A 70,818-nucleotide genomic window follows, 5' to 3' on the forward strand; every position below is an offset into this window, starting at 1 on the left:
TCAGCTCAGGGTTTCTTGTCTGTGAGGATCTCTGGACGGATGCACCTGCGGGTTTGATCTGCATGGATCATCATGTGACAACCGCTGAACACTGACACACTGAAACAGACAGGTGTGTGTGTGTTTTTCTGTATGTGTCGCCTATAAACCTCACTATCCCTGCATGTGTGTTTATCCTGTTCCGTATATGTTTGTTTTTTTTAACCTTGAAGGTCAGGCTCAGGTGCAAGCATGTTAATGATGTGTTCAACCCCAGAAGACCATCTCTCACTTGTTTTTGATCTTTTGATCTTTGCTTTGGCTTTTGGGTCAAAAAAATAAATCAAATAAATAAAAATAACAAAATGTGTGCAAAGAGATGTAAAGCCCTGCACGTTTGCAGACACAATAAAAGAAATATCATCAGACATCAGAATAAAACAAAACAAAAACACTGGCTTTCAGCTCAGATTCCTCTTCAAAGTGTAATTTTAAATATTCAACATAAACACTCTTTGTTCTCGGTTTAATTTTAGTTTAATAGCTGACTAATGCAAACTAACCAATGTAAATGTTTTCTGATTATTAACATATTATCACCATATTATTCATGTACCATGCTATTTATATGAATAGGCTATGGTCCATACATTATGGTAGTAAGATTAAAAAATCAATATTTATTTATTTTTTGGACATATTTACATGATTGATAATGTGGTTGTATCATATGGTAATAATTATGGTGGCTGAAATATGCAGAAATTGAAAAAAAAATCTACAAATCTTTAATAATCTTTAATAATAAACATATATTTAATAATCAGCATTTTAAAGATTATAACAAATAATTTCATATTTAGTCAAAATATTGGCCAGATCTTACTGTAATACTACAATGTCTTATAACAGTACAACTATAACGTACCATGGTATTCTTGGAACAACTTTGGGATGTACCATATACTGTAAATACTATTACCATGTACATGAATTTCAATACCTCGGTTTTGATCAAAGTACCATGGTATTACCATGAAATACCATCACTGTAATATGGTACTGTCAGAGGCTGTCGATTGTGGAGATGTTTATTTCAACCTCTCTTGGTTCTGAAAGGGCAACTTTTCAGTTTCTTTTTTTGTGTGTGTTGACAGCGCAGTTTTTCTTGATGTTAGCTGTTGGGACGGCTTTGATGCAGGAAGGGTGGGATGTCACTGGGAGTTTGGAGTGTGTTCGGTGACGAGGAGCATAACAGAGTTATTTATGTAGACAGGACAGTGAAGAGAACGCCTGAGGAGTGAACACACACACTCACACATGCGTGAGCAGAGAGTCGTCGAGTGCTGTGGGGACTAATGTCCCCGGACACTCCACATGGACACAGTAAGGAAGAGGTCATGGCTATATTCAGCAAGGTCATCAAAGAGCCTGGAGGTAAAGCCAATGATGTTTCATACTTGTGTGAGTTTCCAAATGAGGCCTTTTTGGACTCATTGGTAGAAATAATGACACTGTAATGATGAGACCAGCTGATGTCAGGAGAAGATGAGGAAGGTGTTGTGACATCTTTCAGGGTTTAAGGACATCCTTCATCTAATTTCACCTGTTCAGCTCTGATAGCTTCAGTTGGGCAATAACTAAGCAGAAGAAATGTATAACAACAACAACAAAAAAACTGACTTATGATTATTAAAAATTATGATAATGCAAATTATAATGGTTTAAAGTATAAATTGAAATTATGTACTAAATTATTTTTAATTAATATGAATTATTTTTACATTTTATATATATATATATATATATATATATATATATATATAATTGTGATTTAATTAAATTAGTAAATATTTAATGACTTATTATAACAATTCATGCAATTGAATTTATTACATTAGAAATGATAATAATCATGGTATTATAGCATAATTATAGTAATATTTATTAATTATTATATTTAATTAATTAATAGAATAGATTATTATATAAGTATATGATATATTCCTAATATAATGTATAATATTTACATACAGTATACACAGTATATTATTATTTTTATTCATATTGTATATTTCGGATTTTAAATTCAAATCATGTTTATTTGTATATTGCTTTTCACGATACAAATCATTCCAAAGCAGCTTCACAGAAAATGAAAGTGGTGTCAATGTCAAGGTGATGTCCATATGGCAGAAAATGTACAGTAAAAAAATCATGCAGTCAGTTATTGACATGTATTTTGACTGTAGAGGAAGTCACAGTACATCCCTCTAGATGCAAATTGTAATCTAAGAGATTCTGTGTACTATTTTTTGGTCCAATAAGTAATATCTCTGCCTTAATCCGAATAGGAGAAAATCTTTTACATTGTTATATGATATTCATAATATAAGGTACATATTTACATATACATGGTATATTAATATTCTTTATTTATAGTGTTATGTTAGTTCAACTATTCATGCTAGATCCTCAGTCTTTCCATACCAGTTTGTTTTAATAAACTGGAGATATGAGGATAGTAAATATGACCTCATACTGCCACCTTGAATAGCGTCTGTATTTAATCACCATAACTCACATAATCATTATGAATCGATTTATAGCCGTTTCAAAGAAGCTTCCCTAACATTAAAACCGTTTTCTCAGAAACTTTCTCTCAAACTGGCTCTCAGTCGGCGCTCATCATCATCATCATGTTGTTTGGTTCAGGTCACCTGTCCTTGACCCCTCTGCTTTGTGTGCTCGGCTTTCTGGAAGTTTCTATGATTTGCTGTGCAGTGCGGTTCATCGAATCCCTCAGAGGGCCTTTCACCTGTCTCCTAACAGCTCCCAGAATGCAACACTGCACAGGACGACACACGCCTGGCAATTAGAGGGAACTAGAGTGCCCTTCTGTGAGCCAAAATAATTGGATGTTAGAGTGCGTACGAGTGGATTCCGAACCTCCTGACTTGATTTACTCTTCTCATAGTAATTACTGCGGCTGAATAAAATAGAGCAATTTAGGCATTATTGGAATGGTTACCATTGCGCCGGTGTTTTAGTACGCTCTTTCTTATTTGGACAAAAACTGCAGCTGAAAGTAAGGTTTACATGGGATTTCTTTGCTAAGATAAGTGATTTTCGTTGCTTTAACGCCATTTGCATGCTCTCCTTTTGTCAAACATCCAATATACAGCCACATTCCCATTGTGAACACACCTGTTTCGTTTGTACAAACAAAACTCAACAACACCTGTGCAAACAAAATCAACCTGATCCAGCTCATGGAAAAACAAAAAGACAAGAACAAGAGGATGTGGAAAACATGGGTTTGTCATAATATAAACAATTGACGAGTGAGAACAAACTCCACACACACATTTTGTTTGTCTTATTTATTAATAAATAATAAAATATAAAAGATAAAAATATTTTAAATAAATACAAATTTATTTAATCATTCAATTTTGAGTATTATTATTTAAAAATGCACATATATTAAAAACATAGTGCTTTACACACCCAAATCAATCGTAGGGGTTCTGGATAAAATCACACTATAAACTAGAAAAATTTAAATCTTGCAGAATACTAGGTTGCATCATTCCAAGAATATTTTAATGAACAACTATAAATATTACACTTAAAGCTTTATCTGCTTACCCCCAGGGCATCCAAGATATAGGTGACTTTGTTTCTTCAGTAGAACACAAACCAAGATTCTTAAAACAAACTGTTGCAGTCTGTCAGGCATATAATGGATGTGGATGGGAATCACGGCTGAAACATACAATAAAAAAAAAAAAAACATACACAAACAAAAGCAAATTAAACCCTACAGCTCGTGTCGATAAACTGATGTGTAAAGACACAAAACGATCAGCCTGTGCAAGAAACTGAACTGTATTTATATAGTTTTTTTTGTTTGTTTTTTTACCTCTGATAGACTACAATGACTGAACTGTATAAACTGTATGAGTCCCTCCTCACTTCTTCTTGCTTTATGGCGGATCGCAAACTTTTAAGTGCATTACTGCCATCTATCTCTCAAATTGACCATTGACACCATCCACAATGGTCATACTTTTTGGGTGAACTATCCCTTTAAAATGTCAATTTTCAATAGCATTAATTAATTAATTAAGTGAAAAAAAGTGAAGTGACATTCAGCCAAGTATGGTGACCCATACTCAGAATTCGTGCTCTGCATTTAACCCATCCAAAGTGCACACACACAGAGCAGTGAACACACACACACACACTGTGAACACACACCCGGAGCAGTGGGCAGCCATTTTTGCTGCGGCGCCCGGGGAGCAGTTGGGGGTTCGATGCCTTGATCAAGGGCACCTCAGTCGTGGTATTGCCGGCCCGAGACTCGAACCCACAACCCCTAGGGTTAGGAGTCAAACTCTCTTATATATATATATAAAAAAAAAAATATATATATATATATATATATATATATATACATATCTGATTCCATCTGTTTATCAGCACTTGTTGATGGAGGGCAGCAGACTCTGGATTTAGAAGAAAACCTTTATCGAGTCCCACCGTCCTTGAAACAGATGACATTGATTGGGCAGCCAGAAGATTCCTGACCCCTCCTGCCCTGCAGGACGATCAATGGACCAGAACATCGGCGGATAATTAAACAATCTCCCAGCACAACAAAATTAACTCTACTATACCTCACATCAATATTTAGGAGCAAACTACAGATTTACAGAGAAAACAAACAAAAAAGTATAGCAACATAAAAGCTTTAAAGTGATTTGCGTGAATAAACAATTTACAACACAAATAATATTAAAAAAGGCTTTACATTGTAATCTTTTCAACGTTGAACAATGATGGTACAGCATGCAATGTAAACGATGCACAAAACAACTCTCTACAATGATCTATGACACTAAACAGTGGTAGTTTTGCTAGAACGCTAGGTTAAGAGCACATAATGTTTACAAAATAACATATAAGTACATTTACAACACAATAGCTTCGACAGCTTATACCACTGAGTGATTTGCAGTCTTGAAAAAAGATTTAACAGCATGCACTATAATATAAAAAATAACCGTTTAATAGAAAAGCACAACTTTAAATGATTTCCAATTTTACAGCATTCGGTGCATACAGTATAATGTAAAATATTGGTTTAATTATACTATGATATAAATGTTGAACATAACTGTTACAACACTGAAAACAGCAGAAACCGTATAAGCAACAGGAACAAGCGTGTTTGTATCAGTTGCTCTTGATCTGTGGAGTGTGTAAACAGGTTTAAACGAAGGTAAAATTGAGGAATAAATGCTTTTGACAGATCAGAAAGAGAAACCCCTTTGTTTTTCATCAGGATCAAACGAGTGGTCTTGAAAGACCAGCAGACTGTGTTTTATTAAGTAGGTTTCCAGCCTGGAGACGTCCACATCAGAGCCACTTTTTTGAGCGGCCTTTCTAATAGAGAAATGAAAGCGGCTGCGACCTCTTAAGTTAACCTCCACTGAATCGTAGATCTCAATAGATGCTCCCAGAATGGATATTTCACCTTATAGTTCACCTCCTTGCAGATTTACAGGACATAAACTATGTGTGTGCACAGTGTCGTGCATGGGGGGTGTTTCATGCCCCTGCCCCTTTCATAGTCGATGCAAAAGTGCCCTTTCGGTTCACAATTTCTATCCCCTACTCCCTCCCTATACGTGATTGTTCCCTCCGGAGGTCTGTGCACGCCTCTTTGTGTGCAGTCAACTATAACCTTTAGTACATCACAAACAACATCAGTTTGATTGCCAACATATTTGTCTGTGAATGTCGGCAGGTTTTGCTTTTCTCATGGGATTCGTTTAAGGATATAATGTGTGACAGTTATGTCAGTGTTGTGATATATGTGTGTGTCGTGTGTTTTTGTGTACTTGTAAGAAATCGTAAAATTACCACCATTATTGTTTTTGGTTTCTAAACGGGTTTAGTATCCATTCCAGGGAACTATACCAATGCATCTCTAATGTATACCACCCCTGAGGTTTGAATCAGGTTTTTAAATGAGTATTACTAAACTGTCTGCTCATTTATGTCCTTAAATCTGCGTCCTTTGGGTCTAAGTGCACGAGGGTGTCCTAGTATGAGCATACTAAGTAAGCTGGGTTATTGCCGTTAACTAAAACCACAAAAAAGTTCTTACTTGTAACTTCTTACTCTTACTGCCGTCAGAATGAGCGTCCAAACAGCTGATAAAAACATCACAATAATCCACAGGTAATCCACATCACTCCAGACCATCAGTTAGTGTCTTCGGAAGTGAAAAGCTGAATGTTTGTAAGAAACAAACTGGATTAAAAACATGCCTGTAAACTCTTAGTTTCTGAGATCTGATTGGTCAGAATTTATTTTGTAAAGGTAAGACTTGTTGAAGGGTAAATTAAGGAAGCACTACTAATCTGAAATGTCTGTGTTTGTGTCATTATTATCAATGGAGCTGTACAGTGTGACTCTTTCACCCTCTAGGCGCATGTACAGCATGATAACACAGACCAGATCCATTTGTCAGATCAACTTCCCTGCAATTAGATGAGCCTGTGGCCTAGACATATCAAATTAAATCATGCCGACGAATCTACTCTCTCTTTTTGTCCCCCTGGCTTGACTCTCTCGCTCTCTCTGTAGTCGAGTTCTGACATGATGGCAGTTCTCAGATTCAGGAACTGCTTGGCTTTGTCATGTTGAAGGATTCAGTCAACACTGGATGTGATGTTGAACTCTACATCTAGATACAGCGTGACAGCAAACAGACTCCTATTATGCTGCATTTAAATTTAAAGACTTTCTCATATCTTAGTTTCATGTGCAGCTATTTCATAGTCTTTCTTTTTGTGTGTGTGTGTGTGTGTGTGCTAATTAGAGTTATTATGGTTAACTAAAAGTATAAATATATATACACACACATAAAACATTAAATAGAAATGAGAAATGTTGCCTTGGCAACTAGCTTAAATAAAATAAGTTTAAGTGCTAAAATAACTCAAATAAAAAATAGATTAAAAAAAAAAACTACGTATGCTAAAAAAAGAATAATTAAAAATGACAAAAACACAACAAAATTATAACTAAAATCAAAATGGAAACAGAAAATATAAAAAAATTAATACCAAAATAAAAGTATTTAACAACAATTATAACAGTGTATCAGTGATACTAAAATAACACTGGTGTCACTGATGGAGCAGAAATGACACACTTCCCCTCATCAATATTTAATTAATGAGGCCAGTGCATTATCTACAACAGCAAATTACTTTATTTTCTAAAATATTACTCAGTTCATAAATTCTGATTCGGATGAACTATGTTTGGAAACATTGCTTGAAAATTAAAATCAACTGCCAGTTAGGCTATTGAACTTTAATTACTGTACATATTTATAAACATATATTTATAGTATTATATTTTTATCATTATAATTTAAATAGTACTTCAATTCAATTATTTGTAACTTATATTTTTATTTATTGCACATTATATCTTATATTTTTTATGTGGTAAATCAATTTTTTGTTGTTGCTGAAGGGCTTTTTTTGTGAAAAGGTTAGTGTGGCGTGTGTTTGCACAAGCTTTAGTATGCTTCATGTGTTTGTTTGTGTTAATCCACATGATGTTAATTTCAGGTGATACGAGTCAGTAGCTGATTCAGGTCAGTGATAATTTAATATTTCACCTCATCTGGACAATTAAAGGTCAATGCTGTACCTAGACAGCCCTAAGATACCTACTGTACCACACTGTGTGTGTGTGTGTGTGTGTGTGTGTGTGTGTGTGTGTGTGTGTGTGTGTGTGTGTGTGTGTGTGTGTGTGTGTGTGTGTGTGTGTGTGTGATGCAATGGTACACCAGAATTTACAGACAAAATGCTTTTGAATTTTTCCATATGATCCATGTTATGAATTCGAATGCTTTCTTCAGTCAGATTCACCCAGTTATGTCAATGTTGAAGTACTGTTGCAACCATCACTGTATGTCATCCAACAAGAGTCTGTCACTATTAATACTATAATTTTTGATTGACAGAAGCATCTTTTGTTTTGTTTTTTAAAGTTTTGACAAAGATTTTGTCATTAAAGTAAACAAATTTCCAACTCTTTTCATTCACAATATTTGTGAAATACACAGTTACAATTTGTTAAATACTGCATGCATAATATGTGTTATCATAATAAGCCATTAAATTAAATTTTTAAGGTTTCAGTCAAATATGGGCATATGGTTTTGTTTTCTGAGTATGTTTCCACGCAGTACAGCTAAAAAAACTGCTTTAACAAAGTACATTAGTACTTTGTTCTAATCTGCACCATGATTTACCAACAAAATTCATAGTATCTCTTCAGACAACGTTTGTTTGTATTTTGTTTGATTTGTCATTACAATTTAACAAAAAAAAATTAAGCTTATCTAAACGTGTGCTTTTTTCATAATTTGCAACAAAAAATTTAAATATCTACTTTAACAAAATATGGTATCGTTTGTTTTTGTTCAATTTGTCATCACAATTTGCAAACAAAGTCCATGTTATCTGCTTTAACAATGTTTGTTTGTACTTTAACATTGTAACAGCAATTTGCAAAGAAAAACATAAATATCCAGTGTTTGTTTTTGCTTCATTTGACTCAAACAAACAATGTTTGGCTAACTTTTCCAAATTTTCAACACTCTAAAAATTATTATTCAATGTTGGATTTGTCATCACAATTTACAAACAAAGCACTAAACTTCCACTTGAATAATATTTGTTTGGTTACTGTAATTTGCAAATTAACCCTAAATATCCACTCTACCAATATCTGTTTGTGCTTCATCCCACTTGTCACCACAGGTCACGAATAAAACATTTTGACACTTTTTTTGTACTTCATCTGACTTTATGCAACAAGTTACAAACAAACACTAAATAAGTGTTTGTTTGTACTTGATCTCTCAACTTGCAAACAAACCCTAATCATCCACAGTTTGTATTTCTTTCCCATAATTTGCAACAAAAAATTATTTAACAATGTTTGTTCCAGAATTTGCTACAAAAAAAAAGCACTAAATGTTTGTTTGTACTTTGTTCATCCACTGTAGCAGTGTTTGTATTTAAAACAATGTCACCACATGTCTAAAAATAAAAAATATTGATATAAACTAAATAACATTAACTGAACATTGTGGTCTTGTCACTGCAAACAAACAAAATGCTAAATATCTTTTTTAACAGTGTTTGCTTTCTTCATCTTGTAACAACATTTTGCAAACTAAAAAGCTGTTTTGTTTTTGTCTATCCAGTTCCTAAACAAAACATTAAATACCCAGTTTAACAACATTTTGTTCGAATTTATCCACTCAAGTTCATGTTTAGCTTAAAGGAAAATAAATATCTGTTGACAATAGCCACAGTTTTGTTTCACAATTGCTTGTGGTAAATTTGACAGAGTTGTCGTGTGGCAGCCTCATTCCTCTTTATCTGTCAGACTTCAAAACACATGCTGTGCATAATGTGTGCTGATGGATGCAGGTTAGGAGCCCGGAAACGTGTGTGTGCGTGATGCATGTTGAGAGGGGAGGTTAAAGGGGTTGTGTCTGGGTGTGTGTGAGAGTGTTTTGACAGTAGCACTGCCATCAGCTGCATAATGTGTCTGGGTTAGAGTTTCACCATCTGAATTTCCCTCAGGTAAACAAGGCATGCCTCCCCTATCAAACACAAAGCCTGCATCAAACCCCTCACACAAACACTACTTTATATGATTTCTTCATGAATTCTGCTTTATGCTTTGACTATTATTCAAATTATGCAGTACTTGCTTAGCTCACATAGTAAGATTGCTATGATAATATGGGTTATTTATTTCAAAATCACATGGATTTCAAATATTTTTTTTAAAGCGGATAATATGGTAACACTTAGAACCTTTATAAAAATCCATTATAAAGGTAGTTTTAATGCATTAATTATGCTTTGTAATACATGTTATGATGAATTGTATGATCTCTTGAATAATTGTAACCACAGTCATAAATCATTATAATACTTCTCTATTCGTTTGAAAAGTTTAATGCATTATAACAAAGGAAAATATTATAATGCATTTTTATTTTGGTTACAAATTATTTATGAATAGATATATGCATTACAACGTACATTATGAATACCTTTATAATGCATTATACATAAAGGCTTTAAGTAAAGTGTTTAAAGAATAACAAGAGTGGATATATAGTGCTTTGTTTGCTTATTTTATTGGCGAGTCGAATAAAGTAGCAAAAAAAATAAAATTTTGCTATAGGAAAAATCAAAAACAAACAAAGCAAAAACAAATTTCTAAGAAATATCATCAAAGTGGATATTTGTAGTGTTTTTCTCTTTAGCAAATTCTATTGAGAATTCAAGTGAAGTACAAATGGGGATCAATTCTCACTATTAACTACAACTTTTGCCACAGTAACTTCCTAATTTGCTTCTTATTAATAACTATAATAGCAAGGTAGTAGTAAAGTTTAGGTATGGGGTACGATTGTGGGATCTAGAAAATGGTCATGCAGAATTAGGCATGATTATGTGCTTTATAAGTTATTAATAAATATTATTATTAATAAATATATTATTAATAAACAGCTAATATGCAAGTAATAGGAATGCTATTATGCACCTAGTTAATAGCGATAATTGGTCCCTAAACAATAGTGTTACCAAAATAGTTAAAACAGACATAATTTTTGTTTGTTTAACTTCTAAACACAATTTACAAAATACAAACAAACATTATTGGAACAAATATTGAACATTTTGTTTGCAAATGGACTATTCAAACAAAAAATGTTCAAATTAAACTTTTGTGTATCATAGTGACGTGTCAGTCGAAGTAAAACCTGACTGTGGGTTAATTTATGCCAAAAATGTGTAGCATTCCTAGATGTTATGTAGAAGCATTTGTAAGTCCATGATACTTTATTTCTGTTGCTCTTGTTCTGGCTAACCTTGTAAATGTCCATCTGTGAAAAAACTATTTATTCTCTGCAGTCTCTCTCTGTGCTGGTGTGACATAAAGTGACAGAATGCTTTAGTGTGACAATGATTTCAGCTTTACAAAATGTCACCGTTCTGCTCTCTTTCCCTCAACACATCTCTATGTGTGTGTGTGTGTGTGTGTGTGTGTTTGTGGAAAATGCGAGGCAGAGATCTGGCTTGTGGCAATTCTGCCAAACACACACAGATGTACACACACAAATCTTAGAGCAGAAAGCAGGTAACTGCAGTATAATGCATTGAATAAATTGCATAAGTTGCATACATTTTAATTTTGTTTTATATTCCAATTTTATTTTCTCTTTCTAAATGAGTTTTACTGCATTGGACAAAGTTAATAACAACAATATTTTATCACTTCAACCACTTTCAGAATAAGGGTAGTAAATCAGTCATAATTATATGCAAACTATTTCCTTTCAAAGTTCTCTCACTCTTCCTCACCTCCTCTCATACGATCTCTTGTGTCCCTCGCTGTATTCAAATTAAATACTCGTTTCTTTTTATTTCCAGAATCAAAACAGGGGGAAGAACAAAACCCACCACACACCGATCATAGGGCTGTGTTCTCCAAGACAGAGAGGGGTCTTCTGTGTACCGGCCGAACTGACAACCCCTGGAGCTGCTACTCTGCACAAATTAAACTGACAGCTATTTTTTCCACAGAAACTATAAAGTCCTGACAAGCATAGAATTGTGTTATGTGCAGTTAGGCTGGTTGTCCATGGTACATTATGTAATTAAAAATGCACATTATGAATTTTGTCATGTATTTGAATAAAAAAAGCGAAATACAATAAATCATTAAAAAGTATGTAAACATGTTTTTTCCGAAACATAAGTGTTCCATGCATGCTTTTGGCAGAATAACTTTACAGTTAAATCCAAAAATGTTGTATTTTAAGTCAATTATGTCATCCGATAATTTATTGATATGAAAGAAGAATGTCAAACTTGAACTCCAAGAACTGATGGCATTCTAGTGGCACAGCTTGAACAGATGGCTGCATATTTCAGTCCAGAGGTGACCAGTTTAGAAAATGTAAACTTTCATCAGCTGCGAACCTTCAGCCAGCTCTACGCACATCACACAAACACCTGCTAAATCTCCACGAGAGCGCAAGAGTTTCTTGTCAAGGGTTAAACAAGTCTGGGTGTGGAAAGAGAGTGTGGAATGTGGCTCTTTCTCTTTTCAACCTTTCATCAGTGAAGCACATGTTGCTGAGGGGAAAGATTATAGTAAAGACTCGTTTCCTGTCAGTCAGCTTTAGTTCAAAGACCCGCTGTGGTTACACTTTTATTTGCATAGGGCGAATAGGAATTACAATTGCGCCATTTACCTGTAATGACATGGAAAGTTAGTTTTTCAGCTTTGTGAAACCAACATCAGGCTTGTCCCGAAAGTTCTCCAGCAGAGTTTTTACGGCGACAGATGCAGTCGGTTCCCTCAGTGAGCGACTGTTGCGCTCCTCCGAGGGCTGCAAAATCAAATCAGGCGAGTTAATGAGGCTTCAACAGCCCCTCACCATCTTTCCTGAGAGAAAAAGAGAGGGAGGACGAGAACTGAAACGGCCCTGGAAAAGTGCTGATTTTTGGCACTGGGGCGCTCTGAGTTTGATAGTGCAGTAATAAAAGGCCCAGTTTCTGACTCATACGTTTCTGCTACGGACCAGAAATATGAGGAATTTGAAATCTTAACTATTAGAGTGACCTCAGTACATGCTCCGGTTTGGAAATTGACAAGCAAAATGCCCATTTTACTACTGTAATGTGATTTTTATTTATTTATTTATTTGGTGGAGAATGTAGGCATTTTAACGTTATCAAACTAGTTTGGAAATGGACAAGCCAAATGCCCATTTTACTACTGTTATATGACATTTTTGCATAAAACAGGATAATTGTGGTGGAGAATGCAGGAATTTTAATGTTATCCATCAAACATTGATTTGATTTTGATTACGTGGCCATTACAAAATGAGAATGGACAAACAAGGAAGAAATCTCCTGCTCTTTTTTTTTTTCTGCACAAATGCACTCAGAAGCAGCTAAATCCATTATTTGTTTTACATACTATGTGACTTAAAGCTTAAAATTGTCCTTCGGACTCCAGTTTTCAGAGTGATGAGGAGGAAGATATAATCATATACAGTTTAATATCTGCTGCAGACAAATGCCAAGTAATTAAGATTCTGAACACGATTCAGATTTGAACTAGCGCCGCTCCCATGTCGCATTTTCTGAGACTCGAGCACAACAGGCGACGGCTCGTAATTTGGATTCTTCCACACGCTCCTGTTTATATTGCTCAGATTGTTTTGCTCTGAAATATCTGGCCTTGGTATATCTTCTGTAATCATTTCTTACTGTTGTTTTTTGTTGAAAAAAAGAGTTGCTGATGGATGATAGAGGTTGGCATTCTAGATTCATTTTGGTGAATCAGTTTGCTCATTTTAATGAATGATTCATTGCATCATTGAGCTCGGAAGAATTCCTTGAAGTCTCTGCTTTGCATTCTAAGTCATCTTGCTTGCAACCACCTAGAAAACCTTAGCAACTTCAAAGCAACACTGAAAAAAAAAACGCTCAGAATGCCTTAACAACCACATCGCAACATGCCTAAAACCATCCAAAACACCTTAGCAACCACATAGTAACATATAATTTTGATAATACGAATATATCGTTTGATAGTCAACGATACGATATATTAAAGATTCATATGAACCAATGCAATGCAATACGATACATGACGATACAATGAAAAGAAATGAAGCCATGCAGTTCAATATGGTACAGATAGTTCGCTTTTATTTTTCTGGTTCATGTAATTATTTGGTGGAAGATGCAGCTCTATAAATTATGAAATATTTATAAAATATTAAATATCGGTCACTTTCTAAATAATAAAAGTATAGTGCATCTACTAATAATTATATATAAATAAATAGTTTTTTTAATGCAAATATGTTAGAAACGATGCATTGGGAAACAAATGGCAGCTTTTATCCTATGCACACTTTTTTAAATCGATGCATCGCATCGTTAACCTTTATGCCGATGCACTGATGCGAATCTGTGAATCTTACCAACCCTAATACATACAGTATATGTCATTTATTTCTAGATGTCGGATTGTTTATCATTTCTTCCACATGAATTTACGCCCCAACTAAAGTTCATAACAGCATTTAGTTTTAATGGATTGATAAAAAGCTCTTCAAAACATCTTGTTTGCGAATTGTAAATATGATTTCATCATCAATATGTTCTCTACTGGGCATGCGCGCATCCATATTGCATCATTTTATACTCATGCTGAACAACAATTAGTTACTGTGTTTGCATTATTGTAAGGTTAGGTTTAGGGTTGGGGTAGGTGTACAGTAGACTTTATTAAAACAACAAATAGCATTTTTCATTTATTGTTATTTTCCGGCTATCCCTTCTAGCCACATAAGTAAGTAAAACCTAGTTCACACTACACGACTTTAAACGTGGGCAGATAAAATCTTAAAATCCTTTAGTGTGAACTTGGCTTTAGTTGCTGAGCGATGATCATCCTGCAGGACACGGCGCGCTCCCGTGTGACCCACACATGGCAAAGACCTGCTGACCTGTTCGTCCCTGCGCCCACATGCCAGATGGCGGGTGGTTGCTAGTGATGCAGATGCATGAGTGAATATCTGTGAGTCTTTGGAGAAAGAGAGAGAGAGAGCGCCTCTGGCACAAACCTCACTCACTCTATTTCAGCTCTTTTGTGAGGAAACGTCAGTCTTCAGGGAGATGTGGCAGGCCTTCAAACACATTCGCCCTGTCTAACCTTCCTGTGCAGCGACATTGACCTCATCTGACAGCTTCCTGCTCTTTTAGTACCCTGCTACTACTTTTTCTTTCTCTCTTGATCTGTTGTTGTTCCCTGCTGTTTTTGTCTGAAATTGCTCAGTGCCATTAAAATTATAATTTTTTATGTTATTGTTTTTTAGCACAGTTCACTGAACTAGGCCTATATTATATTCTCTAAGGACCCTTTTCACAAGACTCTGATGACACGTTTAATGGTCATCAGCATCATAAATCCTCAAAATGAAGCATATTTATAACACTATTGTTTGTATTATATATCATTTGCATTAAATCACAAAAAAAATGGTTCTCTCTTCTGACTGTCGTTATCTGTCTCTCTCAATTGTATTTCCTTTTATTGAAAGTTATGAAAACACTATAAAGTTTTTATTTTGCTATTTGAGCAAATGGGAATGCAAAAAATATATATTTCTGGTTCTCTCCCATTTACTGCTCTTCAAGTTAACACAACTATGACGAGATGACTTCCGCTGCTGAGAAACCCGGAAATGTGAAGAAGGTCCGTTACAGATTTCTTTTACTGTGTATTACAGATAAGTGGCACAGCTGCAGAGTAGCGTGCGTTTGCGTTTGCTGACACCTAGCGGACGCTACCTGTCAACGCGTGCGTGATAGTGACGCAATCGATCAATGCGATTTCCAAACAACCGCCGAAGGCTGACAGAGGAAATTATTAACGGATAATGAAATTTAATAATAATGATAATAACAATAGTATGTATAATAATAATACTTTATTTTCAATGTACTGAATATAAAATCATGACGATGAAACTATAAATAAAAATAAATTGTGTGTGTGTGATAACATCTATTATTTGTATAATTAAATATCCATTTAAAGTTTATTTTTATATATATATATATATATATATATATATATATATATATATATATATATATATATATATATATATATATATATATAATTAAATTTTTTTTAAAAAATTGCATTTAGCAGACGCTTTTATCCAAAGCGACTTACAGTGCATTCAGGCTATCAATTTTTACCTATCATGTGTTTTATATATATATTTTATATATATACTTTTTCTTTTCCTAATCCTTTTTTATTATTAGTTTTTCCCTTTTTTGTTTTTGTGATGTTTCGCGGCTTTTGTGCTCTACAGCGCTCCGTCATGACGTCATGACGTTCGGCGTGCGGACGTGATTAGAGTCTCGTGCCGACAAACAGGGTAAGTGGAGAACACGCTGTCCTTTACCTTAAAAACACTTTTAAATAACGATAAACCACGATTAAACCCGTGTCATGTAGGTCTATATGACCAGAAGAGTGTGTCGATCACAGTTTGACGCAGAAGTCTCGTTTTAATAGTTCTTTAATCGTGTTTGTAGGAAAAGCGAGTGGATCATGACAGTGAAGTGTTTGTTTTGGTTTGAGGCGCTTACAAGCTGATTTATGTTGTGAAGAAAAACATAATCAATCTCAGCTACGATAATTCGTACACGTATAACGTTACATGTCTATTACAGATTTTGACATTCAACGTGTCGTTAGTTATATTTTTTGTCAATTTCAGAAACAACAAAACATGAGCTGTTATTGATATGTTTATTGAAACAATTCAAGTTTAATACAGTTTAACATAGAAACGCTGGCTCAAATAATATCTGTCTACTATGAGAACCTTCGTTTATTTAAAAAAAAATCTACGTTTCTTTAAACGTATATATTTATTTTTATATATATAACAATGTATATTATTATTATTGCACTTGTTGATTAGTATTATTGTGGTCATCATTATGATTGTCCTTTAAATAAATAGGTTTAGTTCTTAAAACGCATGTTTGATCTGTTTGTTTGTTTGTTTCAGGTTACAGTAAGGTGGAGCTTTGCACACATTATGGCGAGTGTAAGTGTCTCGCTGACCGCTGCTGGAGTTCTTTGTGTGTGTGTGTGTGTGTGTGTGTGTGTTGTAATGCCGTGTGTGTGTTTATTAATGCAGGTGCTGTGCAGGAGGGTCAGACAGGTGTGTCAGTCATCTGTGGTTCACACACTGGCTCAGAGGATCGTGGCTGTCAGAGGTTTTTCAGCCGCAGGCTCGTCTGGATCAGATGAGCCATATATAGCTGTACCATCTCAATATTCAGGTGTGTAATGTACGTCATGTATATCATGAATGTTTCAGTTACATGATTTTTCATTTTACATGAGGTTTACATGATTTTAAAGGATCCAAGTATGTATATATATATATATATATATATATATATATATATATAGTCAGCATTTGAAGTAGATCAAAACCTTTCATCAAAGTTGTCCTAAAACCAAAATGTGTTCTTGTCTAAGGACAACTTTGATTAACTTTTTTGATCCACTTCAAATGTTGACTATGTATATATGTAGGCCTGTCACAATAACAAATTTTGCTGGATGATAAATTGTCCAAGAAATTATCGCGATAAACGATAATATTGTCGTTCTAAGACCAGTTTCAACTAATATAATGATAATGGCAAAATAACACAGAAATACCTTTTCATAGATCAATAAACTTTAATTTTATTTTATGGCTCATGTGACAAGAACCAACTCAATCAGCTTACTTTGGGGTGAATTTCCCCATTGTTTTTGAAAAAAGGGGTGCACCCAAACACTGCAGCGTTTTTTACTTTTCTTCGTAAATAAATCTTGTAGCAGAGTTACAGCAAGGGTTTTTCGGTGGTGGAAATCCATTACTGAAATTTCCTTGTTGTAACGGAGATCGCAGCTGATGGATGTTTAGCAACAACAGATGCCGCCCGAGCGCTTTGGAAAGGAGGAGAAAACGATGCGCGCGCACTTGTCTGTGTGTGTGTGTGTGTGAACTCACTGGGAGCATTGACATACGCAACCACACGCCTACAGACATACAGTGCTCAGCATAAATGAGTACACCCCCTTTAAAAAGTACAAATTCAATCAGTAGCTCAATGAACAAAAGAACAATTTCCGAACTTTTCACAAGGCTGAGTTTTATTGAACACTTATTTAACTCCATAACATGAAATTAAAGGTTAATAATCTAACTTAGATCACAAAATCTTCAGTTTTACTCAAATTAGTTGAAGCAAAAATGAATACACCCCACAGCTTAACTACAAAATCTAGTATTTTGTATGAGCACCGTGATTTTTAAGGACAGCACCAATTCTTCTAGACATGGAACGAACAAGTTGGAGACATATTGCAACATCTATCTTTTTCCATTCTTCAAGAATAACCTCTTTTAGAGCCTGGATGCTGGATGGAGAGTGATTCTCAACTTGTCGCTTCAGAATTCCCCACAGGTGTTCGATTGGGTTCATATCAGGAGACATACTTGGCCATTCAATCACCTTCACCCGGTTCTTCTTCAGAAATGCAACAGTAGCTTTAGATGTGTGTTTTGGATCATTGTCGTGTTGGAAAAGTGCACGACGACCAAGTGCACGGAGTGATGGCAGCATCTTCTCCTTTAGTATAGAGCAGTACATTGTTGAGTTCATGATACCATCAATGAAATGCAGCACTCATGCAGCCCCACATAAGGACACTGCCACCACCATGTTTCACTGTAGGCATCATGCATTTTTCTTTGAAATCCTCACCTTTACGATGCCATACAGTTTTTAAACCATTAGTTCCAAAAACAGTGATCTTTGTCTCATCACTCCAGAGTATGGAGTCCAGTAGTCTTCATCTTTTTCAGCATAGGCCCTAGCAAATTCTAGGCATTTTTTTTTGTGCATGGGCTTTAGGAGAGGCTTCCTTCGTGGACGATACCCATGCATGCCATTCCTCTGCAGTGTGTGTCGTATGGTGTCACGGGAAACGGCCACTCCAGTTTGGCTTTCTACTGCTTTAGCTAACTGCAGTGAATTAGCATGGCGATTTTCTTCAACCCTTCTCATCAGAAGACGCTCCTGTCGAGATGTTAACTTCCGTGGATGGCCTGGACGTCTCTGTAAGATGGTTGCACTTCCATCTTTCTTAAATTTTTGGATCACTTTTGCTACAGTAATTTGACTGATATGTAAAGCTTTGCTGATCTTCTTGTAGCCCTCACCTTTTTTGTGTAAAGAAATTATTTCCTTTCTCAGATTTTGTGACATTTCTCTTCCATGGGGAGCCATTGCTAACAGCATGAAATGGGAAGGGCTTTTCTTTAAGTAATGCCCTTTCATAGTCACCTGTCTTCTGGACACCTCTTAAATGAATCATTAGACTCACCTGTGGTTGAATGCCTGTTAATTTGAATTGTGTAGTCTTAAGCGTAGCTTTTCTCCTAAGACTATAATTGGGGTGTACTCATTTTTGCAACATGGGCTTGAATGAATTTGTTAGGAAAATCACTTTTTTGTGTGTGCAAATTAACAAATCTTGTTATGCAATGCAATCAATGGCCCACATTTGTGGGAGTATTTTGTAGTATAGTATCTCATAGAAAATGTTGATTCTGAAAGGAAACTAAAGGTTTTCTGACAAATGTAGTGGGGTGTACTCATTTATGCTAAGCAATGTATTTAGCTGAGCAAGCCAAATGAAGCGAGCGAAAAAAGGCTGATTCGACAGAAAGGGCAACAAAGTTACTTGCAAAATATGCTACGTGGTATTAAAATAAAGTAGTAGAGCAAGTACAATGCAATATCACTTGAGACGAGACATCCACAAGCAAATGAAAGGCGCTTCCCAAAGCTGGTCACTCTAGAGAGACGTTATCTCTTTATTCCCGGGACATCTGTGCCATCTGAGACGGTGTTTTCTACTGCGGGCTGTCCACAGGCTGCGCTCCAGACTAACCCTACATCATGAAATGTTACAGTTTTTAAATAAAAATTGAAAAAAAATATTGCAGCAGAAAATATTATCGAGCTCATTTTTTTTTTTGTGCGATTAATTGATTTATCGACTATCGCAACAGGCCTATATATATATATATATATATATATATATATATATATATATATATATATATATATATATATATATATGTATATATGTGTGTGTGTGTATATATATATATATATATATGTGTGTATGTATATATGTGTGTGTGTGTGTATATATATATATATATATACATTTATTTAAATAAACACACAGTGGGTATAGAAAAGAATCACCCCCCCCCCCCCCTTTAAAATAATCATATTTTGGTGCTTTGCTTCCTGAAATTAAGACAGTTTTTGTTTTAACTGTTTCTGTTTACATTAGATATGCATTTAATATTATTGTACATATCATTTTATAATGTATTATAATAGGGCTGGACGATTAATCGAAAAGTAATCGAAACCGAAATTCAGAACCTCTAGCCGACGTAATTTTCCCATGTCGGTTATTTCGTTTTTTTTAATCCTGTTAATACTTCCCCCTTAAAAGCACACTAGCGCATGTGTAGCCACATGACTCTGCTCCGTCCAGTCAGTGGCATAAAAGCAAAACACGGAGGTGAACGCCGATTCAACACATAGTGATGGCGCGCGAGTGGTGAGCCTTTCGTCTTCACTAAACTTTGTCAGTTATATTTGTTTTATGGTTTGAACTTTCAAGCGATTAGATGATCGAATGTGTATTATTATATATTGAGCTACCATGTTCGCGCTAGGGCTGTCAAAAAAAATCGAATTTCGAATATTCGTAGAATAAAAAAAAATCCACATTCAAATGCAAAAATGTTGCATTCGAATTGTAGGTGTCCGTTAAGGAGGCAGCTTTAAGGCCCGCCTCGGGTATACTTCACATTCTGCTCTCTGTTCCCGTCTCACACAGCTTCTTCCGCACAGCTTTCAGAAGGCGGACGAGCTCGACGAGCAGTACCACTTCTGTCATCATTCACCTCGTGCATGTGCTGTTGACAGCCGCGCACCCCGTCCGCTTGCAGGCACTTTTTGAGACCGCGTGGACGGATGCGCTGCTGTCCGTGAGCCCTCTTGATGACGAAAATTACATAATGCGGACGGTGCGCGGATGGTCAAATTATACTTTGGCCTTTATCAGTGGCGCACGAGATGCAATTAAAATATAAAATTGTCATTGCATTAGAATGTTTTTGTTAATCTATACAGTTGAAGCAACTAGATGCAGCGCTGCTGCGATTTTCAATCAAAATATCGCGGAAAAAGAGAATGTGGAGATGATCTTGTTTACGTCAAAACTGAAACCAAGCCATTCACACAGAACGCATATTTCATGCATTTTCTAGAGAGGGACGTCTTCTATTACCCTTGAACTCGCGTCTCACACTAAAGAGCCGCATGTTTAGAAAGCCATGCAAAATTTAAGGTGGGTTTAGTTTTTATCAAAAACGTATCTTGAGACTTTATGGTGGGTCCTCCCCATCCTACTGCATCTCATGTTTAAATTAAAAATGTACTGTGTTATTGGCTTTCACCCCTTTGAATTAAACTATGCATGCACACATGGTGCTGTTTTGTTTATAGTTCTTTAAGCTACTTAATTATAATTGGTTTATAAACATTATTTTTTAAATATTATGCACTTTTTTTCATAGTCATATTTTCTTATGCTTTGAATACACGTACATTAGTAATATTTTGCCTAATGTGCCCTCTTGTGGCCTCAGAAGAGAAGCCAAAAGTTTTCTTCACCCTAACTAAAATTATGCATTTTAAATTCGAATATAATTCGATAATATTTCATTGCAAATTCGAATTTAGTTTTTCAGCCATTTTGACAGCACTAGTTCGCGCAGCTGCATTGTGACACGAACACTCATATAAATAGTAGCTGTGAAGATCGCGCGCACAGAGGAACGCAAAAACTAGTTGTCAGCGCTGTCCTGTGATTTATTACCTTTAATAGTCAATCATATTTACAGTACAAACCTTGTCAGTGAACTATGAGGGCAAAAAAACAAAACAGAAACAAAATAATCGTTCATTAATCGTTCATTTTGATTTAAGGCCATAATCGTCCAGCCCCATATTATAATATTAACATTATTGACAAATTTTATGAAATTGTTTACATATTTTATTAATGTTTTATTTAATAAATAGATTTAACATTAAATGTTATATATATTGTAAAACAACATAAACTATGATATTTTAAAGTTCTTTATATATGCATTTATATACTGTAAAAAGTGTTTTAAAATATATACATTTATTTATGTAGTGTTTAACATTTAATGTTTAATATTAAAGTGTAACTATCTATAGTTATTTATATTAACTTATAAAATATATATTTAAAAATGTTCTTAATTATATATTTAAGTTTAACATTCAGTTCAATAAACATAGTTTAACAGTATATTTGATGTTTACATAATGTTTGTACGTATATTTGTTAATATGAACAATTATGAAGATTAGTTATATTTTTATGTTTTCTAATCTATTTTTTTTACCATCATGTTAAAACATTGCTTTCATCCATTTAAATATTACTTATGTATAAATGATTACAGCCTAAAATCTTCAGAATATTTTTCCAATGGTGGGTTGAAATGAAAGTTGATGTAATGGTGTGTCTGACAGGTCCTAGAACAGTGTGGCCAGATGAAACCATGGGTCCGTTTGGGCCTCAAGATCAGCGGTTCCAGTTGCCAGGCAATGTTGGTTTCGACTGTCACCTAAAAGGTACCGGGTTACAGATGAAAGGGCCGGTCCACAGGACAGTCCCGGACGTTTTAACCTCCCCATCCGGCACAGAGAGACACGAGTTCATCCTCGCTCAGTTTGTTAATGAGTATCAGGTAAAAATCTGTTTCGAAATCATTTGATTCTTCAGTTGTGTTGTTTGTTCTTGCTCTGAGGTGTTCTGTTTGTTCAGGGTAAAGAAGCGTCTCTGACGGCGCAGAGAGTCAGTAAAGCTGAACACTATTTCAGTCAGTCAGATGTGGAGTGTACAATGCATTCCTGCCCAGAGCTGCTGAAGAAAGGTACTGCATCTCATAGAACATGTCAAACATCTTCAAGGTTACAGGTAATGATCTAATCGTTGTTGTGTGTTGCCAGAGCTAGAGCTGTTTTTCCCAGTGCTCCCTGCGAGTCCCATCACTGTCGTCAACGTAACACCGAAGCAGCGAAAGATGGACACAGAGGATCAGAACAAAGATCAGCAGGAGCAACTAGATAATGTGAGTCTAACTGAAAACTTCAATGACGCATTATTATTCATTATATATACATTGCACTATTATAAATGATGTACTATTATATAATTATCAATTATAACTTTAATGCATTTTGTTCATTGTAAAATCATCATTAATAGATTTTTATATACATTATAAAGTATATATAGATTATTGTAAATAAATGTGATTTTTTTTGCATTTACATTTCATTTTAGAACGTTTCAATTGAACATAATTGCTGTATTACAATAATCACCAATATTATAAAATATACATAATATACATATGCTGTTTATATATTATTAATAGATACATTTTATGATATATTGAATAAAATTTACATTTATAAAGTATATATACATTATAAACTATATGTATATTATATTGCATTGTTAATCATTTTATTTTATATATTTTATGCGGATTTTAATTGAAAATAACTGCTGTTTTACAGTTAAAATAAGACAAATATATGAATGCATTACAGCAATGAGATATTATTTCAAATACTTGACTGTCCTGAATATACTGGAAACACGTTGATATGAAAGTCATTAAGACTGCTCTCCAAGGCTGCATTCGTTAACAAAATACCATAAAACAGTAATATTGTTAAAGATGACCATGATTTAAAATAACTTCTTATTTGAATATATTTTGAAACATAACATTTCTGTGATCAAAGCTGAATTTTCAGCATCATTCCTCCAATCTTCAGAAATCCTTCTAGTGTTCTGATTTCCTGCTCAAGAAACATTTCTGATTAATGTTGAAATCAGTTGTGCTGCTTGATATTTTTTGGGTTGAAACTAAGATCCATGTTTTGTCTTTCCTGTCACTTTGTCAATTCAATGCACTATTCATTTAATAAAAAAACTATTAATAAGTAAGTATTATTTAAATGTCTGATTGCAGTTTGTCAGTGGTGCTAAAGAAATCTGCTTCATGTTGTGGAGAGGAGGATACTGGGCCGATTTCATCAGTCCACTGTCAGGAAAAGCTGTAAGTACCTTTATCTGTCCAAACAGATGCTCACGGCTCAAAGATTCATGTACATTTGTCTATAAGTGACTTTTAAAATATTTACAACTTTTGGAAAACCTGTTTTCTGTTGCAGTTTTTTGGTGATCAGACACCGGACTCTATTCTACAGCAAGATGTTGAGCGTCACGCTGGCTTTCACATCGAGGACCGGGCGTCATGTACGATCATACGGCACGTCTTAACGGGGACGTCCACGTTTGTCTTAACGCTCATCACTAACGCACCTTCCAACAGTCTGATCATGGAGAAACTTCAAGGACACACCAGCACTTCAGAGGACAAAGACTGATGGACCTTTTCAAACCTGAACCAGATCTGCCAACAAAACAAACTGTCTCTTATATAACAGAGGTGTGAATTCAAAACACACAGTAGAAATGCACATTTATTTATCAAATATGAACACTTAGAATAATATAAACTCAGTAAAACATTTAAATTCAGGTGTGAAACCACATGGTGCTTTACAAAACATCAGCCTTTGAGAGAACGTATTGCTGGTAAAACGTCATCTAGAGTCGGGACGTCTGAAAGAGAGGAAACAACTCAACTAGTGCCACAATACAACAGTACTGTTTTAGGACATTAAGTCATCTGTGCTTCATGATTTTAGTGCACTAGAATACTAATGGATGAACTTTTCATTTCAGTTTGACTGATTCTTGTCTTGTTGAATGTGAATAAAGTTTGTTCTCACCCAGAGTTCGCAGAAGTTCCAGTATGAACGAGTGGAAAACTGGAAAGAATTCCTCATGTTCCTTCAGCTTTACAATGATACTGTGAAATACAAACATCACTAGTCTGTTCACTTACATTAGATCAGCATCAGTCTAATAACCAATAAATTGTTTAAATGTATACACTTTACAAGTAGATTCAATTAGGATAAAGGTACTTAATGAACAAATAAACGAAACTTGTAAATGTTCATTTCTACATTTAAATTAAAAAAAAACCCTGATTCCTAAGTAACTTAGAATAGCAATTGCTTAAAAAAATTCATATTTTTATAAACCATTCTTACATTAACAATTAATTAAACATGAATGAGGAAGTTGGTCACACTTTAGAATAAGGTTCGATTCATAATGTACTAGATATCATAAAATGAGCAAAACTTCTGCATGTCATTTTGTACCTACATTTAACATTTCAAGTTGTATAAATGTATGATGAAAGAATATGATTTAACAACAGAATTATATATTAAAATTAACATCAACATCAGTAAATGCTGTAAAAAATTGTTCATTGATACCTATGGCATTAACTAATAATTTCATATTATCTTCTGATAGGCAACATGGAACTGCATGAAAAATGTTTGCTATAATTCTTTCATTAGGTTCAATATTTCATGCAATGTATCAGGTGTTAAAATATCAAAAAACCTTAATGTCTACATATTTAAAACATACTTTAAAATATGATTAATGTTAATACATGAAGAATACATTAATTGCATAAAATAAATATAAAAATGAATGCATATAACTATGCCTTAAACCAATTCCTAAAGCATTAACAAACTGCAGAGTTTGTAAGTAAAAAACTTTATCTAATAGAATAATAAAAAAAATGTATTAAATTTGCTTTGATGTTTGCCTACATGTGATTTGCCCTCTAACGAAAATCAAGGAACTGTGAGTTATTAAATTCTTGAAATATTAACAAACATTTAAAAACCAATTAATGCATTAACTGATGTTTACAATTTAAAACTTATAAAATGTTATAGAACTGTTTTACAGACACTAGAGCACAAAGACTTAGAGAGATGGACGAACCTGTCAATGTCACTGCTTTCCAGAAGGCTGTAGAGCTCGTGACCTGCGGTGTTTCCTGTCTGCAACACGATTGCGCCGACCTTGTTGACGACCTCGCTAGGTGGCGCTTTATCATCTAGATATAACATCATCAAATCAGAGAGGAAGAGGAAGGCTGCATGTCATACAGGTGTGCTCAGACATCTTTGGAGTGTTTCATAATTCTCAATCTCAATACCCAAATCTAGAACGTCTCTGAGATTCCTCATGGCGTTGCTCATCTCGCCCAGCTTAGTGTAGACCTCGTTCATGCGAGGATAGATTCCGGTCAGCGATGGGGCGTCGAAGAGTTTCTGGAAGTGGGCGACCATGGACTCCAGGGTGTGTCTGGTGGGGCTCCGCAGAACCTGAGGAACATCGTGAGCATCTTCAGCTGATGGATTACTGAGAACACTAAAGGAAACGGTGCTTTCAGGAGAAGTACCTTATCATCTGATGCCGTCTCATCGAGTAGCGTGTCGACGATAAGCATCAAGTCTTCCACCCGCACGGGATCCGAAGGAGCGGTGATGCTGCCCTCTGGCTGCCATGGCAACAACCTCTTCTCCAGTCGGATGAGGGCACGATGAAGATCCTTGTGAACCAAACAAATCACATTCAAACCCATTGAGTTACGGTGCAGTCACATTTGGGGAATTTCTTTGTGTGCTTTGCTTCATACATCACACTATTGACAGTATACATTGTACCCTTTTGTTTAATTGTTTAAAACACGGACAATCTGTGCATAACAGCCTTCCAAATTCATAATCTCAATTTAAATCGCAATTTAAATACATTTTTTTTTTTAATTGTGCAGCCCAACGGAGTATTTTTTATTTTTTTTTTAAGTGAACATTCTGGTAGCCTGGACTTCTATTGAAATAACTGAATTTTATTTGCAAAAAAGGTTTGCAGATTGCACAATCTTTGCAAAATTGCGAATTTTTGAGGGCAAAATTCAATCATTTTAACAGGATTGGTGCAACAGGGAACTTCGCTTGAAAGTGAAATATTTCACAACAGGTTCAACCATTTACGATCTCATAGATTCCAAATTAGATCACTAAATTTCGGCTAGAAAAATTCACAGAAATTTTAATTAAACATAAGATGTGTTCACTGTTCTGTGAATTGTTGTTGGTGAAATCCAGTCATTTCAGTGGGGATCTATGCAATCAGGAACTTTGCTTGTCGGTGAAAGATTTCCCTATGCAGATTTTGCAGCGAGGTTCAACTGTTCCCTATTAAAATGACTGAATTGTAAATGTGTCCGCACCTTTAGTTAAATTCATTGCCCAAAGATTAACCCGGTGTTACCAACTTGTTCATCTGTTCCCGATTGCATACGTTCTCATTGAAATGACTGAATTTCACCTATGAAAATTCGTAAAACGTAAAATATGACCACATCTTAAGATGAATTAAAATATCAGCAAAATCTTGTTCATCAATATCTTAGAAATATATATAAAGTAGGGTCACTTCCAAACCAAACAGATTTCTGTTGGTCAATGCGCCGAATCCACGTAACCAATTTGAACCAGTTCTTGAATTTCGTATGGATTCCTACAGAAATGACTAGAATTTCACCCACAAACAAATGACCGTGCAGTGCTAAATGTGCAAACTTCAGCAAAACTTTGATTGCAAAAAAGGTCCATTGTTGATAGTGTAGCGATGTATGAAGCACTTCTCATACAGAAGTCACTTTCAAGCTAATCGGCCTCAACTTAAACCTGTTGAGAAATCTACGAAATCTCAAGCAAAGCTCCAAACGTGTGGATTCCCATTGAAATGACTAAATTTCCAAAATTTCCATTGCCCAAAGATTTGACTCACTGCTAGAGAGGTCAGTTGTCGGCTCCAAACCTCCAGGGTGGGAACAATCAGCTCAAACTCCGCCTCCCTGCTGAGCTCTAGGTTGGTTTGCGCACGCTGCCTCAACAAACCCAACGGAGCCCTGGGATTGGTCAGGACTGCGGTGATGTCATGTAGGATCTGCCGAGAAAAATCACATTGTGATGATGTCAGAAAGGCATTGGCTACATTCCGAATGGAACGCTCATTACATCAAGTTTAATCTGCACAGTTTATTGTCAAAAGGTCAAACTTTTACTGCAAATTTTACAGTATATGGAATGTTTTGGGAAATGGTTTTAGCTTATATTCAATTTCAATAATAGTATGCTAAAAAAAAAAAAATTGTATGCTATCCTGAACTGTGATAAATCTTTACCTTTTCCAGCTTGAAGGCAGATTCGGGTTGTTTACATTGAACTTTCACTGCAGAAATGAGATGACTGACATCTTGCACATTGAGTTCCTGACAAACATCCTGAAAAACAACCGGAAACATCAGACCACACGCCAACCTCTACAATCAGATTTTCTTTTGTTAACTGGGATACTATTATAGCTTTTATTAATATCTTGAATTGAACAAAACAGTTTTTTTTAATGGTTTTAGTCTTAGCTACCTACAATAACACTGATTCAAAGCAGTTTTGCGGATTCAGTCATACATCTCCACGTACCATAAGGAGTCTCTTGCAGGTAGAAGCATCCAGGTACTGGATGCTGGTGTTATTCGTATTGAACATCTCTGCCGAGTCCTGCGATTTGAGTGCTTGAGATGGTCTGTTTAAACAAGTGATTCATTACCCTGATCCGAACTGAATTAGTAGAACTGTGTTCACTCATTGCAGATCTTACCTGATGTTGCTCTGCTGAATGATTCGATCCAAGCGTCTCAGCTGCTGTTTGCAGATCTTCAGTTCTTTAATGGTGGGTCTAAAATGTGTAACATTAAAAAAAACGTCACTAACTAAAAAAAAATTAAATGAATATTAAAGGCTCCAAAAATCCGCTATCAACCTGGACTCCAGATCTTCTTTTAACCGCTGGATTTCAGTCCTGAGTTCTTCTCGCTGTGCTTTGGTCTCCTTCAGCTGCTCCTGGTATGACTAGAGCCAAACAGAATCACATTTACATGTCCAGATCGAGAACAGATATCAAACATTTGTTACTGAAGATACCTTCAGAAGGGCCTTGTAGTTGGAAGATGTGTCAGTGGTGTCTTTTTCCACTGTGGATCTGATCTTTTGGGAGTTTGAGGAGTCCTTCTCTCCTGAGCTGCTTTTATATATTCTACAGAAAAGATGAGACTGATGTGTAAGGAATTTCCATTAATAAATAAAAATTTTAATCATTCATACACTTACTTCAGTTCATTCCGTAGATGTTGCATTTGGGACTCGTACATGTCAACGAGGTCCAAAATCCTTCAGAGAAGCAAAAACAGCATCAGCTTTCACAAGCACAGTGAAAAAATATAAGGTTCTCATAAATAAATAAAATATTTGCACAAGGCAGGTAGGTTACTTCTAAACAGCTATTAAAAAATTTGGAAAATTCTAATTTAAATTATATATATAAAAATAATTACAGATAATAATAAATTTAATAAAACTGACATATTGAACTAAATTCTAATAAAAAAATTGTAATAAAACAATTTAGGGACTTATAAGTTTTTCTATAAAAGTATAGAAATATTGTCCTCAAAAAAAAGTGATTTTGAATCATTTATAAATGATTTTTTAATTAAGGCAAAGTTACCTTTGACTAATGTCTCATAGTTGTAGATAATTAATAAAAAAAATTCGGATCTGAATTAAACAATAAATAGAAAAATAAAATGGAAGTGAATCCAAATAAAAAAATTTTTTTTAAATTAAAATAAGAAATAATAAATTAAAATAATCATATTCAACAGAACATCTCCTGTAACTTTCTATAAATGACTTTTAATCATTTCCATGATTCAAACATGCGGTTAAACTAATAAAACAGCATGTGTAGAAAGCACTGATTATAATTGATGATCCTCTCTGTCACTCACTGCTGGTCGGTGGTGGAGTTGAGTCGGGCTGATCTGCGGTGGATCAGTTGGAAGGCCTGGTTCTGTCGGGCCACACGTCTCTCCTCCTCCCTCACGGCGTACTGGAGCTTCTTCTGCAGCTGAGACACCTGCTCTTTCTCCTGAGACAGCTTCTGCTCCAGAGACTGACAGCGCTTCTGCAAATACACCACCAATATTACAGCTACTGATATCTAAAGCAAATCATGTCATGCATTTAATTCCTGAATACCTCGGCATCTCTCTTGTCCTGCTGCAGTTGTTGGAAATGGCTGTGCTGTTGGGCCGCTTTACCGATGTACGAGTCCTCTAGGTCTTGAACTTTGACCTTCACCCCATCCAGGATGCCCTCCAGCTCGGCAGCCCTCTGAGACTGACGGGCGGCTCGCGTCTGATGCTGCTGCACTTCCTCTCTGAAAATGATACAGGCATCTTTGCTGTATGTGAGTTTTTGCACTTCTTATTTCATTGGAATAGCCGTGCTGTGGAATGAGCAGGGAACATGTCTGTCCTGTCATCATGTTACATTACAGCAGATGGGCAGCACCACTGCTGCACACAAGGGGTTTGCATTATTGAGCGTTTCCTGACAGAAGCAATATGTCCAGGAGGGAGAAACCCCAAGTGCTAAACAATTTAAATATTAAAGAGTCATTTGAATATCTACGCTGAAATGGAAATAAAGAGATACACATTCCAACCCAAAATGCTATATATTTTGCACAAAGAAAACAAAGTCTACTTTTAAGAACGTTAGGATTTTTTATTTTGACATTATTTCCATGACACGCAAGCACATTATCCTCTGAAATTCTCATTACCGCAGAACATAAACACTGTAATATAATAACACAAATCACTTTGTTGGTTCATCATTTTTCAAAGAAACAATCAACATAATTTAAAGTCAGTAGCACATATTTAATGATGTATTAAAGCATTACAATTATTTTTGCATTACGGTAATGTATATGTTCATAAAAAATAATCTCACAGTGCAAACATCTGGAATGGCTCCAAAATATTCTTTAATTTCTTTAATATAATATCTTATTTATGTAATTAGATTTTGGGGTGAAATGTGACCAGGAATGATTTAAATGACTTAAATAATAAACTAAAATTAATTTTAGTACAACCAAAATGTATAAATCTCTATAAATTGTATAGCATGTATATTTTCATTTAACTTTTTAAAATATTATTTTCATTATTTTAGAGTTATGATTAATAACCCAATATTTTAGTTTTTTTTTTTTTAGGTAAAAAATGTTAGCCTGAATGCACTGTAAGTCGCTTTGGATAATTTTAAAATTTATCTTTTTTTTTACATATTCAGCCAACAATAATGAGAATTAGACCTTTAATTGTCATGAACACAATTTTACAATAATAAAAAAAAAAAACTTCAAATAGGCTTTATTTTCGTTATGCAATATATAATTTAATTTTTTTTTTTTTTTGAAAGAGGTATGACCCACTTTTCAACCTTGTGAAATTTACTGTACTAAATTTTGTCATAAACCCAAGATATGAATATAATAAAGACCTCAGCAGCATTAGAGGTGTATTAAAGCATATTAATTATGAATCGATGAAATCTAGACTCACTTTAGTTGGCTGTTGGACTGAATGAGCTCTTGAATAAGACCTTGTCTCCTTTCAGAATCGGACAGCATAGTCTTCAACATCAGCCGTACATCAGACGCAGCCTTACGCTCCAACAGAACCAATTCTACAGACAACAAACAACATCAGTGTAAATGCACCAACACAGAAATACTGGTCAATACTGAACACCAAAAAGTATTATGACTATGATATACATATATATTTGAAACTAATAATTAAAAGCATAAATAGAAGTTCCCCAAAATAACTAAAATATAATATAATAAATTAATTACCATAAATACAAACAAAAAAAAACACATTAAAAATTATAATAATAAATATGGAAAGTGGTTTACAAATCATTTAAAAAAAATATTTGGTAGACTATAATATAAAAATAAGGTCGTCAAAAAACATTAAGTCTGACCGATGACTTCCAGTTGCTTGAAATTGCCCTTAAATTATTTGAAAATATCAGTGATGCATTCATTACCTGCGAGGTTCTTGTTCTCTGTTGGATCTGCAAAGTTGACCGGTTTGAACCCATGATGCTGCAGCAACCTGTTAACAGCGTCCCACTCTCTCTGCTCCTGCTGCAAGAGCATGCAACACGTTACAATCACATGCATTAATACTTGCAATCTCATCTCTAAACCAATGCATGCGGAAACAACTGAGAAATAACTGTAAAAATATCAAAGTCTCCTCAATTTTACAACCTGAAACTGATTGTAGGTCCACAAAAACACGTATGTTTTGTCTCTGGACTGCAGTGTAGCAGTCGAAGCTCTTCTTTCCATCTTTATCTATTCCAATTACACATAAACTACGAGCTAGAACACTAATTTAAGCATTTTATCTGGCCTCTGTCCTTTCCTCTGACCAGATCAGCTCTGCAAACCCCCTCTATCCATCCACAACAGGTGGAGGGAACTGACACCGATCAGATTACTATCCCTCCTATCTGAAAGAACAATAAGAAACACTTCCACTTGATGGAAATAGAGACGGCTCACCTGCTCCATCATGATCTGAGAGCCTGTAAGAAAACAGACGCATGTAAATACTCTATTGTTCCGTGTTATCCATTTAACATGCATTTAAAGACATGTATTGATTAAAGTCACATGCAGTTGACAGGTTAGTCAATTCGTATATCGACTAGATATGATATTTAAAGGTTAATTGAGAATACCATGGTATTAGCATGTTATATGTGAACTAAAACCATAAAACTAAGACCTATGAGAGTAACGTTACCATGTTTAAATGAACAAAGACTTCCACCATGCTACTCTGGGAAGCTTAATAAGGCACTACTGCTCTAAAAAAAAAAAAAAGTAATTAAAATGTTAATTTAAAAAAAAAAAAAACATGGTATTTTCCATAGTAACATTACACACAAAATATAAGCAGTAACACTGCAGGACAAACAGTGACTACAAACGCGTTTTGAATTGAATTTACTTAAAAGGTTTCAAGCAATTGTAAGTTATACCATACCTTAAAGCACCGATGACTAGCGTTAATTAATTACGATCCTATAAAACCGTCAACATTTTATAAAACGACAAACTCGAGTCTGTTTATTGTTTCAAATAACAGCGGAAACTGACACGGATGAAACGCTTCCCGGAATTAGACCAATAGGAAGACAGAATGTCCAAGCCACGCCCATTACGTAGTTTGCGCCTTAAGACTGACGTTTCCCTCTTTCTTTTCTTTTTTTGCTTTTTTTTGTGGTGCTACTTAGTGGCCACTAGATGGCTGCAGAGACTGAGCTTGTGAATATGGACAACTTAGAAATAAAAATAAGGTATTGTATATTATGTAACAACATTGTAAAAAAAACAAACAAAAAAATCAAAGGTTCCAAAAAATAAACAAAATTTGTAATTTTCACATATGTAAAGTAAAAATAATACATTTTATTTTGTTACTTGTTTTAATTTTGAAAGGTTGACATTAAAGCCGAACATTTTGCAGATTACATAAATTAATAAAAATTTAATAAAATAAATGCGTCATTAACAATGAAGTCCACAAATTGCACAGCTAATAACTTAGTCAGCTACTAACGTTATTTATGTTAGATTCCACATTCTCAGAAGCACGTTTCTTCACTGCAGGTAGGTCACGTTTTCAGCACCAGATCAGGTGAAAGATTCACTGTTGATGCTCTGTTAACTCAGGAAAGATGCTCTGGTGTCTGTTCTCCCATCTGTTGACATTAAAAGGCCCGGAAGGTCCATTAAGTAGTTTAATGGCGGCAAATCAAACAAATAAACGAGCTGTGACAAATGAAACCAGGTGCAGAGGTTAATGGATTAAAGACACTTGCAAATCAATAGGTTATCACAACAGTTCTTTCAGCACTGATTTGGTGTAACACATCTAGAGCTTGAGTAAGGCAAGAAAACTGAATGCAACCACATTTGAGACTTGAATGCAATGTCATATGTTGTTGCATTCTGAAATGATCACAACTAATATATATAATGTAATATATATATATATATAATTAGCATGTTTACTTAAGGTAAAAGAAACAAAAATTATGAGATGTCCATCCAAAATGTAAACTTGTGTGCTTTCTCAGAGATTTTAGTACTCGAGTCAATTTTCTTTGAGTTAAAATGCTTTCCTCCAAAAGCCCCTGACATGTTTTTTCCACACTTCAAATCATCTTATCTCGCTTTGGCAATTTGGCAACTGAAATAACTGACATGTTGTGATAGCACACAATGCCTTGAAATTACACTTAACAAAAACAGCTTAAGAGTGAGACGCACATCTTTGACTCCAATGACAAGGGCATTTTCACACTTAACCTCCTGAAAGGCAATTTGGAGATAAAGGTTGAAGCTGGAAGCCTTGAAAGGCGTCTAACGCTAATCCTGCCTAACCTTGAGTCTGATCGAACTCTGAAAATCATCCGTAAATCTCAAATCTCTCGTTTCATCCCTAAACCGATAATACATCCACACGCTTTGCACAACAGAGGGCAGCTTCCTTTTCCCACACTGGAAGATACCTGAAGTTAAAGATGGTGCTTAAAGTTGGTAAAAGTCTTTTTAAGTTTTGATGGCAGATAAGGTTACTTTATTTTGTTTGTTCAGGTTTCTGTGAAGCGCAGAGATGAGGCAAATCCATGCCTGGATTATATTCCTCTCTCACCTTGCACAGGTGTGGAGAGCTGATATGGCCCAAACCCACATTCTCTCACTGCACCATGGGAAGAAGTGGGACAGATGTGAATAGTAAACCACAGGTTTGCACAGATTATCAGAAACCATTTCTTTACTTTCATACGAATGGGAAAAGAAAGAAATTAACTGCTTGAGAATATTCCTCTGAAAAATCCTGTATGAACTCTAGTTTAAGATGTACACTGAACAAAATATAACCACAACACTTGTTTTTGCCCCCATTTTTCAAAGATCTAAGATTTTTTCTATGTAAACAAAAGGCTTATTTAAATATTGTTCACCAATCTGTGTTAGTTTCGAAAACCAGTCAGCATCTGGTCTGACCACCATTGGATGTGGCATATCAGCATCTTGATATGCCACACCTGTGAGGTGGATGGATTATCTCGGCAAAGGGAGAAGTGCTCACTAACACAGATTTAGACAGATTTCTGAACAATATTTGAGAGAAATGTTCTTTGGTGTACATAGAACAAGTCTTAGATCTTTGAGATCAGCTCATGAAAAATGGGGGCAAAAACTAAAAGTGTTGCATTTATAATTTTTTTTTATAAGTCTTAAGTCGCTGGGGTATATTCTTAGCAATGGCCAAAAAAAAAGTCAAAATCATAGATTTTTCAAAATCATTCGGATATTGAGTAAAAATCATGTTCCATGAAGATATTTTGTAAATTTCCTACCCCTAAATATATAAAAACTTTTTATTATTATTTTTGGTTAGTAATATGCATCGCTAAAGAACTTCATTTGGACAGCTTCAATGGCAGTTTTCTCAGTATTTAGATTTTCTTTTGCACCCTCAGTTTTAGAATTTTCAAGTAGTTGTATCTTGGTCAAATACTGTCAGATCCTAATAAACGTCCAGGGTCACATATTATATGGGAAAATATTCCTTTGCAAAACTACCTTTGCAATGAAATGACTTGCATACACTTAGTTAAGATGATTTGACTTTCATTCAGGCTGATTCAGTCATATGAAACAATAATGTTGACACCACCCTACAAAGGTCTGGTGGAATATTTAATGCCCCCCAAAAGACACCAATAATTATAGCTACCTTTCCTATCAAGTTCCGATCACATTTAGAGGTGAACAGAATCAGCGAAACGACACAAACTGGACAAATAATCGACTAATTGATTAAGTTTTGTAAAAGTCTTTTTTTTCTCCCTTTTAAAAGTTGATAAAACCATAAATCCAGGGTTTATGACTGAGGCCAGAAACTCCTGAATGTTTTGCTTTTAAAAGTTCTTGCAGTCTTTAGTGAAACAAAGGCGTCAGCCCTCAAACCGATTAATGGTAATGTAAACAGAGAAAAAGAGGGGAAACACTCTAGAATGTGAATTAAAGGAGGCACGGATAAAAGCACTTTAGCTGAAAGTGCCATTGTTCAAAGACCAATCCGGCACAACAAGCTCAGATAAACACTATTTTCCTCTAGTCACTGCGATTATCACACTGCTAATCGCTTCTTTTTGCATGTCGCTATTGCAGGTAAACAAAAGATCATAATTTAGTGGAATTTGAATTCAAGAAACAAATCCACTCTTTTGTTCTTAAGAACGCACAGAATACTGATCATGTGTTTTTAATCCCTCACCAAGTCTGTTAAATTGTTTGGGTATTTAAAAAAACGTTCAAGCCCTCAAAAGTCAATGCAATTGCACAAAATACAGTTTTTTGGAAATGAAGTACAACTTTCAGGATTATAAGAGAAATGGGGGAATGTTAGAAAACATGAAACAAAAGTTCGACAGACCAAAATCAAAGAGAATGATATCCACAAAAAGTGTGTTCATTTTATTTTCTTACAGTACGGTTCCCTTTATACTTTTCTTCTCATGTGAATACTCATGCAGCTTTCGAGTCTTTGCTTAGATGCAGCACTTAAAGCAACTTCTTGAACCAGTTCAGAACGAATTCAAGCAGGACTCAGACAACAAAGAGCATCCTGAATGGCAGAACACAGTGACATCATGGAAATTTTCCAGGACAAGCTCTCCACAAAACTAGGTTGAGTTCTAGAGTTTGCAATGATTCTAGAGCTCCTGCTGAGCTAAGACAAACTAAATAATAACGGCCTGGTCCTAAATGTTGCTCTCAGTCACTTTGGTGACATAATGCAGCATAGACTGTTGAGTCGAAGCACTGTGAAGTTCACATTAGTGCTTTGACATTCGTGCACTACGGCTACAAAGCACCCTTCTAAATTGTAAAGTGATGAATGGAACACCGTACGGTCCTGTGTTCTTTCATGGAGAACATGCAAACAGGAACACAAATGCACATAAATTAGTGTTTACATAATTACAATGACTGAAAAATCACTGATGATCAAACCTTTTTAGTTTTTAGTTTTTTACGAAACAAATCTTCCCCAATTGCAATCTGATTAATTTAGATTTCTGATGATACAATGCAGTCTTTATTGTTTTCAATAAAATGGCATCACATTCTTAATAATAAACAAGAACTTGTGGTTTTAGACAAAAACACGTACATAAAAAATACATTTATAACTATTAAAAATCAAGCAAGCAAAAAAACACTGGGTTTTCACTTTACCCAAAGCCTGTTGGGTCATTTTGTTGGATTATTTTTAGCTTATTTATTTAATTTTATTTTGTTTTTAGCAATTACTGCTGTTGGCCTGTATTTGTAACTATTGGAGTTAATAGAAATCGGCTTATTATTTAAACAGCTAATTATGTCCTATCAATGGGAGGCTTGTTAATAGCACTTAATTTTCTTTATACCATGGTCTGTCTGAATCCCAGCAGTATGCAGTATCCCTTACTTATCACAGCTTGACTGTTATTTAAGCACCTTAAGTTAGCTAAATGTAAAAAAAAAATGCATTTGAAGTTGTAATGTATATTAGGGTGTTTAAAAAGGTGTCTAAAATCACAGTACCACCACTGTTACTAGAAGTACCAACTATCGGTATCAGATGTTTTTCTTATATACCAGATATGTCTATCAGTACATTTTGTATTGCGCATCTCAAAGTATTTTCACAATGTTGTTTATTTTTGTATGAGCCACGCTGCTGGTGTATAGCAACCATAATAGAGATCAGTTTCGTCTCCTCTCCTCTCAAATTAAGGTTTGTTAGACTGAGAAATCTTCTGTAGTGAGTCTTAGATTATTTAATTGGAGTGAAGCAGGGCCGGACTGGGACACAATTTCAGGCCGGGAAATCCTACACCCATCCAGGCCATCCTATGCACCCAAATAAAATTAAAAAACACGGACAACCCTATTTTTTTCCCTAAATTACATTTATTTCACAGTATGACCATAACATAAAAACATAAACAACCAACCTAGAAGTAAAGCAGTCCTAATATCAAATGGGTCTGCACATAACGTTTTACAAGCATTTACTCTAGAAGTCCAAAGCTGTTACTACCTCTCTACTTCTCACTCTTAAATGTGTATAAACTGCAGAAGAGAGGTTAAACAAAAGTGTTTGCTTAGAAGGTCAGCAGGTTGCGTAAGGCTTCGCAGCTCTCAGCAACTTTATCAATCTTGTCAATGTCAATTCCAACAAGTATCTCCCTCTCTGTTGACATTAACATGAAGGCCTCAAGGTGTTCCTGATTAATAGAGGTCCTAAGTCTGTTCTTCACAAGCTTCAGTGTGGAGAAGCTTCTTTCACAGGCTACTTGTGTCACAGACAATGTCAACAAAAATTTGTAGCCCAGTCTAATGACATGATGCATCAGTGAGAAGGTTGTATTTAGACAGCAGGATATGGCAACATATTGCACAGTTTTTGCAAGTTGAACAAACTGCGCTCACCAACTCCAAGCCCTCATCAGCACCTGAAAGGTTGGCATCTTCTCCTGAGAGCTCCTTCACTGTCTTTACACTATAGCTATCCAAAGTAGACATCTTCAGCCTTTCCCAATGTGTTGCCAAATTGTCTCCACTGTGGCACGATCATCAAAGTTGATCAAAAATTTGCTAAGTTCCAGTAGAGTGGATTTTGGGAGCCCATTTTTTTGTATTTCAGCAAAATGTTTAGGATCCATGCAAGCAAAATCTGAACACAGACCTGCACTTGCTGTGTATCGGTGGTAGATGCTTTCTTGGACAGTGTCCATAATGACGTTGTGGACTTTGACTCCGTATTCTTTCAAAGAATCTGAAAGTGGCTCATCCTCTGCCATTTCACCTGGCATGGCTGTCTTTTTTCTTTGTCTGTTTCTGGGAGGGCAGTTTGAACTTCAAAGTCACAATAATCTTCCTCCTGTAGATTGCTGTTTGCCCACTGTACAAATGTATCTGCTGCGTTTTTAACTGCTTCAAAATCCCGGCCGAACCTTTTCAAGTGGTCTTCAGTTCCCATTACCATGCGTTGAGCAGTTAGCAAGTCCATGCCACTCGTCTGAAGGTACTTTGACAGTGGTGTAGTTTGAGCAAATATTCGAAGGAAAATCTGCGCTGTGAGTATGGTTTCTTATCTGAGTAATGCCTCCATGTAACCTCTGGCTTTCACTTTCACAGTCGGCTGCATTGTGTTGTCTTTCTCCATCTTCGCCATGGTGGTAACAAGGTCAATGAAAAGTGCCTCCTCAGGATTTCCAAAATGTCCAAAAACTTTGCGTAGTGCTTGGTCTTTGGACCACCACAGTGTTTCTCCTATTTGAGCAATACGTCTGTGTCTCCTGTCCTCACTGACCTCCTCCCACACTTTCATGCGTTTGTAGGACTCGCGTATGAATGTGGCAATGTCATTTAGCAGGGAGAAAAGTGATGGACTTGACACTACGTACAATTCCAGTTGTGTCTGCCAACACAAGGTTAAGAATATGTGCATAACACCAAACATGGCGCCTCTTGTTTGAGAAGTGCAGAAAATCCCTGCCCTTGCATGTTTGCAGCCCCATCTGTTGTGTTGCCAATGCATTTCTTGATGTCAATGCCAATTTTTTCCAAAACTTTTTCAGCAAAACAACAAGATTTTCTATAGTAGAGGACTGATAGTCGATTACTGCAATTAGTTTCTCATTGATGACATTGGTCAAATATCTGAGTACAATTGCACATTGATTCTTCGATGTCAAATCTTGTGTTGTGTCCAATTGTACTGAATACATTCCAGCTTCCTTAACTTCTTCAGCAATGCTTTGTTGGATTAAGAGACTGATAACACTAATGACTTTGTTCACTGTTGTCTTTGACAGCAAAGTCACAAGGGATCCTCTTCCTTTACGTCCACCTCCATGCAGCTTTTTACTTTTTTCAACGCATTCACTGACATGTCCTTGCAGACAGGCATCATATTTGCTCAGCAGCAGTATTAATTCTAAAAAATTTCCATGATCTAAAGTCGTCTTCTAAGGAATAAGCACTCTCGTGTTCATCACCACGGTAACTAAGGCCACACTCACCAATGACCTTGATGACATTAATCACACGTTCCATGACCTGACGCTTCTTCCTTACTTGATCTCGATGTGCTGATATCTGTTTTTCTGTCAGTAGACTACCTATATCTCCCTTGTTTGCCCTGAGAAAACAGGCCTCTGCACTCTCTCTGTGGATCTTGCTCCCTTCATGCTCAGCAATCCTTTGATGAACATGCTTCCATGCACTCATTCCACCTTTGATAAATGAACTATCACTAGCTGAGGGTTTGGCAAATGCCAGACAAATGGAACAGTATAAAGAGTGTGACTCTTCACAGTATGTCAACCACTTCCTGTTTATTTTGTCTTTGCTGTAGAAGATGTTAGGAATGGCCTGTTTTGGTCTTTGCTGTGGATGGTAGCGAAAGAAATGGTCTAAATCCTTAGGCTGGGGCCGTACAAAATAGTTAAAGGCTTTCTCTTGAATGGTACCCTCATTTCCCTTTTCCTTCTCTTCATTTTCCCTAAGATCTATCTGTCTTTCCCTTCCACCAGGATCATCAGCCTCATACACTAAGTAAAGAGGAGTACTAGTCTTATTGGAAATTTAAACTAAAACTTAAATATATATATGTGTGTGTGTGTAATTTTCTAAATTGTCTAATAAAATGTTATTGCATTATTTTTTTTGTTGATGTCTGCACTATCACTACTGACTCCCTGCTCCCAATACCATATAAAATGTTAATATTTGTCTGTTAAATTACTAATGTAACTTTACACTAAATAATTTTAATCTCCTTTAGCATACAGTATTTTGAGTGAGTCAGTATTTTCAGTTCAATACTAAGTTAACGAAGAAAAAAGTACAGTATTTACAGATGAAACTGACCTGCACTTGAAGCCCTGAACAACATTTTGCTGCTTCTTGTAGTGCTTTTTTCTTCTTTGTTCTTTCCCTTTCTGCTCCACCTGGCTGTTTTCTCTCCATCATCGCGTGTTGCTCACATTTTCTGTTTAACCGTTTGGCTGAGGAGTAAATTCGAATCGTAGCCTTGCCAGACAAGACTAAAAGATTCATGATTTTATTTATTATTATTAATTGTACTGAATGACAAATTCGAAAAAGATCTCTGTTAAAAGGTAGTAATATATATATATATATATATAAAAGCTGGCTGGCAGCAGGCCAATTTAATCGCCAGGCCACCGGGTGCTCCCGGTGCTCCCAATGGCCAGTCCGGGCCTGGAGTGAAGACAGTGATGATTCTGAAGGTAAAATTAAGCCAGAACCGTGAAAGTCACCTGGTTTGGTTTAGTGCAAGGTACTGTCCACCTTTTACCTAGCACCAAGTTTTCAGCTGTTTTTTTTTTTTTTAACCAAGCCATTTTTGGAGTGAACACAACCCTGTTTTTAACAGATAAAAGAAACCATGCAATTTTTAGTAATAACAAAGGCAAAAATATAACAACTATGGAGATTGGATTAAAACCTTGCATTCCATGCAGATGTACAAAAGATCTCTTGTCGACAATCCTTTTCTCTCGGTTTATCTTAAGAGGTAAGGGAAAACTGGTCTTGTTCGATGGGTTTTTCAACCCATGCTCCAAGTCCCGCTTTGTAGAAAGCTTTGAAGAGAGTCTGTTTGGCATTGTGATATTCCACTGCTGCTTGTTTTGCGTCGTGGTAGGAGCCTTGGCAGGATCCTTGGATCCGTAGAGTTTCACTGAGCTGAGAGATATAAAGGGATAAGTTACCATATTTATATATATATGTAAAAAAAAAACCTGAGTTAGTTATGATTTATCCATAAACCATCATCCAACTTTACAGAAATGCTTCACCTTGGCATGTAGACCGACCCAGCGACTATAAAGGGCGTGTTTACAGAGGTGAGACGGTCTTCCGAGATCATCTTTTCCTGTGGTGGCATTAATGATCTCCAAACCCTGATCTCCGACTGTCCAGTTGACGCTGAAGTTGGGAGCTTTCCCAGGTTGCCTTGCTTCTGTGTTACTAATACCTGCAGAGGAGGGATGTAACAGACATGGCTGGGCAAAGAGCTAAGAAAACTCATCCAATCAGTAATTCATTTGAGTTGTTTTACCACTAAGAAGAGGTCTGTTGAGAGCAAATGGTTTGGGCAAATCATCCATGTCTGCAATGCGCTGGTACACGGCTCTGGAAAGATGGTCTGCGTGGTACAGACTTCCCAAAATTAAACTGGAGAAATAGATGGGTTCTGTAAAGTGACTCAGAAGAGACCCCTGCACTCCGATCATGTTCCATCTACAGAGGGAATAAGAAAACCACAGATGTTTGAGAAGTACAGGTGTGCACAGAAGGAAACAACGTCATTGGTTGCATGCGGGAAAAAGGAGTTGCCCCCTGAGGACATACATCATGAAACTTATGCCACGTTACAAACCGTACCATGAAGGAATAAAACAACATGCTGCTCTCAAGAGAGTGCATTCGCACACAGTCATATTTACAGCAACCATAATAAACACCTGGGTTCTCTAATCTCAATCACTGTGATTTCTCCAAATCGTTCAGAAGTGATGCATGAGATCTGAGCTCACAAAAAGCCTCAGCTCACAGTTGGATGATAATGATTGCATTTAACTGGAGTGGGTTTCTTGGCATCCATGCGGATGTGCTTGTGGCAGCAGGCTTCCCTCAGTGGGAAGGCTGTTTTTAGAGACCATAATCAGAGCCCTAATCAGGGACTCAATGCCCCTGCTCTAGGGAGCACCCTAGAGCAGCTGAAGTGATTGGGGTTTCAGAGCCAGGAAGGCAGCTTCTTTCGGAGTGCTGATGGATGCAGGCGGCGGAATGCTAACGAGAGGGACTCGTTAAAGGTGGTGGGGGTGGGTGGAGTGTGAGGAAAAAAGTAAGACGGTCTTAGGAAGCATTCCACATCGAGCAGATCAAGGAGAAGTGTCACCACGCTTTTTTTCTCTTAAATATCCAAGCTTCAACCATGTTTTAGATCTACTTAAAAATATAATAATAATAATCAAATAGTAAATTATACTGTCAAGGTTCAGAAAAGTATTAAAAGACATCGTCAAAATAGTCAATCTGCCATCAGTGGTTCAACCATAATACTATGAAGTGACAATAATACATTTTGTAAGCGAATAAAACAAAAATCGTGTGCCATTTTGGAGAATCTGAGCTGTATGCATGCAACTTATGCTCTTCTGTGTCAGCCGCGCCACAAGAATACGTTTTCTGCATGTATTTACGCTTGATTTGAAAGAAAACAGTGTATCCTTGTGGCACGGCTGACACAGAAGAGCGTACACTGCCTGTGTAAAGCTCATATTCTCCAAAATGGTGCTACAGTGAGGTGGAAAGAGCCTCCCGGTTTTCATCCAAAATATCTTAAATTGTGTTACGAAGACTAACATAGCTTTTACGGGTTTGGAACGACATGGGGTAAGTGATTAATGACAAAATTTTTATTTTGGGGTGGAGTAACCCTTTAAGTCCTCCACTGACAGCATCATACCTGGCAATCTTGTCACTACACGACATGGTTAGCAGTCGTTCTCCCTGCAACACTCCGTCCCAGGTCTGAATGGTGTTACTCGTACGAACTGGTATTGTCCCTTCTCCAGACTCTATCTTGGTTCGCAGTTGTCCGCGGGCTTTGCGGTTTGGATGTCGGTCACCCTGGTCTAAAAAGAGCGAGCTAGAATTTAGTTTACTACTTTGTAAAAAATGATCCTTATTTTATTGTGGCATACAACAACAAAATTAGCAAATCCATCCATCCATCATAATTCACATACCCTCGGCACCAGCCTCGTGAGGGGAAAAGATCCGGGCATCACCACAGGGCGATGTGCTGATGTACAGATGGAACTGAATATCGTCTTTTAGCCGGTAGCCATGTTCACTACACCATCTGAATATGGATTTCTCATGTTCCTCAGTGCTGTCGCTAAAGAGAAAACACACACACACACTTGTGAGATCTGTGATGTCAACAGACAATTAGGAGGGCTTTGAAATGTCTATAATTTAAAACAGGTCCTTGGCCTGACACCCATCTCATCAAATCTGTCATTTATTATTTCACAGCGAAGAAAGGTCATGTCTAATTGATTACACAGGCATATCCATGTCCACATCAATTCACATCAAATCGGCATCTGAGAAATTGATCCAAAAATAATCTTACATATCCACAAGCTAATATGAATAATTTGTCAATGATTATAAAATAAAGGACAATTAGACAGTATTGCTACCACCCAAACAATAATACATTTTATTATAATTACTATTATTTATTAATATATAATTATTATTAAATAACATTAAAGGTGCTATAGAATGCATTGATAAAATATTTAAAATTGTTCACTGATGTCCCCAGAGAGTGTATGATAAATTTGATCTCAAAATACCCCACAGATAATTTATAGCTTCTTGAAATTGCCACTTTTAGGGTATGAGCCAAAACTCTGTTTATGTGGATGTCCCCTTTAAATGAAAATAAGCTGGTGTTCCAATCTCCCTTTTTTTTTCATGTGGATTTGGGCTACTTTAACACTGTTGCTGCAGGTTGCTTTTCATGTCCATGGGTTGAATCAACCCCGGTCATGTGAAATTTAGCAGGGAACCATCCTCAAAACGCGATAGGACTAGTCTTGAGTAGCAATTGGGAGGGTTTTGTTGCGAAAACCTGGCAACCCTGCTCCCTTCTTAGACGAGTGCGGAGTTTCAAGAGCTCATGCTCGCGGGCATACCACCGGTATTAAGGTTTAACTGCTGGTGACCGTTTTACAGATCTCACACATTGCTTCCAAACACAATTTTTAACTACCACATTCCTATTTACGATCATTTTGGTAGCACATGTAGGCAGCATTAGTAAAAACAGTCAGAGACAATGGTAGCTTTAGCAACATTAGCCTTACAGCGAGCCAAGAAGCTCTTTTAGAAAACAAAATGTTCTGATGCTTACTTTTGAGTCTGGACGTTTGTGCACGAAGCGTTGGTATCGATCCCTTTCAGAAGCAATCTTTGCACAACTTCATCGCTGAACTGACTCTTGTTTGTGAGGCAGTCCGATGAAAAATTTTAGCACAAAGTATAGGACTTTTCTGTTTTTTTCTGTTTCTGGGACAGTTCCTTCGAAAATGAAATTTAACCACCGTGTCCTCTGCTGTCTATGGAGACACCTATGTTCGTTGGTGCATCCCAACACACGACACTTTTAATGTCTCTTATGGCGCTGACATCTCTCCAGCAGCTACAGCAAGAGAACAGTAATGGCGGACTGCTGCTTCTCACTCAGGGCTGTGTATATGCTAACAGGGCAGAGAGCGTCACAAATGGGCGGGATTTTGAGTCTGGAACTGCTCATGTTCAAACACCTTATAAAAGTGATTTTTGCATTCTATGACACCTTTAAACTGACAGTCGTTACATGATACAATTTAAAATTAGTATGATTAAAAATCTATAATTGCCTCAGTTTCACCTGAGGAAGTATTCCAGCTGACTGTACAGGTATCTGATGAGGGAGCGACGTGCGATGATCTCAGCGTGGCAGTCGTTAAGGGCCAGTCCTCGATCACTCATGTACTCCCCATTTATACACTTGGTTCCCGTGGTGACGCATATTACCTGAGCATCCTTCACATCCGTACCTGATAAAACAGTCAGCGTGATTTAGCCAAATAGCACCTAATTCAGTGTTCCAGTCAAAAGTATGTATTGTGCTCACCAGTTGTCATGACAACACCCGCAAGGACTTTCCGCCGTGCATGTGGAGACGTGAAGTTATCCGTCAGCTCACTGAACTTTTCCACAACTAAACGAGAAACAGCATCCGCAAGGACCTGAAGAACCCACAACCATAACTGTACAAACAACTGTATACTGCTAGTAACTGTGCTAGCATGTCACCTAGCTAATCAGCAACGATGAAACTGTTACAACAGAATAAATTCCAAGGATACATTAAATTTATGCTTTTAAAGACAGAACATGTATCCATTTGAAAATGGTTGACAGAATGGCAAATGCTCGAACACAAAAGAAATGAACTGACACGGACCTTTTGTGAAAGATCTGTTTAGACAGAATGGTAAGAGCAATGTGTTTTTTCCTGTTTGAGAAGTGCTACTGTTTCCGATTTTAATTAAGATTCTGTTTATTCACTTTGGTTGTTATGAAGAGGGAATGGGAGGGATTATGAACAGGATTAACTAATGTGTAAATAATGCCATGTACACTGGCGCACCGATTAAAGGTTTAATGATTGAGTTCATTTGAAATCCAACTGAAACGTTCGTGTGTAGGTTCTGATTTAATTAAAATTGTTAAATGAAGACTGGCAGGAGCTTAATAAAGGACAAACGATAGCTAAGCAAAGCTACTGAAGCATAGCATTTAATCGCATTTAAATTGCTTTTTCAATATCAAGCTTGATCAAATGTGAGAGAGTTCCTCTGTATGTGGCCATATAGAAACTGAATTCATTTATGACATAGTTATGTTCATCGTAGCCTAAACTTAGTCCACTATATGATGCCATTTTGACCAAACAATGACCACTTAGACAGTTAACACCTAGTGTTAGCATGGGGGAAAAACTGTGAATGTAGGAAACATAAACATATAACAACATATTTTTATATATAAAAATGTGATTGTTTCATAAGAGAGACAAATGCAGTATGTCAATGGCCAGTGCTTTGATTATGTCAAAGAGAAAGTACTGTAAACAACAACCCCTATTAAAAGATGAGGTACACAGTTCTCACCTGAGGCAGGTGTAGCTGAAGTCCCTCTCTGGGGATTGGCTGACGGGACGGTGTCTGGTCCAGTTGCATGTTAAAAAGCCCTGACAGAGCCGCTTGGGCCGCCCTCACTTTCGCCAGCTTTTTATTCCGTCCAGAGCCTTGGAACATCTGACTATCTACGGTAACTGCCATTGTAAAGTTCTTGGCATGGCTTTCACCGCTCTCAGCCACAAACTCATACTTCAGACCTGGCCGAAGCTCATTTAGGATCATGACAGCGTTTTTGCCACTGCCTGTAGGGGGCGTTGTGAGTGCAGGGGGTAGTTGGAGAGGAGCAACGTTGTTGTTTTTCAGCACCACAGGCAAATGAAATCCATTTAGGGAGCAAAGAGACCCATTGCTGCCAAGACTCAGGTAGAAGGGGTCTTCAGGTGGTGCGGGTGTCTCAAATCCATTAAATAGCATGTCTGGGAAATCTGCTTGATCTGAGGTGAAGTCTGTGTTAACGGTCAACGTACGGCCCATCGCGAGGTGAGCTTCGGATGCATTGGGAAACTGAACGAAAGAGCGTAGTGCTTTTTCGGCTGCATCCAATTTGGCTTTTTTCTTCGTTGGGCCTGAGCCCTCAAATAACTGTCCATTAACCTCAATGGTCATAATGAACATAGGTGCATGTACAGGCCCCGTCTGAGACAGAAGTTTGTACTGCACTCCCGGTTTGATTTCGTTCAGTTGCATGAGAGCATTTTTCGGCAAGACTGGCCCTTGCGGTTTCCTGCGCTTCTTGGGCCGGAATTTGGAATGCCCGTGAGCTTTGTTGCCCTCCTCCAGAGGGCGCTTCCTGCTCAATCCCCGAGCGTTTCCATTAGCTAAGTGAGGCCCCACCACCAGCACTTCTTTGGAGGAGAAGTTGTCCAGGTTGCGGTTTTCTTTAACGTCCATGCTACACGAACCTGTGATGTCCAGAGAGAGTAACTTACAATGCCTTCCATGCAGGACCTTGTAAATGTAAATTTAGGGATTGTTTCATCTCACTTTGTAACTGGATTGAAATGATAGCATCCTAAAAGCAGGTTTAGTCAAAAACATTTTACATTATGATTATATTAATATGGTTTAAAAATATTAATATTGCTTTCATAATTATTTTTTTTAGCTATAGACTTAGATTGACAGCAAATTGCCTTGTTAACATAAAAGAACAAATTGAATACTAAACTTTCAGTTTTTCCATTATTTAGATAGAAAAATTAATTGTAAATACCTACATTTTCCTGGGAATCCAGATCCTTTCCCCCAAATATATATTTTTTGACTGTATTATTAAATAAAGAATGTGTCATTTTCACCCTTACTAAAGAACAACTGCAAACTACTGCAAAGAACATCATATCATCCAGTTGCCAAAGTTGATGGAAATGATTGTAAATTCTCATTTATAACATCCTGCAGTAAAAGCTTGACAAGTTACTCCATTTGGTGCTCAGGAAATATAAATTGAAAGAGAGAGAGCAGACATACAGAAACAACTGATAAAGAAAGTGCTACCAGAAAATCAATCTCAGATGTCGGTTTGGGACAATCTTGTCAATAGAGTCTACAGACATGATACTTTGTACTTTGTATAATCTTGTTCAGTTGCAGTACAGCATTGTAGCCAAAACTGGCTCTTGTGTTTTCCTGTGCTTCTTGGGCATCATTGAAGGCCTTGGTTGACTTCCACTAGAGACCTGCCCTATTCCTTTTGGGTCGCCAAGGGCTTTTCATAGTTCTGTCTAGGTTGTGGTTTTCATCTATGTCAAATGAAGCTATTTTTTTTGTCACTTTTCAATAATGCATAAATCAAAACATTGTTGAAACTGAAATATTTTTTGTTATCCACATGTGAATTTCCAAAGAGAAGGAGGTAGATATGGAAAAACGACAGAACACTCACTCGTGCGTTTCTCTTCATCCACATCCAGATAGCAGAGCTTCTGCTGCCCCCTGGGCCGCCCACTGGCTCCTAATGCAGAGAAGCCAAGACCATTTAAAATTCATCTCCAATCATGATTTCTGCTTACTGAAGTCATCTGTTTCCACTTACACCCTCCGTCTACTTCCTTAATGAGGCTAATTAACCAGCTTTAATGATGGGGGACATCTAATGTGCAGGTGCAATTATTGCCCAATTAAATGCTAATATTCCCCAATGAATCAGTGAAAGAGACAGGCAGAGCACACTTTGAGAAAACCGTCACTTTTAGCACTCGAGCCTAAGCTTGAGTGTGAACAGAAAACAGTTTAGAGGAATTAAACGTCTGTTGGTGAGGAACAGTTCTGTTTATTGGATTTAATACTTGAACATACTTAAAAACTGAGGTCATACCAATTAGAAAAAGCATCAAAAAGGAAAGCTGAATAGCAGATGGTATTTAACAATCACTTTTTGCTCAAAAATCAAGAGAACATTCATTCTCATGCTTTGCCACACCTCTGTAGCAACATTCACAAAATATTTTGAATATTTTCTGTGATAAACAAGCCTGAGAAGCTTGATAAATCTGAAAGCTGAATGGTGGGTGATGTTGGCTAATTTATCAATCAAAAGTGCATTAAATGCCACTGTTGTTCAGCACCATGGAGAGCTGTGAGCTAAGAAAGATGAATTCAGGACCACGGAGAGCAGATGGCTTCAAATGCACAGCGGGTCTTTCTGAGTGACGAAGCCTAAACGTGAGCAATAGCTCAGCTCTACGACCGTCCAGCTCATCAGGAGACACTACAGGAGTGAGAGAGACCAAAGGGAGAGCAGAAGAAATGCAGAAAGGGACGGAAAGAGATCTGGACAGAGAAAGGTGTGTGTGTTGGGGTGCATGTTTTATTCTGTTCTTGTGCAGACTGAGAAAGACATTTGGTGTGATTCACTCCAAATGTAAAGAAACAAACTTTCAGTGTCAGCCTGTAAGGTATTACAGTCCACGAATATGCTTACTACAAGATTTCTTGGATTAAAGGTAAGTGCGACTAACAGAGCCCCAAACATTGGTCTGTTTTAAGATCCTGATCTGTTCAACATGGGCTCAACCAATGGTGTTAGTTTGGGGCACGGCATCTGTTTGACTGATTAATATCAGGCAATGACAGTGTTCGGAAAACCTGTTTGAAAATGTCTTTTCCTTTTGGTCCCGCAAGTGACACAGAAGTTTCTACTCAAAGAAACCATTTCCACCTGAAATCAACACTGCAAGACTTAAAAGAGCACTTTTATGCTTCTTTAAACAATAAAATGCATACCAGTTGACTTTGAAAACACATCAAAAGGATTTACATTTGCAAATATCGTTTAAAAACACGTGAAAATTCAACTAACAATATTTTTAACAGACACTTAAGACATTCTGCCTACCTTCATTCATTGTGGTGCTGATGATCCCTGTGGGGGAAAAGCCAAAACATGTAGTTACTAAATAATTTAGTAGACACAGGCTTTAGCATCAGAGTTGATCAAATAAAGCTTGCCATCTTTCAGACAATTAGCAGCTGCCAGTACTGCCTTGTCTTCTCCAAAGGACCTGTCAAATTTTTATGACAGCATTTGTATAGTGTTGACTCCGTAGGGACTCTGCGGGCGGCAGCAGGGCTGTGTGTCAATACGTAAAGCCAATCAAGTGATTTCATTATTTAACACATGAGCTGAGACACACACACCAACAGTGATAGAAGGAGCTAGAAAAATGGAGTCAGCCATACTAAGACAGAAGAAAGTTGCATTTTTTCCCATCGAGTTTATATTGAGTCCGAAATTCAGAAAAAAAAGAACAGAAATTTGTTACTAATTTACAAAAACGTGTTAGTTTTTTTTTTTTTTCGTCAATGGGATCCAATGTTATGTTGTTTTGGACCCCACTGACTTCCATTATATGGACCAAAACAGATAGAACATTGTTTAAAATATCTTCTTTTGTGTTCTGCAGAAGTCAGTCATTCATGCAGGTTTGGAACGACTCAAGGGTGAGTAAACAACATGAATTTTAATGTTTGTTTGAACTAGAAGTAAACTTCTAAAAATGTGAAAAGCCCCCATTATTCCTAACAGATGAAGCAGCAAGCACAGGTGAGAACAGGTGAATAGATAACTGACTTTATCAGCAAAGCTCCAGACCAGACCACATGCAACAGTGACAGATCTATCGCCAAGTCCATCAGAAAGAAGAGAAAGAGTGAGAGCGAGTGAAAGTGAGAGACAGGTGGGCTGGACACGGCTGGTCAAACCTGAACCGCTTGAGCTAAAGCTGAATTTATTTCCCCCTCCAGTAGATTAAACTCACAGTCCACCCCCAGGACTTCACTCCATTACACTTGGTCTGGAGGAAATGGTTTTTTTTTATCTCCATGTTTGAGCATGAGAGACGATGGCACAGGGGTGTAGAAACCCCTATTAGTAACCATGTTTATCTAATTTGCTGTGCCCCATTTCTGTTCAAAAATCAATAGGCATCCATAAGAAAATAAGTCGGCATTTGTGTGTGTGTGTGTGTGTGTGTGTGTATTTTCACCCAGCTGATGCAAGAAAGTTTGTAATCCTTGCTTGAGGATTATTTTCCACTGCAGATTTATTCCTAGACAGCATTAAACTGAGAAAATAATAATAATAATAATAATAATAATAATAATAACAATAATAATAAAATTGAGCTGCGTTTCTAAAAAAAAAAAAAAAAAAGAATGTACTTCTTATTTTAAAAAAGTAAAATAATTAAATTAATAATAATAATAACAACCTTTATCATATTTTTTATTTATCATTATTATATAAATTTATACTAGATGCAATTTACAAATATATTAATAAATATAAATGAGTCAATTTCTTTAAAAAAAATGACTATTAAACTTATTCATTCAATTCGCCTTTACAATTTGAAAATATCAAAAACAACAACAACAAAATTATTACTGAAATATGAAATTCCCATAATCTTTCATAAATAGGTTCTGTTTTCTAAACATTTCTCCATTCTTTCTCCCTCACAATAATAATAATAATAAAGCAACAAACAATAAATATGAATGAAGTATTATATATTATTATTAACCAATAAATATTAATAAATGATATATATATATATATATATATATATATATTGTTTTTATATATTCCCATTTATTATTATTATTATTATTATTTACACTTCTTACAACTCTCATCACTGCTTTATAACACTTATCAACTAGAAAGCTGCAAAATGAATTACTCAACCACAAAGGATGCCCATTGTAAAGGGGATTATGGGATAAAAGCAAGATCAAACCAAGAGAGAAGGTTTGTATTAAACTAAAACAACTGCTTATCAAGACCTCCATCCAGCAATTTTAAGAGACTGTTGGCTCCAAATGAGCAGCGTCCATCAGAGCATCACGATTCTGCAGAAGTGAATTAAAAGGTTATCTGTTTACTAAAGAAGTGAATGATAAAATCTTTAATTTGATCAATAACTCAGGTGCTCATCTTTGACTGGCGGCGGCGCTGGACTGGATTGGCTGCCTTCAGCACCGACACGACAGTCTCAGAGAGAGAGAGAAACAGTACGAGCTTTTAAAAATAACGCTTGATAGCTACAACACAGCAGCCAGAAATGATGGCGAAAAAGTATCAGAAATAATGCTAGCAAACACGACAATGCATTGTACAAACAGAAATCGAGCATGCTCAACTCTATATTATGTCTGCTGTGCAATAACTTTATTAACCAAAGAAAAACTAAATGTAAAATTATAACATTTATATATAATTACTGTTCCAGCCTTTCAAATTTACAAAACATTTCCAAATTTTCCAAGATCGTAAAAATTGTTTAACTATATCTTGGCATTGATAAGTTGCAAATAAAAGCAATGCAAATGATATTAATACTAACAATAATTTGTGCAAACAGAAATTAAATCTACTCAAAATACAAAAATCTGTCAATATTTTTTCTTATTGTTTTTATTTACATTTTTTGTAGATTCCAGTTTTATGTAGTTCAAACAATCGAACAAACTTAGAAAAAGCATGTGTCAAACAAAAGGCAAACGTTTACATAAACATTTGCAAATAACACGTTTACAATGAAAGGCTTTACCTTTGCGTTTGGATCGTTTTTTGCGTCTTCTCTTGAACCTCCTGTGAACGAGGCAGTAATACGCTCCCATGCTTTGAGAGCAGCTCTGACTCTGTGCCATGCCACCGTACACTAACCACAAACACGATCTCTCTCGCTGAAGTCAACTTCAACAGGAGTGAGGGCTGAGACGGAGGGAACGAGAGGGAACTCGACTAGACACTCCCTCGTGTTACTGTCATTTCAGACGTCTGTTTTCTTTTCAGAACACCATTTACCTTACAGTTATCAACAACTGAAGACTAATAACTGTTCTTTGCCAGTTCTTATTCTTAATAGTCGCCCTTTTTAAAATTATTCTAATCAAAACAAACAAAAAAAATTACGTTATATATATATATATATATATATATATATATATATATAATTTAGAACAGCATTTAACTTACAGTATCAACATGCAATTGATGCAATGTTTGTCACCTTTTTATAAAATTAATCAAATTTAAATTTGCATTATAAATTTTTTTAAAATAAGATTAAAATGACAATTTTATTAAATTATTTTAAATTCAATATTTTTTTAGAACAACATTTACCTTACAGCATCAACATGCAACTGAAGACTATTTTTATTTTTACTTTATTAAATTTAAATGAAATGTTATTTAAAGAAATGTTAATTCTCATTGAAATAAGTATATATATATATATATATATATATATATATATATATATATATATTAAATTGCATTATTAATTAAAAAAATAATATATTAATAAAAAATGCAGATTCTTATTCATTCTAAAATTATAAATTTAATAAAAATGTATTTCTTAAAAATCAATACAATACAATTCAATTATTACAACTGAATTTAATATATTTTTGTGAAACCAAAATGTAAATAAATGAAGATGATTTATTCCTTGCATATTAATTTCATTAAAAATTTTAAAAATTGCATTTTTTTAAATAAATTTGATTATAAAATCAATACAGATTTATTCAATACTTTTTCATTACATAAAATGAGCTAAACTTAAATTTATTAAACACATTTCAATTAACTATATTTTTGTTAAATTAAAATTTAATAAAATAGTTTATTTGAATTGATTTAAAATCATTTTAATTAAACACTTTTTTTGCATTTATTAATTTTATGGTTAAAATTTCAAGTTTTAAAGTAAACACTTTAAAAACTCCATCCACAGAAGGTGAGGTAAAAGTACCTAAAGGCAGTCTTTAGTAAAGTTCTGCCTCTCTCTGGTGGACATTCAGTATAATGACACCAAATAATATCACTCACACAACTCCAACAAATGGAAAGTTATCAGAGCAGCAGATCACTACATATTTGCAAACGAAGCTTGCTATATAGATGAAATCCACCTGTATGTTTAGCTTCCTTTCTTTACAAGCCTCACAGTGTGCTTTGAGACCTGTAGCAAAAGAACGTTTTCATATTTATAACAGACACACAACAATCACATCAATCAACTGTTAAATATCAAAACATATTCACTGTAAATGACAGATCTTATGAAGGACCAAACCTGCAATTAATCAATAAATGCCACGGTTGCCACCAATCATCTTTAAGATATTCCCTCTGACAATAAAGCAACTCCTGCTGTGATAAGAGCCCACACGTGTGCACACAAATCCAAGTCCAGACATGAATCAAGTCCTCATACTCTACGGGAAACCCTGTCTGGTGAATTGATCTGAATTTCCTTCTTATTTTGAAACACTGGTAAAAGCTAAATGATTGAGTGAGTTTTAGCAGTTAATAAGCAGCTTACCGGTCTCTGATTCAACAGACAAAATAAAATTATAGCTAAATAATAATAATAATAATACCAAATTAAAATATAAAAACAGTACAAGAATACAAATTAAAATAAATAACAAATTAAAAATTATTAGAAATGTGGTAATATAAATTTAACATAAAATGTAAAAAATACACAAAAATAGATTTAAATGAAACCATGTAAATAAAAGCTAAACGTTTAATAAACAACAACCAGTGTCTTATTAAACAATGAAATAAATAATATAATATAATATAATAAAATAAATAAATAATAATAATAATACAAATTAAAAATAAAAATGTTTAAATTTTAAATGTTTAAATATTTAAATGTTTTTTTTTTATATTTACGTTAAATAAACTGAACAAGATAAATAGCTGCACTCATATGAAAAAAAATACTAGCTCATATGAAAGTGATTCGACTAATAAGACTTTCCGAACTCATGGACCCCCATTTCATGTTTTTTCAGACTTTGCCATTTAATATAGTGACTGAATATTACATATATTGATATTAAACCACCATTTAAACAGAATGAAACTGTAACTCTCTCTCTCTCTCTCTCTCACACACACACACACACACAAACTGTTGTATTGCAGGCAGGGCCCTGTTGAAATATTTAAAAGCATTACAACAGACCCTTTACATTTTCTCATTACGCCAGCATCCCTTTGTTAATTCATTAAACGTTTGAGCTCATAAGACTAGACCTTCATTCACATAGGAATCATTGACTCAATTTGCAGACATTTCTGCTCGTATCCGACCCCTGCGAAGACTCAAATACATAGACAATTGGCTCTGATTCAATATGTTTTCAAAGAATATGAGGTTATTAGCTATTACCATACATTCACAACAACAAAACAAAACACTAAAATGACTCCCGGTGCAAAGCCCACAAGAGGAAACGTTCCCAGCATCCTGTCATTTACAACTCAAATCTTCTTTTACAAATCTTTTAGTAATCTGCTCAGGTTGTGTTCTGTTTAACATGCACAAATAAGCTAAAAATAAACAGAAGTTTCCCCAGTTCGACTCGTTTTAACTGCGCAAAAAAAATACACACACATCTAATTAAACAAAAGTTGTTTTTTGTTTCCAAATTAAAATGTAACATCAAAACGCACGTCAAATAACAGGGTTGAAGTGAAAAAATATTATTTGAAAATGTTATAGGTATTAGTAGGTGAATATAAGCACACTGTGAAGGTTTTTTTTTTTTTTTTTTTGGAGAGACAAATACTTTTTATACATACGTTTATTGCTTCAGTTTCTAAGAAAAATATATTTAATAAAAGTATTATAAACGGATGGAAAAAACTCCTATCTCTTTGAATGGGGAAACATCAAATTCTCTAAAATTGTTCACTAAGTTTGCGATTTAAATTTCATATTTGAAATCACCAAAGAACTCTGACAACAACTGTTTCATAAATGGTCTTACTCTTGCTCAAATCGTGTTATAAAAAGCTTATTTCTCAGGCTAGATCAGTCAGTGAGCATGCGCAGTCATAGGAGCAACCGGACGCTTCTAACGACAGCTGCAGTGACACGATGACTTTACCCATTGGCTCTTTTATTCAGAAGGCGGGGCTTCCTGCGATTGAGCGGCAATATTTAGAGTTGCATTTTTCCCCAATCAAAACTATAGGAGTGACACGTCTTGGGTATTCTAGTCTTTGATGACACACAGAGAGAGAGAGAGAGAGAGAGAGAGAGAGAGGGAGGGAGGGAGAGAGAGAGAGAGGGAGGGAGGGAGGGAGAGAGAGAGAGAGATATTAGTCTTAAAAAAACAGACGCTCACAGAACCAGACCTTGAAAGATGCATTTGCAGTTTTCTTTCAGTCTTAAAGTCCCAGATCGTAGATCAAACTAGAAAGTCAAATCTTCTGTAATCCGTCTTTCCTCAACTCTCAGCTCTCATTACCTCATTCATTTGCTGTACAGATGGGGCCGCCTGACAGAAGATCATCAAAGCCACAGATTAAATCTTTTTCGTTCTTGTAAAGCACTCAATAAAGGTCAATGCTTCAGTGGAAACAGTTTGTCATGCGTGAACAATGAAAGCACAACTACTATAAATCAACCCACAGATTAGAGAAAACTTGTCAGATTACTTGTACAGCTATAACGCCGCTCCATTAGCATTTGCATTGAAATCTACCACATTATGTTGGACATATTTGGTACAAAAAAATCTACAGACTGAAAATATAAACTACAGCAGTATAACATTCAAACTCTTTACAGAGACTGCCTCTCACGCAACCCATGAGGCAAGAAAATGATGATTCATGCTAATTGACCTTATGATTCAGCTGTTTGCTAACAGCTCAAAAAACTAAACAAAGCCAAAAAAACAGAGAGAAACCATAAATTCACATCATCATGTAGAGAAAAGCCACTTCAGCACGAAAGGTCCACCTGCTGTAACGCTGTGTTTTATATTGATATTCTTCTGGTTTATTAATTAGCTTCAGTTTATAATGGTTTGGCTGGTTAACATGGTCTGTTTAATTAGATGCTGGAACTACACCATGTTGTGCACCTTTTTCCCTACAAAATATTGACTGCATTCACTAAATAGTACAGTATACTTCCAGAGTGCACTGCGTGGTGCAGTGTATCCCACAATGCAATGTGTTTAACCTATTTTCAATGCAATAAACAACCACAAGCACCAGCCAATGATTTTTAAAGGAAAAGTTGACCAAAAACTAAAAAAACAACTCTCCGACCATTCAAGTTTGTATTCAGTGTCTTTATAGGAACAAATCTGGAGAAATTTACTGGAGCATTATGTCACTCATTCAAGAATGCATCCTCCTCAGTGAATGGGTGCCGTCAGAATGGGAGTCCTAACAGCTGATAAAAACGTCACAATAATCCACAACAGTCCAGTCCACCATTTAATGTCTTGTGAAGTGAAAAGCTGTGTGTTTATAAGAATATTATGGATTGAGTCTATATCCATTATAGTGCTTTCTCCATTAAAAAGTTGTCTCGTCCGAATCAGGAGCGAAATATGCACAGATCCAACATTGTTTACAAGTGAAAATAGTCCAAAACTGTTTAAAACAAATGGTAAGGCTACTGTCGCGCTCCTAATCTCTACTGAACCTGTGGTTGTTTTACGCAAGATAATATTACAGTGACTTAAGTGCAATATGTGATATGAAAATGACGAATTCTAGTATATTCCCATCCTATTTCTAAACTGTTTGAGGTAAAACGGGCTGCTGCTCAGCAATTCAGTAAGATCATCTAACCTAAGACTCTGAAATGCAATTTCTGTTAAAGAGCTCTTCTAAAAGATCATGGTTTGGCAAACTGCCTGATCTCTGGCTTATATGTGCAAAGAAGACTTCAAAACCAACAAGGAACTGATGAAGATCTTGTTATAAGCACTAAACTTTGAAAGGAACCCAGTCTAAAATATTCATAAAACTTTCAAATGTTCTGATCTGTGTATTCTGTTTGACTTTTTTTATTGTGCATTATGTTTCTTGTTTCAGTTGAATCAAACCAGGCTCAATTCCACATCTTTGCACACTTCATTTCATTGCAGAATTCATACTCGCCCGGGCAAGTGGCTTCGATTGTTCTTCCTTAAACAAACTATGATTGGAATCCAAACAAAAAGGAACAAAGCATCAGTATAGAACAGTAACAGAGACTTAGTTCAAAGAATATTTGTATTGATCACAACACGCGTCCTTAAATTAATGTAGATTATTGTGTCCCTATTTTATATACAAGTATATATTCTGTTACACGTAATATTATTATAAGTCTTTATTTATTTGAAATGTAGGTAATTTTATATTTGTAAATATATAAATATATGTAATGTAAAAATACTTTTAAAAATAACACAGCATATTAATTTGTCTTTATAAAATTAATACTTATATATAATTAATTGTTTTATTTATTATATATATATATATATAAATAATAAAATGACAAAGAAATAATAATAAAATTTAAAAACTTCCCAAACAACCTAGACCATCACCATCATTTGAAACATCGATATGTATGATCAGATATATATATATATGTATAATAATAATAGTAATAATAATAATAATAATAATAATAATAATAATTGTCCATAATCAAATAAAAGCAGTCGGGACAGAGGCTCATTTACTTGAGAGTCCAAAAACTCATCTGTGCATTTGGTTGCAACTTAGGTCAGTTTGACTGGTTAGTAGTTTGAATAACACACAACATAATCAACCACATCTGTATATGAGCATAAATCATATCTGAAGCTCGTGGACCACTGGGATGCTGAACTGTAGATAACGGACCACTGATTAACACTCATCCTTTGATTTGATACAGGGATCTTAGAGTATTGGTAAAACACACGATAATATAAATTAAAAGCATTGCATACATGAATTTGTCCGTGAATAAATCTGAATATTACTCACTGTGTGATGCTGGGTTGATATCCAGGGGTGAGATGAATCCTGATGAACAAAAAGCGTCCAAAATGAACAACACGAAATCAAAGGGTGAATGCCAAAGGAAAGATAAATGCTGAACAGAATCTGTTTATTAGCGGTGTGTGCAGCTTTTATCGACACCCGTTGAATTAAAGCACGAGGAGCATCACTACATTTCACACCGCGAGTCTTTTAATTATACGCATTTGCATCTGCGAGTGCAGTGATGTGACGCAGTACTAAGCGATGCGGATACCTGATTGGCCAGAGGGTGGGCGGGCTCTTTATTCTCTGTCGTTTGATTGGCGCATAAGAACTGGACGGGCCGAATTCTAGCGTTGATTGGTCAGAGAGACGGAGATACGGTTTCATTTATACAGAGGTGTAAACTACTACCTGAACATCAGAAAAAAATACTGTTTACATTATAAATTTGTAAGAATATATATGTATAAAGTGCAATATATTTTACTTTCACACACATCATAATTATGCTTAAACCATTATGGATATTTTAGAGTCTATCATAGTCAAAACAGACAAATAGCACCTGTCTCTCTTCCTGTAATGACTATTCATGATTCCGTTCAGTATACACTCAAATGTTACAGTTTTCACATTTCCATCGGGACACATATATTTTAATGCAAAACTGGAATGTAAAAAAGAAAAAAAAATAGTATTGCATACTTAAAAATACTATTGGATACTTAAAAATGGTGTCTGACTAAATTATCGTCTAAAAGAGATGCTCAACCATCGCTAGATTATTTTTCACTTCAATAAATGAATGCACGAAAAAAAATCTATATGTTTATAGATAAATATTTTTATTTATATATAAATAATTCCTAAAGTTGAGATTCCCTAATACAATGCATTCATCAAAATTCATAATTCAGTTGTATAAACATTCGTAATTCATTTTAATCCTGCTATTCAACACTTTTTCATTTAATGTTTAAAATATATAATATGAAGCTTCATGTGTTACATGATTACAATATTGTAATGAATACTGACCAGGTTCAGAAATAAATGCCACAGTGATTAAAATAATAATAATAAAATGTGAGGTTAAAAAAAATGATCTATTACTATATCATAGTTAAACATAGATAGATAGATAGATAGATAGATAGATAGATAGATAGATAGATAGATAGATAGATAGATAGAAATTAAAATAATAAAATACTTTTTTTTTTAAATCATGAGGTATGTGATGTTTTTGTACCTTTATATATTATTTAACAGAAATATTATTAATTAGATGCGGAATTAATTCAATTGCAAACAATTCAGACACACTGTACTGAAGTCAAAGTATAGATTCCAGTAATATTTTTTCCCTTTTGACACTGATTGCAAATGTGCCTACAGTTATTGCCGAGCAGATATTAAGATGGAAATGTTGGTTTTCTTTTAACTTCTTGTTAAAAGAAAACATTTCACCATCTACTGTAGTATTTATTCCCTATAAAGAATGGATTTAGGATGAAGCAACAAACACATGCTAAGAGGAATCTAGTGTGGGTGAGGAACATCTAACATCTACACCCACATTCCTCACGCACTTAATCACAAACATGACAGGTTACATACGCTTCTCTTATCCCATAATGCTGAGTTTATATGCAACCGAGCGTTTGATGGGCTTGAGAAGAGGATCCAGTTTAGCCGAAATGCGAATCAACAGAAAGTCCTCTTCAATATCAGACAGCCAAGAGCCCAGTCAGGTTAATGACAGGGTTCAGGCTCCCATTTCTCTTTTATCTCTGAAATATATCTCTGCCCTTTCCTTCGTTATGCAATGAGTTTCCATGGAAATACAGAGGCACATGCTTAATGTCTGATATATCAGATCTCGCTTTAATTAGAGGCTTGTGAATATCTGTTATATTCAGTGAATGAATGCAGCAGGCAGAGTCAATTTATAGTGAGGAAAGCAAATGATGTTTTTGATGGATTTCAGTTTTTGACCATTTTATCGTTATAACTCAAGCTTTTCTTAGTATGTGCCGGTAATAAAGAGTAAAACATATGCATAGTCATTTTTCACTGGATTTTTTTTTTTATCTTACCAAGAGCAAACACACACATTAAATATCTGGTATCATGATCATTAAAGCAATTCGTTTTGCATAAACTCTGTTTATGCACTACGTCTTTTTGCAAACACAAAGAAATGTCATCTACTGGTGTTATGAAATTTTTTTCACCACTGCATCTGTACAGAAGTGTTATTGTACGCCATTTGTTAAGCATTGTATGAAACCATCAACACCTTAATCCACTTCCTTTTTAATTTCCTGACAATGCGACATGCAGGCTTGAGTTTCGACTGGAGCCATGATCCCCATTAGATCTTAATTATAATCACCTTGGACAGAGCTTGTGTTACACGCCGCATTGCTTGGCTGGAGTGATTACAGGCGTCAAAATCAGGGTGTGGCATTAATGATCCTGCCATATTAATCTCTGAAATTCCCGGCTGGCCCATGAGAGAATCACAAATCAGTTCACGATGACAGAAATACCCTCACATGAGCATTTCAGGATCGTGTTCTCCGGACAGTTGATGATATTAGAGTTTTTCTTTGCAGGAAAGGGAAGAAAAAAAGGTGAACAAATACTCACTGTTAAGCCAGCTTTCCCTGCACGCCTTCATTTTTCTTTCGTTTGACTGAAGATTCTTTTCCCCTATGCTTGAAAAAGAAGAAGACAAACCAGAAGACAAAACATGAACATAAACCCTATCTTTAATAGTTTCAGTTTAAACATTTCTTATAAAGTAAAGTTTAGGTTTTTCATCTGATGTTTATATATTATTTTATTTAAGCTTTATTTTAATTAATGAAATCTTTTTTAATAGTTTTAATTTTAGTTCCCAGTAACAAAGAAATGCACTGGACATTCTAGTTATTCTTTTGAAGAGGGCTTTAGTTTTGGTTAAAATGCAGTTGTTTTGGTTCATTTGGGTTTTGTTTTGTCTGCAGAGCATGAACTTCATGCACCTGTCAAAATAACGCAGCGGCAGCCAATCAGTTAAGGACATGGCTGTGAACACAAAGGTTGCAGGTTCAGTTCCCAAAAGAAATGAGTCAGGAACTGCACTTCTGAGATCACCAATTTATTTATATATTTAAATTTAATCTAATTTTTAAAAAAAACACACAGGCCCTTTAAAAATGACATGAAACGGCATTAGCAATATGTTTAAATTATGTGAAAGAATATAGAACAGGAAACAAAACAAAAGCAATGTTCTGACATAAAAAGACACCATTTTTAATCTAAAGTGAATATTGCTCCATGTGTCATGTCTGTTGGATTGCAAATGGAATGGAAAATAACAACAGCTCTCATTAGAGTAGATTACAGTAGGATGTCTGTTTTACTGCATGCAACTTCCTGTTCCCGGATAGTGACGTATTATCAGCGTGAGCATATTGTGTGAATTTAATGATTGTACTGACCTCTGGGGATCAGATCAAGGGTGACGAGGAATCTAAACAGTATGTGCCTATGTGTATGTATCAGCATAATTTCCATCTGACAGAGGTCATTCACAGAAGACTGAGGTCAAACCACGAATAAACATCTTTTATATGTGACGCACAAGATTTATGCGTTTAATTTTCATAAAAAGGAAAACCTTAAATTGTTATCTAAAAATCTTTTATAAAATGCACTTTCTGAGCACTTCATAAAAATTATTAAATTATTATTAATCATTAAATATTATAATATTCCGATTGGTAGTAAAATTTATAATTTATAATAACACCGTTAAAAAACCATACTCAGAATTTGTGCTCTGCATTTAACCCATCCAAAGTGCACACACACAGCAGTGAACACACACACACCGTATATATATATATATATATATAATTTTTAACACCGTTTATGTGATATTTTGTTAAATACTATTAACCACCTTATATATTTAAGTAATTTAAAATGAAGTAAGTAAATGTAAGATTTAAATACAGCAAAAAAAATTGCAGACATTTAGCAAACACATACAAAACATATATATATATATACACACACAGTATAGACCAAAAGTTTGGACACACCTTCTCATTCAAGGAGAGTGATGGGGTGCTGCGCCAGATGACCTGGCCTCCACAGTCACCGGACCTGAACCCAATCGAGATGGTTTAGGGATGAGCTGGACCGCAGACAGAAGGCGTAAGGGCCAACAAGTGCTAAGCATCTCTCGGGGAACTCCTTCAAGACTGTTGGAAGACCATTTCAGGTGACTACCTCTTGAAGCTCATCAAGAGAATGCCAAGAGTGTGCAAAGCAGTAATCAAAGCAAAAGGTGGCTACTTTGAAGAACCTACAATATGACATATTTTCAGTTGTTTCACACTTTTTTGTTATGTATATAATTCCATATAAAATTCCACATGTGTTAATTCATAGTTTTGATGCCTTCGGTGTGTCCAAACTTTTAGTCTATACTGTATATATATATATATAAATAAACATATATTATTATTCTAATTACCATAGGTAATATAAGGGTAATAGTGTTGAAAATTTTGTATGACAAAAAATATGCATATATGTATATGTTTGCCAATTTCCAGACCCTGTCTGATCCACAATCAGTTTTCCACACACTTAACCATCCAAAGCCATCCCCAAACCGCTCTCAGATCAGAAACAACTCCATCAGCAAGTTGATCTAACCATCAGCCACCACAGAAATAACAACAGTGGTGTTTTCCTGCTGTATCTGCTTGATAGAGATCTCCGGCCCTCCTATCTCCCTCCAGCACTCATGACACTGGAAACACAATCCCGCCTCTCCATCCCTCTGTTTGCCGCAAACCAGGGATAGGGAAAAAAATCCATCATTCCCACCACATCCATCATGTTCAGAGAGCTGGCTGAAACAGACACCGGCAATTAGGATTGGACAGAACAACCCGGTTGCCCTTTCCTGCCCCTTCTCACTTCCCCATCCCACCAGCGTTGTGAAGAGAGGTTGCAAAGCGTCTGGGGAGCTGAGCTGGAAGTGAACTTCCGAGGTCACACAGAGACACTGATACCACCAATTAAAGAGGCGAAAGATCTCGTTCTGTCAAAGCAGTGCCACAGGCACATCGATTCTCAACCACAACCTCGCTCAAGCACAGTTGCAACTGAGGCACATTTAACTAGATTCTTGAACTATATCAATGATGCATAATCTAATATATCAAATAAATATTCAAATGAATTTTTTATATAAAAAACATTTATTTTTAATTGTCTGTACTATGTGTGTGTATGTAATGTACAAAAACAAATAAAACAACAAATGTTTTCTGACTGATTATAAATCAATCTAATAAATATAGACAAGCATTACATTTTTGACATTTTTAAATGTTAGTAAACTATTTGTTTATTCGTTAAATGTACAAAAACCATAAATAAAACAATAAAAAAAATCTAATATCACGCTGACTGAAGCTTGCTCAGACAAATCAAGGATATTAAATAATTTAATTTAATAAAAATAACAATTTTAATAAAAAATACATATTTTAATTGTTATTTTAATTTATATATGTGCATGTGTGTGTGATTAATTTATAAATTAATATTAATTGAAACATTAAAATTTTATGTATATTTTTATACATTTTTTTATATTAAAACAATTTTATATTTTTTCAAATAAAAATACAACTTAATTTATTAAATTACTATACATATATATATATATGTATATGTGTGTGTGTGTGTGTGTGTGTGTGTGTGTATGGGGGGCCATATAAGCCATAATTCATTCTGGCACTCTCACACACATACATTCTCCTTACACATACATATATTTTTTTTTGCTTTCACACACATGCATTCTCCTTTTACACATATATATATATATATATATATATATATATATATATATATATATATATATATATATACATATACATATATATATATTAATATATACATATACATATATATATATATATATATATATATATATATATATATATATATATATATCACACTGACAAAACAGTCACACTGAAGGCATCAGGGGCTATTTGACCAAGAAGGAGAGTGATGGGGTGCTGCGCCAGATGACCTGGCCTCCACAGTCACCGGACCTGAACCCAATCGAGATGGTTTAGGGGTGAGCTGGACCGCAGACAGAAGGCAAAAGGGCCAACAAGTGCTAAGCATCTCTCGGGGAACTCCTTCAAGACTGTTGGAAGACCATTTCAGGTGACTACCTCTTGAAGCTCATCAAGAGAAAGCCAAGAGTGTGCAAAGCAGTAATCAAAGCAAAAGGTGGCTACTTTGAAGAACCTACAATATGACATATTTTCAGTTGTTTCACACTTTTTTGTTATGTATATAATTCCATATATAATTCCACATGTGTTAATTCATAGTTTTGATGCCTTCAGTGTGAATCTACAATTTTCATAGTCATGAAAATAAAGAAAACTCTTTGAATAAGAAGGTGTGTCCAAACTTTTGGTCTGTACTGTATATATATATATATATATATATATTTCTACCTTTTTTGGTATCCATTACTTCCTGTTTAAGCAGGACTTCACTCTCAGAGCAGGAAAAACATGTGCAAAACCTGCTTAGCTCTTCCTCACAATTTTATAGTTATGCTATTCAAAGTCATCCTGTTTACTTTTCAAGTACATATTTTAAGTTTTTATTTTTAACATATCATTATGTAACCAACATGTTCTAAAGATCTGTGTACAAGTACTTAGACACTGATTTTGATCGTATTAACAGGGCTTAACGCTAAAGACATTTTCAACTGGTCCAGTTCTGCCTGTGGTTTATTTATTTTTTACTTGCCCTGGCAAAATTTTCACAGGACTTGCCACAATCAATCAATCAATCAATAAGACTTATTGTTTTCATTGTTGACTGTAACATTGTATTGTAATAAATAATAACCATTTTGCACAAATAAATAAACCATGCTTTTTCGGGTCTTTCAGGTAGGCCTAACTATTCCAGTTAAGGATGCACTGATCAGGATTTTATTTATTTTACAATCAAATGAGCCGATTCCCATTCTCGTTGCCAATTTATTTAGTTCTTCTTCTTTTTTTTCCTATTTTTTTACATTTATTAAATGTTTATTTTGCTCTGTTACTGGCCATACTAACCTTGAGCAAACAAAAAAAATAAAAATATGCAACATGAAGCAAGTGCACAAAACATTATATGTGTGTCTGCACTATGTTTGTAATTTCTGTACTGGAAGCTCCTGACGAAATTTCTTCTGTGTGTAAACACTTGGCAATAAAGCTCTTTCTGATTCTGATGAAAATGCTAATTCAATCTCTGACAACAGATGGCGCTTATAGATCACTATTCTAGCACTGAGTTATTGCTGCAAGCAGAGCTGCAATTGAAAAAAAATTATTAAATAAGTAAATGAAAATCTAAAAATAAATAAACCGCAATGAGTCTTGAGTTATTTAAATAATATAAAGATATAAAGATATCGCTGTCCCTAACTTGCAACCTCCCACTTAATTCACTTCCTAAATTAAATGAAAAAAAAAAAAAAAACCTTGGACGCTTATAATACATCTATCTGGCAACACGACTGAGGCTGAGCTCGCGTCCTAAATCACAACTCGCTCAAAGGACGAGGCCATGTAACCTTTTCACAATAATAATATTTATTTATTTTTTAAAACCCAGATAGCTTGCTGAAATACATCTGCGGCTTCCTCATCTACCTCAGCCATGCTGATCAAGACCTGTCACGGTGAGCCTGATCGCGCCTAACCTGCCTGCCGTTTCAACTAAACGCCTTCCGTTTCCACTATACTCTCTCTCGCACATACATACATTCTTCTCTTACATACATCTATATATGTATGTGTGTATATGTATGTGAAAGGAGAATGTAAGTGTGTGAGAGTAGAAATATATGTATAAGGAGAATGAATGAGTTTGAACGCAAAAATATATGTATTTGTAAGGAGAATGTATGTGTGCGTGAAAGCAAAAATATATGCATATGAAAGGAGAATGTAAGTGTGTGTAAGAGTAGAAATGTATGCATGTGTAAGAAGAATGAAAGTGTGTGAAAGAAAAAATATATGTATCTGAAAGGAGAATGTAAGTGTGTGTAAGAGTAGAAATGTATGCATGTGTCACTTCCTGTTTGTTGTTGGCGGCTGTCATGCGTTTGAGCTACGTCACTATATTCTTTTCATTGACTATTTTTAACTCAAAAAACGATTGTATACATCATCGTTTCCGTTTATATAACGTGTGAATATATCCTCTATTGTATTCTACAACAAAAACAATCAGAGTGCCTCGCTATCACTAGTTTTATTTTGATCTCCCGGGTCCGCTATTAGCTTTTAGCCCGTTAGCATCAGCGGCGTGGTTGCAGCTAACTGCGCTAACATTGCTAATACTCTATTCACACACATTACCACTGCTGTACTCACTGTTACTTGCTTTAATGGCGGATGAATGTCTCCACTCTGTGCAGCTCGAGCTCGAGGCCGTGGGAAAGCAGATTCGCGACCTGGAGGTGAGGCAGGCCCAGCTGAGAGAGCGGAGAACCGCGCTGGAATCATCCCGGGCTCACGCTCACAAGTCCGGGGTAAGTATACAGCGATCTGTTAACAGTCCCACCACGTCTACTCCGTGTGTTTCTCTGCACAGGCCCGGTGCACCCAGGACGCGATCTTCCCAGATGTCCTTCACTGCGACGCCGGGACACCACGGACCCTGGGTGCATCCACAGCGGAGGACGCGAGCCGGGTCCCGGGCGACGACTTCTCCCCCTCCTGCCTTCGACATCTCCATCCGGAACCGCTTCGCTCCCCTCCGCGAGACAGGACGCGACGCTGTGATCATCGGAGACTCCATCGTCCGACACGTAAGTGCTACGTTAGCCGAAGGTAAAGTGCACACTCATTGTTTGCCTGGTGCTCGTGTTCTCGATGTTTCTGCGCAGATACCCGCGATCCTGAAGGTCGACGAGAGCCCCAGAGCGGTCGTGCTTCACGCCGGGGTTAACGACACCACGCTGCGGCAGACGGAGACGCTGAAGAGGGACTTCAGCAGCCTGATCGAGACGGTTCGCAGCACGACGCCCGTGGCGACGATCGTCGTGTCAGGACCACTGCCCACGTATCGACGAGGACACGAAAGGTTCAGTAGACTTTTTGCTTTAAATGAATGGTTGTTGTCATGGTGTAAAGAACAGAAACTGCTATTTGTTAATAACTGGAATCTTTTCTGGGAGCGTCCTAGGCTGTTTCGCGCTGATGGATTACACCCCAGCAGAATCGGAGCGGAGCTGCTCTCTGACAACATCTCCAGGACACTTCGCTCCATGTGACTAGTAAGACAATTCTCTAATAACTATTATGATGAGTTTTGTTCCACCCGCTTAAATGATAAAAGTACTTGTGCTGTAAAAACTATTAAGACTGTGTCTGTTCCCCGGATAGTGAGGTCAAAATATAATGTAGGATCTAGAAAAAATCTTATCGTAATTAAACCAGAAAAATGTAAAGTAAATGAACAAAAACAATTTTTAAAGTTTGGGCTCATAAATATTAGATCACTCACACCCAAAGCAGTTATTGTAAATGAAATGATCACAGAAAATAGTTTTGATGTACTCTGCTTGACTGAAACCTGGCTAAAACCAAATGATTATTTTGGTCTAAATGAGTCTACTCCACCAAACTACTGTTATAAGCATGAGCCCCGTCAGACTGGTCGTGGAGGAGGTGTTGCAACAATATATAGTGATATTCTCAATGTTACCCAGAAAACAGGATACAGGTTTAACTCTTTTGAAATACTTCTGCTAAATGTTACACTGTCAGACATGCAAAAGAAATCTAATGTATCTCTTTCTCTGGCTACTGTGTATAGACCACCAGGGCCGTATACAGAATTCCTAAAAGAATTTGCAGATTTCCTCTCAGACCTTCTAGTTACAGTTGATAAGGCGCTAATCATGGGAGATTTTAATATTCACGTTGATAATGCAAATGATACATTAGGACTTGCGTTTACTGACCTAATAAACTCCTTTGGAGTCAAGCAAAATGTCACCGGGCCCACTCATCGTTTTAATCATACACTAGATCTAATTATATCGCATGGAATCGATCTTACTGCTATAGATATTGTACCCCAATGTGATGATATTACAGACCATTTCCTTGTATCGTGCATGCTGCGTATAACTGATATTAACTATATGTCTCAGCGTTACCGTCTGGGCAGAACTATTGTTCCAGCCACCAAAGACAGATTCGCAAATAACCTGCCTGATCTATCTCAACTGCTATTTGTACCCAAAAATACACATGAATTAGACGAAATTACTGACAACATGGGCACTATTTTCTCTAATACATTAGAAGCTGTTGCCCCCATCAAATTGAAAAAGGTTAGAGAAAAACGTACTGTGCCATGGTATAACAGTAATACTCACTCTCTCAAGAAAGTAACTCGTAGTCTTGAACGCAAATGGAGAAAAACTAACTTGGAAGTTTTTAAAATTGCATGGAAAAACAGTATGTCCAGCTATAGACAGGCTCTAAAAACTGCTAGGGCAGAGCATATCCACAAACTCATTGAAAATAACCAAAACAATCCAAGGTTTTTATTTAGCACAGTGGCTAAATTAACAAATTACCAGACGCCACCTGATTCAAATATTCCACCAACGTTAAATAGTAATGACTTTATGAATTTCTTCACTGATAAAATAGATAACATTAGAAATACAATAGCGAATGTAGATTCTACAGCGTCTAACACTTCAGTTTCATCCATCGCACCCAAAGATAAACTGCAGTGCTTTACAAATATAGGACAGGAAGAGCTAAATAAACTTATCACTGTATCTAAACCAACAACATGTTTATTAGATCCTGTACCCACTAAATTACTAAAAGAGCTGTTACCTGTAGCCGAAGAACCGCTTCTCAATATCATTAACTCGTCGTTATCTTTAGGTCACGTCCCAAAACCATTCAAGCTGGCGGTTATCAAGCCTCTTATTAAGAAACCAAAACTAGATCCTAGTGTACTGGCAAATTATAGGCCTATTTCAAATCTTCCATTTATGTCTAAAATTTTAGAAAAAGTTGTGTCTGCTCAATTGAGCACCTTCCTGCATAAAAATGATCTGTATGAAGAATTTCAGTCAGGTTTTAGGCCCCACCATAGCACAGAAACTGCACTTGTTAAAATTACAAATGACCTGCTTCTTGCGTCAGATCAAGGCTGCATCTCATTTCTAGTCTTACTTGATCTTAGTGCTGCGTTCGACACCATAGATCATGACATACTCATAGATCGATTACAAAACTATACAGGTATTCAAGGGCAGGCTCTAAGATGGTTTAGATCCTACCTGTCCGATCGCTACCATTTTGTTTACTTAAATGGAGAGTCATCTCATTTATCATCAGTAAAATATGGAGTGCCACAAGGATCCGTCCTAGGTCCCCTTCTATTTTCAATATACATGTTGCCCCTTGGTAATATTATTAGAAAATACGGAATAAGCTTCCACTGTTATGCTGATGATACTCAGCTATATATTTCAACGAGACCAGATGAAACTTCCCAATTATCTAAGCTAACAGAGTGTGTTAAAAATGTAAAAGATTGGATGACAAATAATTTTCTCCAATTAAATTCGGATAAGACAGAGATATTAAT

General features: G+C 35.8%; 3 protein-coding genes and 1 long non-coding RNA gene across 9 annotated transcripts; 2 read left to right on the forward strand and 2 right to left on the reverse strand.

The window, feature by feature from the left end:
• The first annotated feature begins 16,021 nt into the window (after positions 1-16,021).
• Positions 16,022-24,357, forward strand: LOC132131225 (cobalamin trafficking protein CblD-like). 3 transcript variants are annotated; one of them, XM_059543240.1, is made up of 8 exons: positions 16,022-16,087; positions 16,730-16,768; positions 16,862-17,006; positions 22,389-22,606; positions 22,684-22,792; positions 22,869-22,990; positions 23,906-23,992; positions 24,108-24,356. In XM_059543240.1, the coding sequence occupies exons 2-8, from the start codon at positions 16,760-16,762 to the stop codon at positions 24,321-24,323; spliced, it is 906 nt and encodes a 301-aa protein (XP_059399223.1). In that variant the 5' UTR covers positions 16,022-16,087; positions 16,730-16,759; the 3' UTR covers positions 24,324-24,356. The 3 variants fall into 3 exon arrangements, with proteins under 3 accessions (XP_059399223.1, XP_059399222.1, XP_059399224.1); XM_059543239.1 differs by lacking the exon at positions 16,022-16,087 and adding an exon at positions 16,248-16,269 and having other exon boundaries at positions 24,108-24,357; XM_059543241.1 differs by lacking the exon at positions 16,022-16,087 and adding an exon at positions 16,279-16,354.
• A 116-nt stretch (positions 24,358-24,473) lies between these two features.
• Positions 24,474-33,011, reverse strand: cep70 (centrosomal protein 70). Of its 3 annotated transcripts, none has more exons than XM_059543244.1 (18): positions 32,879-33,011; positions 32,392-32,414; positions 31,869-31,965; positions 31,373-31,496; positions 29,994-30,174; positions 29,744-29,919; positions 29,064-29,123; positions 28,878-28,989; positions 28,717-28,805; positions 28,555-28,632; positions 28,377-28,479; positions 28,079-28,177; positions 27,682-27,840; positions 26,285-26,434; positions 26,039-26,207; positions 25,822-25,936; positions 24,732-24,811; positions 24,474-24,561 (listed from the first exon to the last, which is right to left on the reverse strand). In XM_059543244.1, exons 2-18 carry the CDS (start codon positions 32,401-32,403, stop codon positions 24,509-24,511), a joined length of 1,857 nt encoding a protein of 618 aa, XP_059399227.1. In that variant the 5' UTR covers positions 32,404-32,414; positions 32,879-33,011; the 3' UTR covers positions 24,474-24,508. The 3 variants fall into 3 exon arrangements, with proteins under 3 accessions (XP_059399227.1, XP_059399226.1, XP_059399225.1); XM_059543243.1 differs by having other exon boundaries at positions 31,869-31,968; XM_059543242.1 differs by lacking the exons at positions 32,392-32,414; positions 32,879-33,011 and adding an exon at positions 32,095-32,326 and having other exon boundaries at positions 31,869-31,968.
• Positions 33,012-33,450: 439 nt separating this feature from the next.
• On the forward strand, positions 33,451-52,236 carry LOC132131648 (uncharacterized). The gene is made up of 4 exons (XR_009428911.1): positions 33,451-33,504; positions 34,495-34,635; positions 50,672-50,708; positions 52,199-52,236. It is a non-coding gene; the product is annotated as an uncharacterized LOC132131648 (long non-coding RNA).
• LOC132131647 (double-stranded RNA-specific editase 1-like) lies at positions 41,225-59,319 on the reverse strand. Of its 2 annotated transcripts, none has more exons than XM_059543707.1 (11): positions 59,080-59,319; positions 50,104-50,130; positions 48,652-48,720; positions 46,737-47,668; positions 45,695-45,809; positions 45,449-45,617; positions 43,749-43,900; positions 43,466-43,634; positions 42,053-42,234; positions 41,790-41,968; positions 41,225-41,676 (listed from the first exon to the last, which is right to left on the reverse strand). In XM_059543707.1, the coding sequence occupies exons 2-11, from the start codon at positions 50,111-50,113 to the stop codon at positions 41,500-41,502; spliced, it is 2,154 nt and encodes a 717-aa protein (XP_059399690.1). In that variant the 5' UTR covers positions 50,114-50,130; positions 59,080-59,319; the 3' UTR covers positions 41,225-41,499. The 2 variants fall into 2 exon arrangements, with proteins under 2 accessions (XP_059399690.1, XP_059399689.1); XM_059543706.1 differs by lacking the exon at positions 59,080-59,319 and adding an exon at positions 52,823-52,937.
• Positions 59,320-70,818: the final 11,499 nt, after the last annotated feature.

The sequence above is a fragment of the Carassius carassius genome, chromosome 48 (genome assembly GCF_963082965.1).
Source record: "Carassius carassius chromosome 48, fCarCar2.1, whole genome shotgun sequence".
Lineage (NCBI taxonomy): Eukaryota > Metazoa > Chordata > Actinopteri > Cypriniformes > Cyprinidae > Carassius > Carassius carassius.

Excerpts from the sequence above, each read along its gene's own strand:
- LOC132131225 (XM_059543239.1), top strand. Across the intron at positions 16,769-16,861 it reads TTGCACACATTATGGCGAGT|GTGCTGTGCAGGAGGGTCAG; the intron begins GTAAGTGTCTCG and ends TTATTAATGCAG. Across the intron at positions 22,793-22,868 it reads CCCAGAGCTGCTGAAGAAAG|AGCTAGAGCTGTTTTTCCCA; the intron begins GTACTGCATCTC and ends GTGTGTTGCCAG.
- cep70 (XM_059543242.1), bottom strand. The coding sequence starts at position 32,175 with ATGGAAAGAAGAGCTTCGACTGCTACACTGCAGTCCAGAGACAAAACA. Across the intron at positions 28,990-29,063 it reads CATCTACGGAATGAACTGAA|AATATATAAAAGCAGCTCAG; the intron begins GTAAGTGTATGA and ends TCTTTTCTGTAG. Across the intron at positions 24,562-24,731 it reads GGAACTTCTGCGAACTCTGG|ACGTCCCGACTCTAGATGAC; the intron begins GTGAGAACAAAC and ends CCTCTCTTTCAG.
- LOC132131647 (XM_059543706.1), bottom strand. The coding sequence starts at position 52,922 with ATGGCACAGAGTCAGAGCTGCTCTCAAAGCATGGGAGCGTATTACTGC. Across the intron at positions 47,669-48,651 it reads GGATGAAGAGAAACGCACGA|GTTCGTGTAGCATGGACGTT; the intron begins GTGAGTGTTCTG and ends TGGACATCACAG. Across the intron at positions 41,677-41,789 it reads GGGTCGGTCTACATGCCAAG|CTCAGTGAAACTCTACGGAT; the intron begins GTGAAGCATTTC and ends TATATCTCTCAG.